The sequence below is a fragment of the Dromiciops gliroides genome, chromosome 6, assembly GCF_019393635.1.
Source record: "Dromiciops gliroides isolate mDroGli1 chromosome 6, mDroGli1.pri, whole genome shotgun sequence".
Taxonomy (NCBI): Eukaryota; Metazoa; Chordata; class Mammalia; order Microbiotheria; family Microbiotheriidae; genus Dromiciops; species Dromiciops gliroides.
In genome coordinates, this window is record NC_057866.1 from 150,752,728 (window position 1) to 150,824,816 (window position 72,089).

The window sequence follows — 72,089 nt, forward strand, 5'->3', positions numbered from 1 at the left end:
TTTGGAGCCACATTCATTTTTATAGATGGATAAGACACTCATACATGTGCAAGTACATTTAAGGCAGTATATTTACATTTTTTATGAAACCTTAAAAATTGGTTCCAGCTATAATATCAGACAATATTTGCCATTTGCCACAATAAATGATGGTTACCTCATTAACCATCAAACATTTTAATTTTGCCATTTATTTCAATAAAATCATTGAAATAATGAGGAACTAGGTGGCATTATGAATAGAGCACCAGCTCTGGAGTCAGGAGGACCCTAATTGAAATCTGGCCTGAGATAGGAGCTGGGTGACCATGTAGCAGTCACTTAACTCTGTCTCCAAAAAAAAAAAAAAAAAAGAAAGAAGTTGGGATTTTATGTGACTAAGAACATATGGTGAGAGAGAGGGTCAGGATGGGACTGGAGAGCTTCCTCAATAAGTGTTCTGCCTGATGATTTTAGTCTTTTCCTTTGGCATGGATCATCTCTCTTGGGAGTCTCTGCCACTTTCTTCTGATCTGTCTCAATCCAGACAGTAAGGAGAACACATAATGAACTGGTTGCTGCTCTCTGGCCACGTTTTTTTTATTTTAATCAGCAAATTATGGGTATAGTTGAAGTCCATTCACGTAGTCTTATATAATTACCTACTCCTACAGAGTATTCATGCTAATGTGCTGTTGATGAGATTGTACCTTACTAAATCCTTACTCCCTTCTCAATTTCTACAGAGCTATCAATTCATTGGCATTCCCAGCATCCACAGGATCCACAATGTAAATATAGCCCCATCTTCACTGTTGCCATTCAGCCAATGGGAAACACACACACACACACACACACACACACACACACAAAACTTACAAGTTCTAAATTAAAAAGAAAAACAAAACTCTACCCAATAGCCTTTTAATTCACCTGTAACCCTGGAGGCATGTAAATGTACTAAACTAGTAATGTTTGGAAAAATGTGCTCTCATGTAGTTTCATGGGTCAGGTGGCTGTCTGCTTGGAGACAATAATAAAAAGGTCCAGTGAGCACAGTCTTACTGTGATCTGGAGCTCTTCCTGAATCTACCAATGCTGAGATTACTCTTAATTATACCCTGATTGAAATTAAATAGGGAACCAGAGGGGGAAAATAGATGTGGGAGGGAAAGAGATGCAGAAGGTTGAAACATGATACTATGCCAATTTCAGTCTCTGCTTCACATTAAAATGGGACTTATGAAAACAATTTAAAATACATATGGTATAAAAATTCTTCCAAAGTTTTTTTTTTCTTTTAAGAGAACAAATCCTTATTTAAAAAATAATGCTTCCAGAACTATTAAGTAATCTGTCATACCTTCATTCGATTGAGGATGGACAATTTTGATTAGGGCTAGAATGATCTCGTCATAGGAACTTAATGAGATAAACATATTTAATACATGCTTTTAGGAAACAGTACCCTCACTTTGCACAGACAAAGATGAAGGTGGAAGGTAAATGTGTGAGAAGGAGGAAAGCATTATGATAGCACCATACATCCCAAATGCTAATCAAGCTCACTCAGCTAAAAAACAGTTGGCGTGGAAGGCTTGCATGCAAAATGCAGTACCAAAATAAATAAATAAATAAAATTTAATTTTTTTTTAAATGCGGTACCAATTGCAGAACACTTAGAATACTCTTGGCTCTGTGGAACCTGGGAACTTTAAATAATATGCCAGACTGAAGGACCACCTGAAGCTTTGTCAGTCTATCTTTTTGTATGGCAAAGCTGCAACCAGGGTGTGGCTTGATTCTTAAAGTACCATTTGCCCCACCCTTGTGGATGCACTAAGAGCACTGAATTTAAAGGCTGCTGGTACTACTCTCTATCTTTGGCTTATGAGGGTGAGCTATTACTCCTACGATGAAGATTTCCTCAATAGCAACCTTTTGATATTTTTGTTTTTGTTGTTGTTGAGTTATTTCAGTAACGTCTGACTCTTTGTGACCCCATTTGGCATTTTCTTTGCAAAGAGACTCCTTTGATTTGCCATTAGCTTCTGCAGCTCATTTTACAGATAAGGAACTGAAGCAAACAGGATTAAGTGACTTGTCCAGGTCCAGATTTGAACTCAGGTCTTCCTGACTCCAAGCCCAGCACTCTATGTACTGAGCCACATAGCTACCCATTTATTAGAATACATGGAAATGAAAATTTCCTGCTAATTCCCATGAAAGTGACATTTCTTTTTGGGGCTGAGAAGAGCTGAATATAAATACAGTCCCAAATCTGAAAAGTTAGAGCGCAACAAACATTGATGGTGACTGTGTCTTTCTTTCTATGTGTTTGTAAAGTAGGATAGTGTCCAGTGTCCAAGAATCCACCTAGTTCTGGTCAAAGAAACAGCAGCAAGTTGGACAGATAATGATGATCTTTTTTTGTACACAAGAACTCACAAAAAATATCTATTTACAATTGATGTGATCTTAGGAGCACAGACTCTACGATTATGAGTTATATATGAGCTATTAGATATCATCCAGAAAGCCCATCTTCTGTATTTCATTGATGAGGAACATGAGTAGAACTGGGATTCAAACCCAGTTCCACTTGGTCTAAATCTAGGATATTTTCCACTGCACCACAATGGTTCTGTCATGGGGAAAATGGGGTATGGGGTTAGGGATAGGGGATAGGGGTTTGAGATAGGGGTAGGGGTTTGGGGTCCTTATGAATTCCTCTTTAAAGAATTACACCCTCTTTCACACAAAAGCAGTTAGAATAAGATGGTAGTTTATTTAGGGGCAAGGGAAGGGAAGGGAAACCATGAAAGAAATCCTTGGACTTCTCATGGGGAGAAAGGCATGGCACAGAGAGAGTGGCTCTGAGATACCAATCTCCTCGAACAGGAGACAGGTAGGTACTTTTAAAGAGGACTGATGGGGGTGACCATCTAACTGGAAAGTTCCCTTAGTGAGGGAGGACCATCCCCCACTGGTGGTGGCTGAGGGAATTGAGTGAGAGGTGGCTGCTGATCTCTCAAGCCATCTTTCTCCTCAGGATACAAAGGAAGCAGCCACACCTAATCTTATCACCCCAGGGTTGAGGGAGACTAGAATGAAGGGTGGGGGTCCCAGAACTAGCTCAGTCCAATCTGGTTCCACTTCTCTCTCTAGGTGTGTTTATCCTCTGGTTTAGTTTCTCAAGGAGAAGTTTCCTTTATGTACCCCCCAGAGAACATCTGGACTGCTATGGGCCCATAACAGTTCCCTGTGCAGGGAGAGATAGCACCCATACTTATAAAATAATAGATCCCTAAATGTTGAAGTGTAGGATATTATTTCATAAGCAGGTAAATTAATTTGGGTCAATAATGCAATGCAATGTTAGGCAAATTGAAATGAATATATGACCATCAAAATAACCATAGAATTGGAGCTACAAAAGAGCCTTAGATCAGTCTAGCTCAGTTCTCTCAGGAAAGTCTAATAGATCTTCTTGACTCCATATCTAGTGTTCCTTTCACTATGGCAATAGATTTAAAAAAGGATACTGTCCTATACTATTAGATGCCAGCATATTAATTCTCTAGTCACCTGAATCGAAATAATGTTATTTGACCTTTCAGCCAGGATATTTCTGTTCTCCTAGAATCTGCTTATACTACTATAAAGCTATTTAGGCAAAGAAGAACACTTTGCATTGTTGTATTATCCCCAGGCTCTGAGCACAATTTTTGCCCAACACCAATAATAGCTTGCAAAAAGTCTTCAAAGTGCTTCTTCACCATGGCTGGCATTGCTGAAATAGCAATCCCTCCCTAGCCTCATCCAGTCTGCAAATACACACAGGTTTGCCCATGGAAGCCAGGAACTCCGTTTTCTATTTGAGTAAACCCACAGTGGCCACTAACATTGCTTCTGCTTTCTCTTGGCTCTTCAGGGTAGAATTACCTAGAGGAATTTTAGGAGTAAAATATAGCTTCATTATTCAAAACTGAGTTTAACCTCAGAGTATTAACTGTTATTCAGGGTCCACAGCTGGAAGATGGAGTGGAATGTCAGATGGAGTTGTGATATGCTTTAATATTCTTACTCACATGTATTTTTGCCAAGTCCCTCCCCACCTCCCCCCCCCAAAAAAAAACACCTTTCCTGAAACTGGAACAGAGTCCCTATACTGCCTGGTAGATTCTGCTGGCTTTTTGCACTTTTGTACTTAAGCTGTCCTTGGTTGCCTAATTACAAAATCCTCTCTGCGATTTGTAAGCTGCTGGTTCTGTGTGTGTGTGTTTCCTCTACTAAAGTAAATTTGAAGCAAGTAGCTATTTAAGTAGAGGGGAGCATGAAACTGAATGCCCTCTATCCAGTTTTAGAACCCACACTTGGTATGTATTAAAATTTAGGAAGAGTCCGTTTTTGTCCATGTTCATGTCAATCTTGCCAGCATGGATTTCCAGGTTCCAAGAAACATCTTTTCAGGATCCTAAACTCCTTTAAAAGAAGCTTTAAAAATCTAAAAGACACAAAAATACAAGGAAGAGACACTGGGATGAATCAATCACAGTTTTCCAGAAAAAAAAATAAACAACAAGAAGAGAGGGACAGAGGGAGAGAGGAAGGGAGGGGAGAGAGAGAGAGAGAGAGAGAGAGAGAGAGAGAGAGAGAGAGAGAGAGTTAGTCATTGTTCAGTTTTCCATTTTTCACCACAGACTCATAGGACATATCTTCCTTTAACTTATAATGCTTATATAACCCTTGTCCCAAAGCCCATTGGTATGGGATTCTCTCCTCATTGGTGGAGATGAATACCTTGCCATGTGACCTGTGAGAGGGGAGGGGAAAGCAGCAGTTTTCTTCAGTTCTTTTGGGAGCTCTAAGGTTTGAGTCCTCTTAAGAATTTCAGACTTCAAGGGCAGTTAGGTGATTCAGTGGATAAAGCACTGGCCCCATATTCAGGAAGATCTGAGTTCAAATCCTGCCTCAGACACTTGACACTTACTAGCTGTGTGACCCTGGGTAAGTCACTCAACCCTCATTGCCCCGAAAAAAAAGAATTTCAAACTTCAATCCTTCTAGACTTTTCAAGGTACAGGTTTCTTTGGGTACTTCAGGTTTCCCGTTTCAAAACAGAAGATGGAGGAAGTCAACCCTACTTCAAATTACTAAAGAAAAAGACTCTGGGAAAACATGAAATGAGCTGGCAGTTTCCGTCATTCCCAGCTAGCTATAGGAGACACTTCACTGACTTTCTTCCTGAGTGAAATCTAGAACTCTCTTTCTCTCTTGGTTAAGCAGAGTTATCTCATTTCTCAAGGGAGAGCTCCTTTACTCTGTATTCTCTAGTGTATAGTCACATGTGTGTATGTGTGTGAGTATATATATATATATATATATATATATATATATATATATATATATATAGAGAGAGAGAGAGAGAGAGAGAGAGAGTTAAATATATACCCAATTACCTCAAGAGCTACTTTCAAATACAAAGGAGGATATGAAACAAGAGCCAATGGCTAGGCCCAGGCCCAGCACCACTGTCACATCATTAACTAATTGATTGAGCCATGGAGCCAGCCCCAAACCTGGCCATTATGTCCACATAGCCACATTGTAGTTAGCATAATTGGGACCAGCTGCTATACTATTTTACTTCTGGATAAGATCTAACTTGACTTGAAGGCTCACAGCTACACAAGGCAGACTGCTAAGAGCCACATCAGTATTTCTCTCTTACTCACAATCCGTCTTTCCTTAAACAGTTCATCTGAAAGCTAGGATGATGCAAGCACAATAGCATAATGGTACTATGAGAAACATAAATGTAATAGTCCTCCAACTGCTGAAGAGCAGCTAGTAATCATGAGATCCAGGGTGGGTTGATGAATATAGTTCCTCTATATGCCATGATTTTGAACTACAAATTCCATTTGCCTCAATACAGCTTCATAGAATTAATTTTTGTTGTTATTGTTCAATTTTTTCATCCGTGTATGACTCTTTTTGACCCTGTTTCAGATTTTTTGGGCAAAGATAGTGGAGTGGTTTGCCCTTTCCTTCTCTGGTTCATTTTACAGATGAGAAAACTGAGGCCGACTGGGTTAAGTGACTTGACCAGGTTCAGAGATTTGAACTTAAATCCTCCTGAATTCAGGCCCAGCACTCTCTCCATTGCATCACCTAGCTGGCCAGAAGTAATTGTCATACCTTCTTATTCAGCTTACCATAATCTCAGAACCCCTTTCTTAAGACACAGCCCCCTCACTACTTTCTCCATAAAGCCTTCCCTGCGCTACCCAGTAGGCAAAGATTTCTACTTCAGCTGAACTACTAGCATTATCTTTAGACTTGGATCATTAAGTCATCATGTTTGGATATTCACCCAGAAATACATTTTGACTTGGAAATAAAACTTGTGGGTCACTGAAAAATAATGAGAGACCCATGATAGGGCATGAGTAAGCTGCAGCATGTGAACAAAATATATGAGTAAGAAATAAAAGATAGAATCAAAAAATATAAATGTCTCCAAAAAGTGATGATGGGGCCATGTGGTGAGAGAGTTGGATAACTGATAGACCTCTCATTCTACTGGTAACCATATAATGTCAAGCATTATAGAGGAAGGTCTGTCAGGCTACCGGGTAGAAACCCTCCAGGAGAAATGTGGGAATATATGGATAATAGTCACAGAGAAAGAGAAAGTATGTGGTGGTGATCTACACATAAAATGAGCTATCACCAATTTTGATGAGGTCATTAATTATATCTGAGTAAGTTGTAAGCATGTCTTACTTCCTCTGATACATTACAATCTCTTGGAGGAAAGATACTGTTTCTGACTTCTCTTTGTATCTCCTCTGGTACCTAGCACAGTTTAGTCCTTATAGAAGACTATTTCTTTATCTCAAACTTTTCCTTTCACACTTCTTCCATATCCTGGTCCTCATTGCATCTAGGCTCTCTCCTGATGATGCAGTATCCCTAGTCACCTGTTCCGGTGTTGGTGTTACTTTCAGTCTTGCCCAATTCACTGATAATGAAGGGGGAGTTGAAATATACCTTGATCCCTATTACTATTTAAAGAATCTCTCTTTACCACCATTACTCAGAAACCTTTCCTCCTCTGAGCTTTATTCAGATTTATCACCAAATCCAGATGCTAGTGATTATTATCTATAACATCCCAGAACATTCTTCTTCCTTCCTTAATGAAGTCACTGCCTATCTCACAGTCATCTTCTCCACAGATCCTGTCTTTGTACTAGATAACTTCAACATAAATATTGAAAATCCCTCTGAATGCCTTAAGTTCTTAGTTCCTTGGGCTACCTAGTTCTCATGACTTAGTCTTCTACTACATCTCAGCTATACAGAGAGATGGTCATAACTTTGATCTTGCTATCACCCACAAGTATTTCAATTCCATATTAATGAACTCTGGAAATCCTTTATATGGTTACATTCTATATCATTATACTTTTTCCTTCTGCCTTACAATCCCTTACCATATTGTTCATCCTCACCATGATATCTAGTCATTCCATCCCTCAATTTTTTCCCAGGCCATCACATCTGCACTGGTTATACCCTTCCTTCCCCATGCCAATCCCTTGATGAATCAGTTCAACTCTATAATACCCTATAGATATGAATCATTTTCTCCCTTATCATTGATCATTCTAAATATCAGCCTTGTCATCCTTAGCTCTTATTCATAGGCTGCTGGATAGGACTAGAGAAAATCAAGAAACCCTGTCGACATTGTCCACTACAAATTTATGTCACATAATATCAACTGGGCCCTCACTGAAGCAAGGAAATCCTTTTAAACCTTCCTAATTGACTCACAATTTTATTAGCTATTCTATGTTTTTTTATACTTCTGTAGGCCCACAAAAGGCACTTCCTCCTAGGTTATGCTTTGTTTGTTTGTTTTCTTTGTATTTCTAGTACTTAGTACAGTGCCTAGCACATAGTAAATATATAATAAATATTTAGTGACAGATTTACTGGTAATTTATAAATTTAGAGTGAATGAATGAATGAATTATCCAATTAATTAATCAACCAATTAACCAATTAATTAACAAACTAATTGATTAATTAATTGCTTGATTAGTGAACTTCAAGGAACTGTTTTATAGTTTAGGCAAGAAATGCTTTGTCTAAATTTTTACTCAACCCTAATAGTCCCTACAATTAAGTGAAACTCAAGTTCATAGGCGAGAATTATATTTAGGCAGCTAGCTGACATAGTGACTAGAGCATTGTCCATTGAGTCAAGAAGGTCTGAGTTCAAATCTGACCTTAGGCACTTACTAGTTTTGTGAATCTGCACATCACTTAACTCTATTTGACTCAGTTCCTCATTTGTAAAAATGAGTCTGAAAGAGAAATATCAAACTGCTCTAGTATCTTTGTCAATAAAACCCCAAATGGGGTCACAAAGAGACAGATATGACTGAAATGACTGAACAACAAAAACAACTAGTCAGAGGCAGGACTACAAACCAAGTATTTCTGATTCTTAGTCTGTTTTCTACTCCTCCAAAGTTGCTCTGTATGAAAGTAAAGAACAATAACCACAAACAACTGAAAGTTAACTTTGAAGAATTACAAACAACAAGCATAGCTCTCAAGAAAATATGTGAAGATACCTGCCCCTACTACTTTGTAGAGTTAGAAGGCCTCCAGGTGTGAACACAGCATATATATATATTTATTTTTCCCAATATATTGATAGGTTCTAGGGGGTTTTTGTCTTCCACTTTTATTTCTTTTTTCTTTCCCCTTTAAAAAGTGTGTTGTTATATAGGATGACTATGGTGTAAAAGGAGTAATTCTGGGAGAAATTAAGGTGATTTCAAACCAAAAGGTGGTCAAAAATTATTATTTCTTTTAAAAAGGAAGCAAATGCTAACATTTTTTCTCTAAGCATAATCTTTTTTTTTATTATTTCAAATATTTTAATAAGAGTTCTCTGCCAGGAATTTAAAACATGAGTTTGTGAGGCTAGACTCCATTGGAGATAGGGAATACAGAACACAGGTAGCCACAGAGTTGAGGAATCTACTTGATTTGGAGCAGGATCTGAGAGTCCACTGCTTTCTGGTCAGCCTTGTGCTGCTCTGTAATCTTATATTTCTCTTTTTCTTTGTCAAAAATGTCTCCTTCTTGGTGTCTAGGATTATGGAACCTCTTCTTCTTAAAGTAAGCATCAGTAAATTGATTTGGAATTTTCACACCTGAAGGTTAACCCTGCTAGAGGTGGCAATGAGTTCTTTGCAGGGGAACACGGTTGGATGGTCAGAGGTCCAGTCACCAGTAGCAAGTCACTAGCCAGCTGCTTCAGGAAAACCACTCCTTTGTCCTTGTGGCAGCCAGTGAGCATGATCAGAACCATGCCTGGGGTGATACTAGATCGGAGTCTCCTCACGTGCTTGTTGAAGGCCTTTTTGCCGTGACTTAGCAGAGTTCTAGGCACATCCTCAGTAGAGTAATAACTAGGCATTTTGCGGATCTTCACCATTCGGTTTCCTCCATTCTTATCCCCACCAACTGGCTTTGAGATGGTAGCAGGCACCTTCTCTTTCTTTTTCCTTTCAATCTGGGTTTTGGGTGCAGTGTACTTGTGCTTGTACATGGCCCGCCGAGAATACATGGCAGACATTGAGTATCTGCCAATTCCTCTGGCCAGGACCAGGTTGCGGCTGCAATGCTCTTGAGGCTTTTTTACAACCTTCTAGGCCACATCTTCCTTTTTGACCTTTGTTTCCTTTAGTTATTTTTGAGGGTTTTTTGTCCACCATCTTGAGAGAAGGGAAAGATGGCATAATCTTTTAAAAATATACTCTCTTAGGAGCAATTTTCCAAAACTAGAGGACAAATCAGAATATATTAATTTACTTTCTCTTGTGAATGAGTAGAGAAGAGATAGTATAAAATCACTGAACCACTGAGGCTAGTAAAGGAAGCAGCTGAAAAGAAGTTGCCTATAAAGGAAAAAATATTTTACTCTATAACAACACTTATCTATCACGAGTACATTTGTATGTGACTATGTAGAATTTTGGTGGTGGTGGTCCTCAGACATAGTTAATTCTTAATCTGTTATCACACACATATATGTGTATTGTAGAAAATATGCATGCTTATATTACATATAATATATGCATGTTTCATTGATATCTTTTGTTTTTACATCAAGGAAATTTTCCAATGTAACCCACTTTCCTTCAAGAAGGTCAAAATTTATAAGGATTAAATAAAAACAATGGGGTTGGGGATGGGGGGGACAGTTTAGCAACACAAGACACACTGAAAAAGTCTTATATACAAAATTCCACAACAATAGTCCTTCATCTCTGGAAAGAAGGGAAAAAGTCTCATTTATTTCTCTTCCTTATATCCAGCCTTGGTCATAATTTCACAATATAAAGTTTCAATTGTTTTGTTTTGTTTTTAATTTTTTCAATGTATTCTTTGTGTATGTTGTTTACTTTCTGCTTAATTTCTTTGCATCAGTTCATTTAAGTCTCTCCATGCTTCTCTGTATTCATTGTTTCATCTTGTTAATACTTTTCCCAATTAATGGATTTCTATTACATTTCCAATTCCTAATCCAAAAGAAGGTTGTTATGAATATTTTGGCATATAGAGGGCCTTTTTTATTACATTAGAGTATATGTTTAGCAGTAGAATTTCTAGGTCAAAGAATGTTAGATGTTTCAATATTTTTTTATCTCTCTATTATTAAATAAGCAGAAAGAAAACAACATACATAAATAATACAATATAGAAATACTAGGTTACTTGATTAACATTGTAATTCCAGATTGCTCTCTAGAATGGCTTTATCAATTAAAAGTTACAACAATATATTAGTGTGATCATCTTTCTATGATCCCTCCAATGATGATCACCCTTATTTTTTTGTCATTAAAAAAAAAATACTGGGTTTGGGGTGAAACTTTATGTTAGTTGGCAGTTTTCTTATAATTAGAGATTATGATCATTCTTTTATATTATTTTGAAAATTCTTTGAGAATTATCTTATGAATACTTAACTATTAGAAAATGGATTTCAACCTTACATATTTCCATCCATTGCCTATAATATCATAAATATCAGACCCTTATGAAAGGTATTTTTCCCACTCTGCTTTTTCTTTTATTATTCTATTGTACTTGTTTTATTCACACAGCAATTTCCCCACTTTTCTGTAATGCCATCAGTTTGAATTCTGATATCCATTAAGATGTCCTTGTTAAGATACCTTCATGGGGCAGCTAGGTGGCGCAGTGGATAAAGCACCGGCCCTGGATTCAGGAGTACCTGAGTTCAAATCTGACCTCAGACACTTGAGACTACTAGCTGTGTGACCCTGGGCAAGTCACTTAACCCCCATTGCCCCGCAAAAAAAAAAAAAAGAAGATACCTTCATACCCCACAGATACAAATAAACATACACACACACACACACACACACACACACACACACACACTTACAGCTTCTAGCTTGGTGTTGTCTCTCAGTATATAGGACTTTCCCCATAAGGGAAGTCATCTCAGTGCACTTTATTCAATCATTGTCATTGAATTTTCCACAATAGATGCACTTTTTAAAGTACCATTTTCCATTCTTTGGCAACAAGGGAGATAAACTTAATATTGCCCAATAAAAAAAGGCAAGTTAATGGAAAGAGCCTCATATTTCATTTCCACTTCAAATATTAGTCTCAACCAGCATTTCACAAGAGGATGAGTTCCCACCAAATCTTTATATTTTTAGAGATTTAATCAGGAGAAGAACAAATTAAGCCATGTACTTAGGATAATTGGGACTATAAACAGAGGAGAAAACATTTGCCTGTTCTTTCCCTGAAGCACTGAATAAAGAGATATAAATCTTCTATTCCAGAATAATATGCTTTTCAGAACCTTATAGTTTAACAAATTTGTGCATGTGCATGCACACATGTGTGTACCCTTACACTTCTAAAAATTATTTTCCTTGACAATAGTAGCTGGGTTTTACTTTTCTAAAATAAAATTCCAGATTTTTGGAGCTATGGGCTATGTTATAAACAAGCAGGTTTGAATCATTTTGTTTCACTTTGAGATGATGCATTTTTTCTTGTCTTTTTTTTTAATCTGCCTCTGTTGGTCATTGGCATGCAAGGACATGCCTAAAGTATGAACTTCATTTTATTGATTGATGTTTTTTGAAAGAATACATTTGGAGGAAATCAGATCTGAATATGTCAATGGAAATAGGACCACTATGCCAATGGTCACAGTTTTAATTCTTAAAGAGAAAAGATGCTTGAAATGTCTTTAAATGAGCAGCATGACTTCATTTGGCTGTAATATGTGTCTTTCAGTAATATGGGTCTAACATTTATTTCTGTGTTGTCATTGGCATATATCTTGGCTCATTCCCACAACCACAAAGTCCTTGAGGAAAGGGAATACAAATCATTTCATCATCAATGGCATCTAATAGGATGCATTACGCATAGAGGATAGTCAATGAATATTTATGGAAACATTCATTCTTTCTTTCTTTCATTTAAAATGAACAGAAAAAGAAACATTGTTTGAGCACATACCAGCACTGGAACAGACTTAAGTCTAAATGCATATTCAGTTGCTTGCTACCTGGGTGATCATGAACAAATCAATTAAGATCTGTGAGCCTTGGTTTTTTCATCTGTAAAATTATTGGGTCAATTTAGAGAAGCTGGGAGGTTTCTTTTAGCACTGTATTTATTATCAGAATGGCATAGTACTATCTAAGACCTTATTCTTGAAAAATGTACTTGAGGTATGGAGCATATTTAGCAATACTATTCCAGGGGTCCATGGAATTCTGTATTATGGAAATCTAAGTAACATAACATGATAGATTTAAAGTTAGAAATGGAGTTGAAAGTCATTCAGTCCAAATTTCTTATTTTGCCTTGGTGCAAACCGAGGCCAGAGAAATCAGATTACTTTTTCAAGGTAATACAGGTCATAAATAGTAGTTCATAGACTCGGATTTATGTTCATTAAGTTCAGATTCAGTACTAATTCCACTCTACTACTATGCCTACATTCAGGGGTGTGCTATTAAATGTTTAACAATCAGTTCTGTGGAGGGGAGAATGCATAACATTCTTTTAAATTTAATTTCAATATTAAGATTTTTCTCCATCTCTTTCTTAAGTCTAAACAGTCACCAAAATAATAAAGTCTTGATTTATAACATTGGCCTATTGCTCACACTGCCCATATACTTCATTAATGCTGCATGCAGTTTTCAGGATGCTGTGAAAATTTATGGCCCACTCAAAGTATTAACAGTATGCATAATAATGACATTACATGTCATAGTATCATTCTGTAATGATAGTAATATGCCCTTTGGTCTCAATAAGCATAACGTTCTTAATCTATGCCAAGGAAAAATAGAAAGTAAAGACTATGAACTTGAATCAAAATTTCAAACTGAAGTAATGGTCAGAATGCTTAATGAATACCTTTGTTTCCTCCAGAAAACAAACAAACAAACAAAACACTTGACGTTTCAAAGCTTTTAAGGAGAAAGCTGGAGCTGAATACAGCAAGAGCATACTGGAATCCTAAAATCAAAACTAAATGATAAGAACGTGTTAAAGCAAGCAATCCCCATGTAATCACCACCACTATGATTACTTCTGCTACTGCTATGCACAGGTGTGCTTCCGTTGGCTAGAATAATATATCAGAAGTTTACTATATTTCATGAATTGACAGATGACGTTAGGACACTACAAATATAGACCACAAAATACCACAGAGAACTTAGCCAATAAGTTGTTGTACTAAAGCATGAACATTGTCATAGAACAAACCCAGACACAGCATTGATCCAAAAGGCAAACAAAAAACTTAACAAGATTCTTAATAAATGCCTCTGTGTTAAATACTCAAAAGCTCTAATCTACATGGAACTAAAAACTTCCAAAACATAAAGACAACCCAGGAAATCAAAATTACGTGGGAACAGGATGAAAATGCCATCATCTTTCTTACTCTTTCTGCTATTAGAGTATAGCTAATCATACTATAAATATAAAATTATACCCTACTCCTTTTTTTTAAGTAGAAAAATTAGCTGCACAACTGCCCATGAGTCCAAAATATTTTTAAAAAAGCAATAATAGTCAGAGAGTGACTTGTCTCTGGACTATTTCTTTGTGAACTCTAGGAAAAGAAGAAAATTTTAATCCTGTCATTTATTATAGTTTAAAAAGTGCTTCCCATATATTATTTCATTTGAGCCTGAAAACAAAATTATGAGGTAGTTTATTACAAGCATTATTATCCCTATTTTACTAATAAAAAAAAAAAACCCTGAGACTCAAAAAGGACAAGTGACTTGATCATGGACATATATTTTAAAAAATATGAGGCAAGATTTGAAACCATATTGATCAATTCACTTTTAAGTCAAGATCTCTGGGAGAAATGCTATAGAAAGTAAATCCTTACCTAAATTATTCTTTATGCTTTAAAATGAGATTTTCAATACCCACTAGGTAAAAAAATAGCCCAGATAAGACACCAACATAAAAGAGGGATTAATAGAAATGAAACTTGTTTGCAATCTTATAGTGAGTCTTCAGGATATCTCATGTTTTCAAAATTGTGGAAGGAGCCCAAGGATATCAAAGATCACCATGTTTCTTTATTGTACCACACCTTAGATTATATATGGAAGAGACATATACCTTAGCATTGCTATAATTTTGCAGAATATAAGTTTTTGTCAAATTCTCCATATGTGCCAGTTCTTCCAAGTTCAACTCCTGGCTTTGTCCTTTATTACCTCTGTGATCATAAATAAGACATTCCTGGCTTTTACTGCAAAATTGAGGGGATTGGATGAGATGCTCTGTAAGGCTTCTTCCATTGGTAATGTTTTATGATATTACCATGACATGTTTCTGATCAAAAATAAATCAACATAAGTATAATTATAGAACACTTACCATATATGTAGAGCAATATAGGGCAATGTGTATATACATATATGTGGGTATGTGTTTATACATAAATATGTACATATGTGCATACATACATACACACACAGAGAGACACACAATGTCTTTTGCAAATCAACTAGAAGTATTTTTCACTTTGCTTCAATAGTAGACAGTCTGGGACCTTATCTACCCATGTCAATTATGCAGCCTGACATGACTTTTTTTTAAAAATCCTGCTTTTAGGCTTGTATCATCTTTTGTACTATATCCAGCTATTTCAAATGTTTATCCACTAACTTGGAACTTAATTTTCGAAATACTTCAATGTTATTTAGGACAAAATCTGGTGGTGGGGGGGGGAATATATGTAATCAAGCTTGGTTTTAACAGTCAAAATAACAGAAGCATAGAATTTCAGATCCAGACAGAACTTCTGTGGCCATACAGTCTGACCTACATCTGAAAAGAAATACCCTATATCACTTAATGGTCAAATGGCCAGTCAGCCGTTATATGAAGACAACAACTAAGGGGAAACTTGTTACTTCCTGGCAGTTCATTGCATCTTTGGATAATTCTAACTGATTAGGAGTTTTTCTTTTTTTTTTTTTAATTTTCCATGTAGCAAGATAACAATTGTCTCCTCTTAATTTCAACACATTGCTCTTAATTCTGTCCTCAGAATAAGTTAAATCCCTCTACCTGCTATAGCCCTATACACCCCCCATCAATGGCATCCCCTATAAGTTTTCTCTCTTGTCACAATATAATGACAAAGCATTTCCTACTGTTGCCTAATTTAAAAAAAAATCATTCAATGACAGCATGGTGAATGTGGCCTCGCGACATGATTATTTTGAAGGATTCAACTGGTTGTATCGTTTGGAGAGAGAATTCTGAAAGGCCTGCCCTAATCTTTTTACTTTGGAGTCTTGCATTGTATAGAGATTGTAGAAAGGTGAAGACAAGACAGACATATAGGGCTCCTATTCAAGCAAAATTTTAGCATTTTTCCCAAGGTCACTGACTAAGTGAATGTTGGGGAGGAAATCTTACATTTCTTGACTGTAAGTCCATTTACTTTGTCTTCAACAGAATGATACTTCTTTTTTAAACCTACATGATGGAGTTTCACCCATTGCTAAGTGACCTTTTACAGTGGGATTTGAGTTTTTTTCTATCTGAAAAGCACTTAGAAAAGCTTTTTTTTAAATTTTTAATGGACATGACATGATATTCTTGCACTGTCTTATTTCATCTCTTTCTTTTCTAATTTCTATCTACTAGTCAAGTATTTAAAGAAAGAAGATACAAGATGTAGAAGCAAAACCTGAAGAAAATCAGTCCCATTGTTCATCAGCTTGTTTTATTTAGAGATAGTATACAAATATAACTTTATCATTTGCTTGATTTTATTTCATTTTAAGAACTTAGCAAAATGTAAAACTTCTATACTCTGTTAATTTAACTATAAATGGGCAGTTGTAATTTGATGGTATTTGTTTCCATGGAAAATTATAGCTTCCCTATAGCCACCCTATCCTAATTATAGGCTTCCAGGAAAGAATTCTTTGTATCTAGATGTTGAATCTACCTTAGCTTTCCCTTTGCCTTCAAGTTTTGAATAATATATTTTTCCTTTCTTTTTAAGTCTAATAATATTAAAGAAAATTTGTATACTTTTATAGAACTTTCCTATCATTGATAATATGACCTCGTGAAAATTCCTGAGAAGTTAGAGTTGATATTATTATCCTCACTTAACAAGAGGGAAAACAAAAGGACTAAATAGCAATTTTTAAGAACGTCACCTGTCGATCGGAAACATTCCTGTTATTTTTCAATCATAAATATTATTCTAGGCCAATCTTAACAATTCACAAACCTAGATAATTAAAACCACTGTTTGTATTTACTTTTAACAACAAAACAGCACCTATGATAATGTAAAGATCCTTAAGTCTCTTCTACCTCATTTACCATCCAACTCCCTAAGATTAGTGCTATACCCCAAACAAAATTGTTGTATAGACTTTGTTTTGAATATATTTTCTATGTTCTTATATATTCACATATTATTTATCTCCAGTAGAATATAAGTTCCTTCAGAGAAGGGACTAGTTTGTCTTTGTTTTTACGTTTCTGACCTTAATGCTTTTGTTATAAGGAAATAGCCAATGAAATAATGGATCCAACTGAAAATATAAACCTCTAATGCCTAGCACAGGACTTTTGCACATAGTAGGCACAAAATAAATGTTTTGTGAATGACTTTCTAAAATCATTTTTAGCATAAAAAGCTTTGAGCCTAAATGAACTTTAGAGCATAATTTTGTGATTTGAAAAAGGGATAAAGTCAAATAAATATGCAATCTTGAAGGTGAACATTTTGATTGATTCTACTATGGGCTAAGCAAACATTCTCACTTAACTTACCATTTTCAAATCAAAGTTGAGCCAGGCATTAAGGTTATTCCAACATACATAACTTGGTATGTATAGGACAGGGAGGACTGGATACATGGCTATTACCAAATTAGAAACCATTTCTCTAACTTTTACTGCCACTATTTTTATAAATGTTTTTCCAGTTCAGTATAATGACTCACTGAGTAATGCTTTCTATTTACACCAACCTTTTCTTCTATAAAAGAGGTTGTTTTACTGACAATCTCTTAAAATTCAACAACAATCCCGGGAAGCAGATAGATTTTAGCTATTGCTGTGTCAACTTTATAGCATGGAAAACTGAAGCAAGAAAAAGGTTAATGACATAATCTAGAACTTTTGACTTCATGTCCTGAAGACAGGATTAGCACAAATTTATCAAGCAATGTCACTGAATAACTCCAACTGACCATATTAAGAAAGTTCAAGAAACTGAAGAGAGTTAAGCTGGAAAAGACAATGCTTAGGGGTATAATGACATCTGCCTCAAATATTTGGCATGACATATCAAAGAAGGATTACATTTGTTCTGCTTGGTCATGTAGGCAACATAACTAAGTGTGATTAGTATAAGCTAAGAAAAATATTATTTAATCTTAATACAAAGGAAAATGTCCTAAAAATTAAACCTATTCAACAGTGAATTGGGTTGCCTTGGGAGATTCTGAGTTCTCATTCGTTAAAGGTCTTCAAGCAAAGGCTGATCTATCACACATCAGATATACTTTATATGGTATACTTTTAAAGATTCAAGCTGAGGGGCAGCTAGGTGGCACAGTGGATAAAGCACCAGCCCTGGAGTCAGGAGGACCTGAGTTCAAATCCAGCCTCAGACACTTGACACTTACTACCTATTTGACCCTGGTCAAGTCACTTAATCTTCATTGTACCACAAAATAAAAAATAAATAAATAAAATAAAATAAAAAATAAAGATTCAAGCTGGGTTATATGGTCACTGAGGTCACATTCCTTTCCAAGATTCTGTGACTAGACAAATTATCTCCATAGAATTAAATTCCATTCCCTTAACTTTTTTTTTTTTTTTTGGTGAGGCAATTGGGGTTAAGTGACTTGCTCAGGGTCACACAGCTAGTAAGTGTTAAGTGTCTGAGGCCGGATTTGAACTCAGGTCCTCCAGAATCCAGGACCAGTGCTCTATCCACTGTGCCACCTAGCTGGCCCCCATTCCCTTAACTTTTGTGAATAGAAATAAGAAGCTACAACACGCTGGGAAACTCAAAACATTCAGTTTGTTTATGAGTTGTTAAAGCAAACAAATTCATTGGGAAAACAATCAACATGCTATTTTGAGAAATAAAGGAGAACACTTGTTTGGACAACATGGAAAGAAATAGAGAAAAGAATGTATTAACTGTAGAATTTGATATGTGGAAATGAGGGGGGAAGCTGATAGAAAAAGCTGAATTGGCATTCATTTTAAATCCTGTGCAAACACTGAAACAACCATTAAACAAATGTTAAATCTTTTTTTCTACTTATAAATATATTATGCATTTTTATTTTTGTATCATGTTTTCTAAACCCATACATTATGAATATAACATATAGCTACATATGTACGGAACTATGATATGTATGGAATTTGCAAATCCTTTCATTGCACATTCTGTTTAATAGTCATCAGGAGCCATTATTTAACAAATAGCTGTCTATCCTATAATGGCAGGTACACAAAGGACCTGTGATTTGGGCTATTTGCCTAATTCCCAGCATGGTAACTCCCTCCATAGATAAAAATTCCATTCTACCTATAATTTAATGCATAAGACCTAGCATTACTTGAAAAAGGTAGCCCTAGGAGGATGTGAGTTTGAATCATGGGAGCACCATGAAGACAAGAAATACAATGTGGGCACCAAAGGATCTTTTATTATCCATAGTGAGTTTAAAAAAAAAAAGTTGAAACAGGGGAGCTCACTCTTCATTAATAGAGAGAAATTATAAAAATCCTTGTAAAGTGGGTCCCCCATATGGAAAATTTCTGGCATCAATCCCTTGATATGCATGGAACTTTCACCAACCTAATGAAAGCAGTCCTTTTGATTTACACCTTCATTATGCAAATTAGAATCACTATGGTCTTTCAGGCATTTCCTTAATGATTAGAAACTAGGCAACTAGGGTCTTCCAATGCCTCTGGATGTTACAGATGAGTGAATTCATCTGACTAGGGTCAAGTAGTGGTCACACTTGCCTGAGGAGATGCTTAGACACCATCTTCCAAGATATTCTCAGGGAAAATTGCCCTGAAATTCTAGAAGAAGAAGTTGAAATAGAAATTGAAAGAATCCACCGATCACCTCCAGAAAGAGATCCCAAAAAGAAAACTCCTAGGAATATTATAGCCAAATTCCAGAGCTCTCAGGTCAAGGAGAAAATAGTGCAAGCTGCCAAAAAGAAAGAATTCAAGTACTGGGGAGCCCCAGACAGGATAGCACAAGATCTAGCAGCTTCTACATTAAAGGGCCAGAGGGCATGCAAAATGATATTCTAGAGGGCAAAGGAATTGGAATTACAACCAAGAATCACCTACCCAGCAAAACTGATTATTATCTTTCAAAGGAAAAAATGGGACTTTATTGAAAAAGAGGACTTTCTAGTAATCGTGATGAAAAGACCTGAACTGAATGGCAAATTAGACTTTCAAATACAAGACCCTAGAGAACCATAAAAATTGAAGTTGGGGGACATACCTAGGGTCATGCAGTGGGTAAGTGTCTTGGGTCTAAGTCCAGGTTTTGGCTGGGATCCCCCTGGGTCCAGGGTGGATGCTTTTTCCACTGTGTCACCTAGCTGCCCCATGATGACATCTTTAGGGTTAAACTGAGGAGTGAGGGGAATGCACTGGGGGAAAGGGAAGGGCAGATGTGAAATCCTATATGAAAGAAATAGCAAAAGGCTTGTGGAGTAGGGGAAGAGATGGGGAGGAGCAGGGCAGTAAATTAATTTTACACTCATCAGAAAAGGCTCAAAGACCTTAAACTCATCAAAGTTGCCTTAAGGAGGAACTAACACAAACACCCAACTGGGTGGAGTAATCTAGTTAATCTGGGCAGTAAATAAGCCTAACATTCATCAGAATTGGCTCAAAGACGTCAATCTCATCAGAATTCCCTCAAGGAGGGAATAACATACACACTCCATTGGGTGGAGTAATCTCTCTAACACTTCAGGAAAATAGGAAGTGAAGAGGATAAAGAGAGAGGGGCAAAAGAAAAAAAGGCAGATTGGGGGAGGAGACAGACAGAATCAAATCCCTTTTGAAGAGGAATAGGGTAAAAGAAGATGGATAATAGAATAAATAGCATGGGGAAGGGAATAGGATGGAAAGGAAACAGTTAACAATAGTAATCATGAAAAAGAAAAGGGGGAAAATTGTAAAAAAAATATTTATAGCAACTCTTTGGGGTGGCTAAAAATTGAGAATCAAGGGAATGTCCATCAATTGAGGAATGATGGAAGAAGCTGTGGTGTATGATTGTAGTGGAATGGTCTTGTGCTATAGGAAATGACAAACAAGATGATCCCAGAAAAACCTGGAAAGACTCATGAACTGATATATAGTGAAGGAGCAGAGCTGGGAGGAAATTGTGCATAGTGACAGCAGTATTGTTGAATGAGCAATTGTGAATGACTTAACAACTCTCAGCAATGCAATGATCCAAGACAATCCCAAGGGACTAATGATCAAGTTTGCTATCCATCCCCATAGAAATAACTGATAAAAAGAACACTTGTGGATTGTACATATATAACCTGATTGTGATCTTGTGGAGGGGGGAGGAAATGGAGGAAGGGAGGGAGAAAAATTAGGAACCCTAAATCTTATGAAAATGGATGTTGAAAACTTCCCATACATGTAACTGGAAAAAATAAAAATAAAATAAATGTTTTTGCTAAAAAAAAAATTATGACTCTCCTGTCTTTTATGTCTTTGATCATGTCACTGATAAAATAGTGCTAAGCATACCAAGGGCAATGTCAGAGATTAAAATATCTTTCCCCCCCCAATTTATGATAAAATCATCTAATGTCTCAACCATGCTTCCTGGAAAGTTTGTGTAAGAAATCTGATTGTACCACCAGTATGAGATTTGTGCACAATTATTCAGAATTGGAGATAGGGTCAAGGTAAGGACTTATGAGCCTCAATATTGTACTGCACTCATTAGATTTTTGATAATTAAAATAATCGTTGCCCTGATTATTTTCATCATTTAAGAATCCTCCCATGTACACAGAAATAGAAAATTCCTCTAAAATGAATTAGAAATACATTTAATAAGGTTCCTTAGAGTCGCTAATGTAATTTTACTGCAACTTTGTTTCCCAATATGCATCATGTGTCTCTGTGCATGTAATAAATGAATAGCTTTTGAGATTCAACTATTTCTACTCTGAAATTAAAAATGCATTCTCACAGGACCTATTTTCTAGGCTGTAACAAAAATTTACAGGCATTTAAACATTATATTTCTTTATGCTTGGCTGAGTCAAACTGCAAACAATGTGTAGGAATGTCTTGTATATTGTTGCCATGTATCAAGAAATAGTTATCAACAATCAGTTACTTATATTCAAATAGTGGCAAATTGATGCCTTTGGCACACCACATAAGTAATTTCAGAATTGAGAAGGTTGGAGAGTGCATTAGAGATGAGTCATCCATGAGAATAACTTGGTCTACTACTATCCTCTGAGACATTGCCAGATGTTACTGTTGGTTTAGGTTTGAGAAACATGAAGAAATAAAGCAGAGGCAGATTCAATAGTTTTGTTTTGGCCTAAGGGCTCTGAGTTAGTTCAGTGTGTTCAATGATAGCTGTGTGTAAGCTGTAGAGATTCCTATATAGGAAACAATGGATTTAGAATGACAAGAGCCGTTTTGCTGAGAATTTTGTCAACCACACAACCACACAACCAGCAAAGACTTAAGGTCTTAAAAAAATGCAAACATTGGTAACAATTTACCTTTTTGAAAGTTTGGAAAGGTAGGAAAATAATGTATCCCTTGAGACTGTGGGAGATAAGAAATTCAAGATCACAGTAGCATTACACAAGATGTCATTTAAAAAACTTTAAAAGGCTGACATATTAAGTATTTTTGAGAAACAGGGAAATATAGCAAATAAAGAGTGACCTAGGAATCAGAGACCTAAAAATAATGTCTTAACATACTTCCTGTGTCGTCATCATCAAGGAATTAACTTCTCTGTACTCTGAGACAGTGGTGTCTAAGTTAAATAGAAATATGTGTCGCTAAATCACATGCAGGGATCCCTGTGGGATGGATAATGCATTGCATAAAGTGCATAGTTGCATATTTAACACCTGTACCTCAAGTGATAAGGTACAGATGAATTACATATCTATATTTATGGAGAGAAGTTCTGTAATGGAAGGTCTTCATACTAATGAAATCACAGGTCTAGACAACCAACAACAGTAGTTTGTATAGACATTTATTTATTTATTTTTTTCTTTATTTCTTTATTTAATAAAAAGTTAAGTATCAGAGACTCACCCCAGAAATAGTCTGCATCAAATAAGGAAAATTCCATTATTTCTCTGTCCATTTTTAGCAATGTTCTGAAAACTGTTTTTTTCTTCTATACCTGTGGTCTTATATCCCACTTCATTAGTATCTAATTCATGATCATCAAGACTTACTTTTGTTTAGCATATTTGTTTATTTGGAAATTTCTGTGATGCAATTCATCCCAACTTTGATTAAAGGATAAGACATTTGTGTGTGTTCAAAAATGTTTATGTCATGCTTCCTTGCATCAGAAAATGGCTCAGGATGTGGCAATATTTAGTGGGCTAGACAACCACAAAAAGGCTACAGAATTTGTCATATCATTTCAAACACATTTAGAGAAAAGCTCTCCTTGCCTCAAAGTAAAGTTACTTCTTTGCTTTGTTTGATTATGATATATTAATGCAGATTTACCAAATAATGATTATTTAGAATCTTTGCATCACTAGCATGCTTCTAAGGAATTATTAAATAATAAGAATATTTTGAGAGTTGGTGAGTTTGAAAATTTTGGCTTATATAAGAGACTTGTGATCCTGTAACTTGAAAGAATTTTAGAGGGCAACTAGTTTACTCCCCATCTTATGAATGAGAACATTGAGGTTGAGAAAGACGGAATAACTTGGTCAACATTAAATAACTAGTACATAACAGAAATGAAATTCCAATTCAGGGTGTCTAGTGTTTGTTTTTTTTTTCTCTTTCACTGCTGCACCCCTTTGCTAAGTCTTATAGATTTACTTAGGGTTTATAGAAGGTAAATAATTGCAAGAATTAGTAACTTTGCTAGCAAATACAAGTGGTCTAATTTGAACTCAGATTCTCCTGTCCTACATACCACCACTCTGATTTCCTATCCCAGACTGCCTCCAAATTACCCCCATTAATGCCATCAGCACCAGTGGTATTATCATGATCATCATCATTGTCCTCTTCTTCTTCTCTTCGTTTTTCTCCTCCATCATCATCATCATCATCAGCTCATCAGCTCATCAATATCTCAGTTATATATTTTAAGATGTTGTTTTAATTGCCCCCTTGTACAAGTAGGAAGGACAGATGTTATTATTTTCATTTTTCACATAAGAAACCAATGGCTTAGAGACTTTAGGCAATTTGTTCCCAAACAACCATCTAATAAACACAACAACTAAAACCAAAGCATTCTTATCCTAAGGCTAGTGCTCTTTTCAACATACAACTTTGGTCCTGGCTCCCCAGAGACCAGTCTAACAAATTACCTAATATTAAGATGTAGACACTACTGCCAGTTTCCATGAACATACTCAAGAAAATAGAGGCAGCTATAAATAACACAGTGCATCTCCAACCATTAAGCTTGAAGACGAGTTCAGATCTGACCTCAGACATTTACTAGCTGTGTGACCTGGGAAGGATACAACCTCTGTTTCCCTCAGTTTCCTCATCTGCAAAATGGGGATAATAATAGCATTTACCTATTAATAATAGCATCTACCTAACCAAGGGTTACTGTGAGGATCAAATGAGATAATAATTGTAAAGCACTTAACCCAGTGCCAGAAACATAGTAGGCATTTTATAAGTATTTCCTTTCTTTCCAACTATCTTCTCCATTTCCACTTTCTGCCACATATAAATTCTAGAGCTTACCAGCTTGTTTCTTCATTATCATTGCTCCAATTCTTTATTACACTAGGATTCTTCCCAACAAGGCTTCTGGGCAGAAATCTGTACTTTACTCTCCTCTTCTAATTCTGATATAAATATACAAGAAACCATGCTTCTAAGGAATATTACTAGTAGTAACTACAGAGAAACAGATCGTTTACAAGTTATAAGAAGTCTTATCAATTAACCTTGGTTTTATTTTATTTTTTGAGGGGGAAGAATGAAGGAGATGTTACATATCACTAAGTCATCCCTGTAGGGAACTATCAATTAAAAAAAAAAAAAACCAAGAAAACCAAAAACAAATAAACAAACAAAAGATTCTCTCCAAAGCCTCTCTCAAAGCCTGCTTAGAAACTTAATTATTTAGAGAGTTATGGTTTTTGTTGTTGTTGTTGTTGTTTTGTTTTTTTGGGGGGGGATGGCTACTGATAGGCCAGGGTTACATTACCAGCATGTGTCCAAAGCAGAACAAAAACCCAGTTCTTCCTAACCGTGAGGCTATCTCTCTGTCCACTATACCATTTCTTGGTATTATCTTTAATAAAATATAGACAGAAGCCTAATTTATCTTAATACCTCTGCTTGTTCACTAACTTTTCTTTGGATTTTGTTTCAGGACAAAGTTCTATTCAAAGCTTTCATACTTCATTATATCCCCAGGAATAGAGGTACTAGATTTTGTTGCCATTCATATCCCCCTATGCCTACTATTTTTGAAGTCTGTACAGTAAACAAAACAAAACAAAACAAAACAAAAAAAACCCTAAATTGGAACCATAGCTATTAATGATATTTTACCAGTTAGTACAAAGATCTCAAGGGATAATAAAATTACAGGATTTATAGAATCAAAGATTTAGAGCTAAGACAAATAAACAAACAAAAACTTTAGAGACCACCTAGCCCAACCTCCTTGTTTTACTTTTACAGATTAGGAAACTGGGATTTTGAGCTCAATTGTCCAGCAATTTTATTTATAATTCTTTGATATACACTAAAACTGAGGCATAAAAAAGTAAACTTAGAAGACAGTTCACATTAATGTAAATTCTGGAATGTGGATATGAAACAATATCAGAATAAGTGTAGAAAGATAAACATGAGGTGAGTATCTTAACTGAGACCCAATTCAAAATGGAGTCCAAGATTCAGAGTGTAACTCGTAAACATGAGCAGGACAAAGAATTCACAGAAGTTCAATTGCCAAACAAATGACTATCATTTATGAGTAAAAACCTTTGACTTCAATGAAATTCTACAAGTCTCTGAATATAGGCATATCTGACCTAATTGTGATTGAAATATTCAAACACAGACAGAACTGTCACTGTAGATTATTAAATTAATATTAGAAGCAGCTTGGCACAGTGGATATAGAGCTGGCCTGGACACCAAGAAGACATGAGTTTGAGTCCTACCTCTGACACATACTACTGCTTGACCCTTGGCAAATTATACAACCTCAATGTCCTGGGAAGCTCTATAAGACTATGAATTGCAATGAAGATGCCAACCTGCATTACTAAGAGGAATTTTCTCACCCCAGGAGTTCTGTATACCAATAAAATCATAGTTCTATTACTTATCCTTATCCCTTGTCATGTCAATGTAAAACATCTTTGACCCCCTAGATCTGCCTATTTCTATAACTTATAAATTCCCTGGACTTCATTGATTTTCTGGCATATAGCCACTTATCTGAGTTTGTTCCCTTCTCTTCTTCTCTTCACCAAGTTAAAGCAGTGATCCAGAGATGGGAATTAGGCTGAGAATCCATGTGCCTTAAACCTTTTTGTGAAAGTATTTACAGTAAATTGCTTTGTATACTATCATTAAACCCTGAAGTTAGTTCAATTTATTGTTAGCCTAAGAGGAAGATGCATTGTGGACATAAACAGGCTACAATTTACTACCAAAGTGGCATTAAAGATACCATTGAGGACATGCCTGACTAGAAGAGGAAGTAGGTCAGTCATGTAGAATGATTGAGAGACTATAGATGTAAATCTTGAATAGTACATTGGAAATACAAAAAGAACAAGAGGCAGGTCTCTAATATGCTGAATAGATAATCTATGGGAAATTCTCAGTAATGCATGCATAAAAGTCATAGAAGGTGAGAAGGCACAGAAACACTATAGGACTTATAATTGGAAGTGGACTTGGAGATCTTCTTTTCTAACTCCCTCATTTTGCAAATGAAGAAACTCAGTCATAGAGAGGTTAATTGAATTTCTCGAGATCACACAAGAGTAAATGCCATAGTTGAGATGGATTTTGTTCTAGGTCTAATTTTTCCTATTCCAGTTCACTTTCTTTTTTTTTTTTTTTTTAGTGAGGCAATTGGGGTTAAATGAATTGCCCAGGGTCACATAGCTAGTAAGTGTTAAGTGTCTGAGGCCTGATTTGAACTCAGGTACTCCTGAATCCAGGGCCGGTGCTTTATCCACTGCGCCACCTAGCTGCCCCTCCAGTTCACTTTCCATCCCATCATACCAAAATGTATATCCTTAAAGGATATACCTATTCCAGTGAAATTAAAGATCACTCAAAGTATACCACTCTTAGTAAGAGAAAGGATAATGATCCATACTATTTTTTAAGTCAGATAATTCTATTAACCAAGGTACTGAAACATAGTGGAAGAACTGGGTTTAGAGGAGACAAGTAGTTAGTAGTTAGTAGGCAATTGTGGTACCAAGGTCATGGCAGAACCACTAACAAGACTGAAGCAGACTATTTTACACTATCTTGCCCCATTCTTATAGGGAGCTAGGCAGAAAGATAGACAAAAAAGTAGATAGTTGGATAGATAGGTGGATGGATGGATGGATGGATGGATGGATGGATGGATGGATGGATGGATGGATGGATAAATAGATAGGCCAAAGGACATTGATTAAAATTTTACTGAGCTTTTACACTGTGCTAAGCTCTGGGGATACAAATACAAGCAAAGAATATAGTCCCTTCCTTCAAGGAACATACATTTTAGTGGGGGAAGACAAACATAAAAGGAACCCCGAAAAGGAGAAGAGTGCTATACATGAACTGGTAATCAGGAAGTAAAATAAAGTCTGTCTTCTTCTCAGGATAAAGGTAGAACTTATCTATCAGAGGCTAGTATGGTTCAGAGACCAGGTCAAGTTTTTAATGGTAATGAAAGCCAGAGTGAAAGGAAGCATTATATATTCAATCTGGTGACCAGGAAATGAGACCAGATTCCAGCATCGCTGGTGAGTTTTTAGATTAAGGAGGGTTTAAAGTAAGTATCTGAGCTGGAAGGAATGTTGAGCCAGAAGATTAGTAGATTATTTCACAGGGAGAGGTCTAAATAAAAAACCAAGCTCAGATTCCCAGCTATCAAGACCCAGGAAAATTGGGTAAAGACTAAGCAATTGGAGACTAGAGTTCATAAAAAGCAGTGTGGCCCCTGAGGGACTGATACAGAACTTTTATCAGCAGGAAGACTGACAATGCTGAGTAAATTCTCCCTGAAGTAAAAGGGGTTAAAAAACAAAACAAAACAAAAAATTAGAATCACAATGGATTAGAAGGAATGGGGGCATGATAGCTACTTAAGTATTTGAAGGGCTGTCATACACTGAAAGTTTTAGACTTTCCTGCATGGCACCAAGGGGAAATACTAGCAACAACAGTTAGAAGTTCCAAAGAAACAAATTTAGGCTTGAAGTAAATGTCCTTCTAATTAGAATATTCAAGAAATGAAACAGGCTAGCTATATTGGGAAGTAATAGGTTCTTCCCTTTAAGCAAAGACTTATATGGCCATTTGTTGGGGATATTACAGAGTGGATACTAATTAAGGTAGAGGTCATACTAGAAGGGTTCTGAGGTCCTTTGTAATTCTAAGATTCTGGGATTCTGGGAGCAAATAAAAGATCATAGTAAGAGTTTAAAAACATAGAAGCATAGTGAAAAGCAAGATGGAGGTAAATTATACATTGTTGAGAATTCACGGGAATTAACACCTCAAGACTACTACGAATGCAAACTCCTTAAGTTCCCCCAAATGATGCTAAAAATCCAACTTTGTCTACCTCATTGTACAGTTGTATAAGATAATGTAAGTAAGTTGGGGCAGCTAGGTGGTGCAGTGGATAAAGCAACGGCCCTGGAGTCAGGAGTACCTGAGTTCAAATCAGGCCTCAGACACTTAACACTTACTAGCTGTGTGACCCTGGGCAAGTCACTTAACCCCAATTGCCTCACTAAAAAAAAAAAAAAAGATAATGTAAGTATATAAGATAATGTATATAATTTTTACAAGTTGCAGCAAACATAATTGTATGTGTGGTGTAAATTGTCAAGTTATGATGCAAATGTCAAAAAGTATAAGGCAAGCATGGAGCCAATAAGAATTAATCCTTTCTTTCAACACCACTAACACCATACTAGAGTAATTTGTGGCCTATTTTATGATCACCTGAGTTCTTTCCCTACTTTAGTATCAGTTTGTTCTCCCCATTGTCTTTTAATAAAACAGCACATAAAGACTGCAGACTACCTGTTTCTGATGTTGAGGGGGAAAAATTAATAACATGTGACATGACCTTGAAAAAGAAATTTAATACAAGATGCTAATTAGACCAGAAAGAGCAGTTCTTTCTTCTCTAATAAAGCAACTTTAATCTTCTCAAGGCTATGTTGCAAGAATAAAACAGATAGTAGTTACCTAAGATGAAATATTTGACCTGTATAAGGCAGGGGTTCTGCAAAGCTCAGCTCTGGGCTTCTCTTTCTCCTTCTCACTCTCTTTTTTTCCCCGTGATATATAAGAATGACCCAGATTTTTTTGCCACCAAATATGACTTTTTAACATTTGCTGATAATGCTCTTCATTCTCAGCACAATTCAATCTAAGTTTATACAATTCACATCAAGATCAATTCCATATGTGACTGCACTGTGCTCTAGCAAGCATAAAAAACACTGGAAGATTTTGGAGGTTGAATTGGCTTCACATTTTTTAAGTACACAATTCCCTTTGCCATTAACGATATCACCAAGGACATGAAAAGGAAGATGGACCACTAATATAGTGTGAGTGAAATATGGCACAGAGAGAGTTCATATGTTATATTAGTCCAAGCATACCGTAAGGACGCCAAGAGGGAGGTCTCTGCAGGCTACGTGGTAGAACCCTGCTAGAAGTTACAGGAGGACATAGAGAAAAAGCATTGAAAATGAGAAGTGACCAATTGGGTGGAGTAATCTCTCTAACCCTGCAGGAAAATAGTAGGGGAAGGGGATAAAGAGAGAGGGGCAAAAGAAGGGAGGGCAGAGTGGGGGAGGGGACAAACAGAAGCAAATCCCTTTTGAAGAGGAATAGGGTGAAAGAAGATGGATAATAGAATAAATAGCATGGGGAAGGGAATAGGATGGAAGGGAAATAGTTAACAATAATAATCAAGAAAAAGAGAAAAGGGGGAAAAATGTACAAAAATATTTATAGCAACTCTTTGTGGTGGCAAAGAATTGAAAATCAGGGGAATGTCCATCAATTGAGGAATGATGGAAGAAGCTGTGTTGTATGATTGTAGTGGAATGGTCTTGTGCTATAGGAAATGACAAACAGGATGATCCCAGGAAATCCTGGAAAGACTCATGAACTGATATATTGTGAAGTGAGCAGAGCTGGGAGGAAATTGTGCATAGTGACAGCAGTATAGTTGAATGAGCAATTGTGAATGACTTAACAACTCTCAGTAATGCAATGATCCAAGACAATCCCAAGGGACTAATAATGAAGCTTACTACCTACTCCCATAGAAAGAACTGATAAAAAGAAGTAAAGAAAGAAAGACAGCATATAGCTCTATCCATGATATCAGAGCTCAATTAAAGTATGGATGTCTTAAAGCAGTGATGTTCCTAGAAATTCTGCTTCCCTTAAGCAACAAGCAAAACAATAAACATTATCATTATCGAGGTAGAAAGGTGGCACAGTACATAGATATGGTGTTGAACCCAGATTTAGGAAGACATGAATTTTAAATCCAGCCTGAAATGCTTATCAGATGTATATCCTTGGGCAAATCCTTTAACCTCTGTCCATCTACATTTCCCCATCCATAAAATGGGTAAAATAAAAGCACCTACCTCACAGAGTTGTAGAAGGAATAAAATGAGACATTTGTATAAAGTATTTTGCAAATATTAAAAATATAAATGCAAGATATCTTTATCAACATCATTATCATCATCGTCTACATCAGGTACCTTTTTTCAGGTAGAATTCTATTTCAATTTCCTAACTAATCTGTAGTTTGACTGATCAAAATAGTGATGATTATCTCAAATGAGGCTCTTTATAGCTCACAGCATCAAAAGCCAAATTTTCAGAGATATATCAGGCGATCTCTCAAAATTTTAAGCAGAATTAATTTAAACTTATAGAAAGAGAAACACAAATAAGTAGACCAAAGTCAGTATTTTTAAAGATATAAAATTTTTAAGTTTCTGGAAATATCTGGTTCTTGAAGCTTAAACAGGTTGTGTTATGTTTTCTTGTTGTTATTATTATTCTTTGCCTGGGGCTCTGACAAACATATTTTATATTAACTTGGTTCTCACTATTGTACAATTCTTTTATTCTACTCTGATTGACTATCACACTCCCTACAATGACTGTTACTAATGTTTACTTCTGTCCTCAAACTATCCCTGTTGCGTTTCTTTCAGCAGATGACCTCAGTTCCTTTTTTACTGACAAAATAGAGACTGTCATGAGCTCCCACTTTTCGCCAACTTTTCCCCTCCAACCCTTCAATATCATCCTTAATTTTTTATTCCTTTACTATAACTGTTCATGGAAAAGGTACACTTTCTTCTTTCCCAGAGCAACCCTTTCCTGTTTGTGATTGCTTGCAGTGTTCTCCTCTTTCCTCTGGGGCTTTCCCTGTTGATAGTCACTCTCCCTCCAAATCACCTAAATACTTCCATAACTCTTTATCCTTCTCTGATGGCTAAAGTATGACCAGCTCTCACCCACTATTATAAGTCCTGGATTTTGCCATCACTTTAAGCTACCATCCTAAATCCAATTTCCCTTTCACTACCAAACTCCTGGGAAGGAGAAGGGGAAGGGAGAATTAGTCAGGTGATCTATTACTATTGCTTCTATTTACTTGCTTCTCACTCCTCAATTCATTACAATTAGACATCTCATCTCTCCACTGGACTGAAACTGATCTCAAAAACAATTAAAACATTCTTAATGTTGGTAAATCTGGCATCTAGTTCTCAGTCTTCACCCTCCTTTACCTCACTGTTGCTTTTAATGATATAGACCACCCTGTTCTCCTCTATGTTTTCTTCTTCCTAGATTTTCTATGACATTGTTCTGTCCTAATTCTTCTGAATGCCTTATCACTCCTTATCAGATTCATTTTTGAAAACATCCAAGCCCCACCCAATGAGGTTGACTGAACCTTTCAGTTCTACTCACACATTACCACCACCACCATCACCATCATTTTCCATGGAATCAATTAATTATTTCAATGCAAATGACTCCCAAATACACACACACACACACACACACACACACACACACACAAAACCTGAGAAATGTTTCTCACAGAACTGTGTAATGGAATGTCATGGTTATAAATGTCTGTCTTTAAATCACACTTCTGGCACTTAATATCTATAAAATAGGAATAATAATATTTATACTACCTCCCTCTCAGTGTTGTTAAAGAGTCCAATAAGATGATGTGTGTTTAAACTGTATGTGCTTTACTAAGTTCCCATGGTAACTACTCCAGAACAGTGTAAACCTGAATTACATTCATTAGATAACTGTATAAATAACAGTCATAATTATTCAGTTTTCTTGTTTCCTACTTCAACTGACTAGACCATATTTCAAAATGCTTGGAAGTGAGGTCTGTGTTATTTATCTTTATAACTATCTACCACAGTCTCTTGTGGCTATTAACTATTTAATTACTTCTTGTTGATTCAAAATAAGTTTCAACTGAGGAAATATTAATTTCTCTGCCAGCTACAATATTGAATGGTAATATATTCCAGACAAGTAAATTCAGTGCCAGAGAAGTAAACTTTACTTAATTTGGAGATATGCAAATATTGCCACATTAGGTTGAAGGAAAAAAGCTATCAAAAATGTAATGGACCACCTAAGCAAGTGGTGGGTTCTCTCTCACTTAAGACCTTCTATTCCCCAGGGAGCTGATGACTTTCTCAGTGTGTTTTACAAAGAGCAAAATAGTTACCATAATGAATATAGGAAGTATTTCAAATCTACACACATCTCTAAAAAGTATCGATAACAGTCCCAGGTATGAAAGAGAGGGAGAGGAAGAAGGGGAAGAGGAGTAAGATGGTGGTGAGAGAGAGAGATTAAAAGTCTGGAGTATACATTATAAATGTACATATACATATACCTATACATATACCTATGTGTCTGTGATGGAAATGTCCACTTGAAACCTTTTGGGGAAATGTGGCTCTTTTTAAATAAAAGAAAGACTTCAATAGCCTTTTTTTGGGGGGAGGGCAATGAGGGTTAAATGATTTTCCCAGGGTCACACAGCTAGTAAGTGTGAAGTGTCTGATCCCAGATTTGAACTCAGGTCCTCCTGTATCCAGGGCCATTGCTTTAGCCCCTGTGCCACCTAGCTGCCCCCTCTCAATAGCCTTTTGAACATGAAATTAACATTATAGACATCTCTTCCCAATGTTTTGGATAGCTTAGTAAAAACACAAAAGCAAAAAATAACTGAAACACATGGATTAAATTTGCCTCAAAGGAAGGATAGTTAAGTAATTAAAAGAAAAAGAAAAAGATTTTTTTTTTGCCACACATCTTCACTCTTGCCCAAACCAAAATGTTTGGAAAATGTGGCTGTGGTACAACATTGTACAAAGCCAATGTCTATAAACCATGTTTGTAAGTTCTTTTGTCACCAGGAAAGCTACAAGACTGTCTACATGCTGTAGAAACTGGCTCCCCAATTGTAAAGGTGGTCTTTCATTTTTGTAAAATACACAGCATTACAGACACACAGTCATCTAGTGCTTGTTTCATTCTTGCTGTATGTCACAATAATCGGTTTATTATCATGATGGCTGAATTTTAGACCTTCTTCACATGCATGATTTTAACATCTGGCAGCTGTGTCATTCAAACACCATGCTGAGCCTTTTCGACATTTCACTCAAAATAGCCAGTAGCTGAAAACAGACTGAGGAAGAGCTACTCCACCCTTTCATTCTTATTTTGGATGTCATCTCATTCTTGGTTATGCACTTAACCCTGGCCATAAAGGTTTAGAATCCACGATACATGCTATGTACATGTTAAATTGCAGCTGCAAAACAAGGTAATTTCAGCATTTTTGCAAACATTACTTTCTAGAAGAGTTCTCGTTTTTGAGATATGGATCATAGAATTTTAAAATACTCCCAGGAGTGAAATACAATCCTTAAATGGGATAATATTTTACAACAGGTTATAATACAGTATCTTCACAATGGAAATTAAAAGTGAGACTGCTCCAGCACAAAGGATACTTTATTTGGAATCAGAAGTCCTAGGCCAAATCCCTGCTATGTCATTTGTTACCTATGTGACCATAGATGAATCTCTTAAATTATTAGGTCTCAGTTTACTTCTCTGCAAAATGAGAGGGTTGAAGCAGATAAACACTAAAAGCCTTCCAGCTCAAAATCCATTTTTCTATGAAAATCCATTTCAAAATTTATATATGACTTTTCTGAAAAAATTCTTTAATGTTGTTAAGTACAACAGCTAAACCCATTTTACAGATGAAGAAATTGATGCTCAGAGAGAGAGAAAGTGTCTTGCTCGTGATGTGATAGCTAGAAAATATTAGATCTGGGACTTGAACTCGAATCCTTCTCACTCCATTCATCACATAATGATGTCTTCTGTTTGTATTCAATGAAAAGGCTGAAGCTGAGTTTGAGACAATTGTTTACTTTACCCAGGGATGAGCCAGGGAATGTGCTATTTGATTTTCAGCTTCTTGAAGGACTTTCAAAAGTGTCTTTTGTTAGTTGTCACTAGGCTACTAAGTGACTGAGAAATGATGCTCTCATTCAAGCAGGGAACAAGCAGAAGAATGTAGAGAGAGGGAGTTAATATGGTTTTCTCATCTTTATACTTTATAAATCTCATTCTTCATGCTCCTCTCAGACTTGGCAAGAAGAATAAGGGAAAGAATGCAGTCATAGGTACAAACTTCAAGTTGTCATTCCAAAATAAGCAATGAGTTCAGGGAGAGAGGAGATTAATAATTTTAAGTCCCACCAGTTATGATGGGTAACCTTGGAGAAAACAGTTTCAGTTGAATAGTCAAGTCAGAAGCTCATTTGTAAAAAGGTAGGAGCTGAGTGTTTCATTAGAAAGTGGAGATAGGTTAATGATTTTAAAGGGAAAGGGAGGCATTACAGGATGAGAGTATGAGGGATAGATTTGGCCATCCTTGTGGGCTTCACGAAAGGAACAAGGGGAGGGAGGGAAGGAGCAAAGGAGAGAGGGAGACAGAGAGAGAGAGAGAAAGTGAGAAAGACAGAGACAGAGAGAGAAACACAGAGAGAGAAACACAGAGAGAGAGAGACAGAAAGAGAGAGGGAGATTGGGTAAGGTCTCAAAAAACATGAAAGAAAATATGAGCCGGAGCACAAGTAAAAGAGTTGTCCTTGAACAAAATAAAAGAAGGCAGATTACCTCTTTCTTACAAACTGTAGCAAAGGATAAAAGAATATGGGAATACATTGAAGGGTTTTGAAGTGAATGTGAAGTAGGAGGACAGGATGATTTTAATTTCCATTAAAGTGATCTTAGAACAAGGATTATGGTTTGGGAATTTATGGAGGGATGGAGTGGTTACAGATTACCAAGGCAAAAAGTAGGGTTAGGAGGAGTGAAAGGAAGTAAAAAGTGAAAGGAAAGTGATTATCAGCAGAAATTGGAGGGAAGGGGGAAGTAAGGTTCAAACTTATGAATTGCAGAGGAGCCATCTTAAGTGATGATGAAATCTAAGGTATAATCATCTCTGTCAATAATGTAGGTGAAATGAAAATGGAGGTCATGGGAGTTGTGGAATTTCATGGAATAGGAGGCCAGAGTGCATATGAAAATGATTTTTTTTTAATGTAGTGTCCCAGCATGGAAACAATAATAAGGGTAGATAGATAAACTTTAACACAGGTATTCACCTCTTTTAAAAAGAAGGAAGATTGACCAAGTTGCTGGCAGATTACTGCAACAAGTATCTGTTTGGGTTGTCATGGAGTAAAACTCAAAGATGAAGAGGTTACAGATGGAGGATCTGGAAGTGACAATGAAAAGCAAGGAATGTGCCTACTCCTTCTTAGTACCCCATGTATCAGTGAGCATGAGAGGAGGAACCAGGAGGAAAAGGGGCATAGTCAGGTAGTATCTTGAGAGAAAAACAGGTTTCTTTGTATATCAAAAGGTGGAAAGAGTTTGAGATGAGATCCAGAAAGAGAGCAAGTTTATTAGCAACTAATAGCCCGTATGGTCTGGAATCAGAAATCCCTGTGTTTAAATTCAGCCTCAGACACTTAATAGTTATGTGATCCTGAGCAAGTCACTTAACTTTTATCTCAATTTCCTCAGCTCTAAAATGGGAACTATAATAAAGCACCTACTTCCCAGGATTGTTGTGAGGATTAAATGAGAAAATGTTTGCAAAGCACTTAGCAAAGTTCCTGGCACATAGTGGGAACTTAATATATTCTTGTTTCCTCTTTCCTCTTCTTCCTTCCTTCCTTTTCCTCCCTCCCTCCCTCCCTTCCTTCCTTCCTTCCTTCCTTCCTTCCTTCCTTCCTTCCTTCCTTCCTTCTTTTCTTCCTTCCATCTTTTTCCCCTTCTTTCCTACTGTGGCTGGGGTGTATGTGTGTGTGTGTGTGGGGGGGTATTGCTGTTCTAGAAAGCACAGTAAAAAAGTATAATGGATAAAACCTATGGAAAAGGAAGACTCAGCAGGGATAGGGATGAATGGAGGAAAAGGACAAGTATAGACCATCTGCTAATCCAAATTATTGGGTAGAATTGAGACACTGAGGGTTATTGACACCAATGAAATCATAGGGGACGGGATGAGAGAGAGATACATACTCACAGAGACATAGATAGATAGATGATACATAGATGGATGGATAGATAGATAGATAGATAGATAGATAGATAGATAGATAGATAGATAGATAGACAGACAGATAGACAGATAGAGTCAGACACAGAGAGAGACAGAGAGACAGACAGAAACAGAGAGGATAGAGACACACAGCACAGAGAATGAGAGAGAGAGGGAGAGAGGGAGAGAGAAGCAAACAGTGACAAAGAAACCCAGAGGGAAGTGGGAAAGAGAGGGAGAGCAAGAGAGAGACGAGAAAGGAAACAATTGATGGGAGTATTTCACCATCTAGCATCCTATGGTCCTGGAATGCCTGACATCTTCATCTCTTAGAAGAAGGGGTAGAAAACAAAGAAAAAGACAAAGAAGGGGCAGATGACATTGATTGGTATGATTGCAGATGTGCCTAGCTTGGAGGCCTCTGATTCAGAATTGAGATAACCCTGACACCTGTAGATACACATACTTCTTCCTATGCCTGGGGTTTCTTCCTTTCTCACTGCTCAGTAAATTTCTCGATAACTTATGAAATTCCACTCAAATGCTTCCTGTTCCAAAAAACTTTCCCTGATGGTACTCACTAGATGAGGATTGTCCCACTTAAAACTCAAGTATCACTTTGCTTTGAAGCTCCTTAATGCATGTATCATTTTATATTGTATATCATAATTCTCTGTGCTAGTGCTTATCCCTCTCTTCAACTAGTCTCCATTAAAGCCAGGACTGAGCCAGGATTTCTTTGACCTCCCACACTCTCATACACTAATGGACGTGTGACTTCATTGATGTGCACAGTGCTTCCTGAACTTAATGTTTGTTAATGAAAGAATGATTTATCATTATATTCCTAAGGTCATTGGGTGACAGCTGAGGTGCAGTAGAGGATGAGCAAGACTATTAATGGATGCTTTAACTGTAGTTAGTGTAGAAATGGTAATAGAGGATTGTGAAATGATTTGTATAACATATTCATACAAGAGGCAGAGAGGATGTTATAGGACATAGGTATGTAATCTTGTAATTGGAAGACTTGGGCTCAAGTCTCATGCTCTGAAATATACTGGATTGTATGACCCAGGAAAGCTACTTAACTTCTTTAAATCAGTCAACTTCTTTCTGCCTCTGCAACCCTCTAAGTCTTAAAGGTTTAGACTAAAAGTTTCAGAGGACATATCGATTGAGAACATTTCCTCGTTGGCAGTACCCTACATACAGAGGTGTGCTGGAGCCAGCTCATACCTACTCTTGAGAGTCAATTGTTAAATTTTCAGTGTGAACATTTAAACAATAGAATTTGGCAAATGCTACAAAATTAGGGCTTGATTTCTCGTTTTAGTTATTGACTAAACCTAAGAAAGTGATGGAGAACTATCTATAATGCAGATTAAATTTAAAAGAATGTCAGTTGGGGGGGGCAGCTAGGTGGTGCAGTGGATAAAGCACAGGCCCTGGATTCAGGAGGACCTGAGTTCAAATCCAGCCTCAGACACTTGATATTAACTAGCTGTGTGACCCTGGACAAATCACTTAACCCTCAACGCCCCACAAAAAAAAGTATGACAAGTAGAGTTGTTTGTTAAAAATTTACTAGCACACTCCTATTTACTCCGGTCTCATAAGAAAACCAAATTTATATATATATATATATATATATATATATATATATATATATATATATATATATATATATATATATTTAAATAAGGAGAGAGGAGGAAAAGCAAGATTAGTCACACCATTGATTCAAATACATATATTCTGGGTTGAAGTTATGAGCAATCTCTGATTCTTCTTTCACAAGATGACTAATGTAGAAATATGTTTGATGTGATTGTACATGTACAACCTATATCAGACTGCTTTCTGTCTTGGGGAGGAGGGAGGGAAAGGAGGTGGGAGAAAAAAGAAAAATTTGGAACTAAAAATGCAGTGAAAACAAATGTTGAAAACCATCCTTATATGTAATATGTAACTGGAAAATAATAAAATTAATTTTTGTTTTGTTTTGTTTTGTTTTTTTGGTGAGGCAACTGGGGTCAAATGACTTGCCCAGGGTCACACAGCTAGTAAGTGTTAAGTGTCTGAGGCCGAATTTGAACTCAGGTCCTTCTGAATCCAGGGCCAGTGCTCTATCCACTGTGCCACCTAGCTGCCCCATAAAATTAAATTAAAAAAAGAGAAATTATGAGCAATCTTAGGTGTTTACATGTGTTCATGAATGGACAAAATTTGTGAGTTAATAAATAGAAGGATGGTCTTGGAATCAGGAAGACCTGGGTTCAAGGCTTATATCTGACACATATGAGCAAGTTACAAAACTTTAGAGAAGTCATTTGACTTCTTGATGCCATAGGCAATTCTTTAAGACCATAAGTTATTGGATAAATGCTGACTAGCATCAGTGAAGGGAATTTCCATCTTAGGAATCATACACTGATGAAATCTTAGTTCAGAATGAAAATAATAATTTGTTTAACAAAGAAGAGGCAATAGTTTCAGAATAAGGATCTAGGTCCAAATTACAGCTTTGCTACCTAATGGTTGTATAATCTTGAGTATGTCTTTTTCAAGTTCTGAATCTAATCTGTAAATTGATGGAGGGAGACTAAATGGCTTCCTTCTACTTCTACATCCATTATCTTGTGATTCAGTATGGGTTTCTTTTACTCATCTAGAGATTTTTAGCTCCCTCAGGATCCTTAAAGATAAGTTCTGCAATAAATGTATACAAGTATTTTCCAAACATTTAGCCATTTGTTTCATCTTCCATAATGTTCAGCCTGTTCCTCCTGGTTGAATATATTGCCAAGGGTTCATGGTTCCAGAAAACGAGTGTGTATAAAGGAATGTCTCAGCTTGTAAACAATTGTGAAATCATTTTATAAAGCATCTGTCACAAAACTGTTATAGAATCACCTAGAAAGTTTGAATATTGAACGACAGATGGTAGCACATAGAAAGAAACAATTAGATTTGATGCCCTAGTAGAATGCAAGTTCCGTAAGTGGATGAATTCCCTGCTGTTCTGTCTTTGTATCCCCTATACCTAGCCCATATACATTTCTTCATACTTTTTATGTTGCCATTTTTAGATTGGATTGACCTGGATTCAATCTATTTATTTTCATTTAATCTGGGTTTATCAGCAAGCTTTTGGTGACTGTGCGATACACACATGCGTGCACATGCACACACATACACACATTTAGTACCTACCTACCTTTTAAACTATGGTGGAACTTCCAAAGTCTATATCACTACTTTTAGATGTTAGTTAAGTTAAAGAGAATACTTTTACTTATTAGAGATTTGATGTTTTTAATAGGTGAGACTTTTCAAGACAATGAAAGTATTTTTCTGATCTTATATATCTACCAAATGAACCAAATAAAATATATAGCCCACCCCTGCCCTAGTTCCTACCTGTCTTCCTCCTCTGCCTCTTATACCACCATAAAATGTCTCCACATGGATGAGACAAACTACTCATTTTAATGAAAACATAATAAAGGTACTTTAGAAACTTATCCTGGCCCTTTTTCATTGAAGGCATAAGATCTCATTGAAAAAAAAATAATATCAGGGGGCAGGTAGGTGGTGCGTTGGATAGAGCACCAGCCCTGGAGTCAGGAGGACCTGAGTTCAGACACTTGACACTTACTAGCTGTGTGAGCTAGGGCAAGTCACTTAGCCCCAATTGCCTCACACACACCCCCCCCCCCAAAGGTAATAACATCTAGAAGGTCTGATCATAAATTCGCAGTTTTCATAGATAAAGAAAGGGAATAATTGAATCCTAATGAAGCTATATTAAAAAGCTGAGTAAAAATCATACATATTGTGCCTGGAAAATAGTTATATGAAATAGTGAGAAGTAACAAACTGATTCAAAATAATAATCCTAATATCATGGATGTAAGAGTAAATCAGTGATTCTCCTATTTTCTGGCCATATTTAAATCCATAGTACATCACTTTCAATGTCTACACAAACACATATATTAAGATACAGTGCAATTCAAATCAAGGGATATTTATTAAACATTTAATCAAGGCATATGAAGAAGTAAGTTGCTAATTTCATACAAAATATTTTTCAAATCTGCTCTTAAAGAGGTAGCTTATCATAGTAGATAGTGAGTAGATAGTGAATGCTTAAAAGTAGGGGTTCAACTCTTGCTTGCCTTTGACTTATAAGGATGGTGCTGTTTAAATGTTTGATGCCAAAGGTATCAAAGAGCATTAATATGCTCTTCACATTTTTTGTGTGTTTCCTAGACTCTGGGCATTCCAATGAAGCTTTTTCAGAATATTATTTTTATTATATTTATGTAAGATTACACAGGTACATGAACCCCAAGATAAGAACCCTTCTAAGCTATAAATTATAAAGGAGTTACTAATCCGCATTTGGTAGAGGTAATAATTTCCACATAAGAAGTTAATTCCCTAAACCCATACAATTCTCAAGCTGGACCAAGAAAAATAATGCATATTGCTATTTAGGGAAAAAAAGAAGAAAGCTTTAACTAAGGAAGTTTTTTTTTAATCCTTGAAAATTGATTAAAAATTCAAAAGTAGTAGTATAATTATGATCTCTCATACCAACAGCACTAGAAAATGCACAGAGACAATCACAAATACCATGTGATTAATGGATTACCCTCATTTTACAGTTAAGGAAACTGAGGTTATGAGACAGGAAATCAGTTACTCAGAGTCATAACAGGGAGAGATGAAGTAAGGACCCAAACTCAGGCTTCTCTTGATACCAAGTTCACTGCTCATTCCATTAGACTGCCATACAAGCTCCCACAAAACTTGTCTGCTGCTGGTGGCATGAACAGCAAAATACAGAAGCTATTTTAGGAAATGGCATATTACTGAAGAAAAACTTTCATTTCACATAAAATCTAATTTGAAAAGATTCCATTTTAACTATTGTAGAACTATAAAATGTTCCATGACAATATCTTTTAAAAGCATCATGGTACAGTGGAAAGAATGATGACTCTTGAACTCATGGACCTGGATTCAAATCCCAGTTAGGAATTTGTCATCTATATGTCCTTTGGTAAGTCAGGTAAGATCCTGAGCCTCAGTTTACTCATGTGTAAAAGAAGATGGCTTTTGACATCTCTTCCAGCTCTAAATCTATGATCTGTATATGATATGAGGTTGCCTCAATGAATATATAATAACAGAGCAATTTTTGATGAGAAATTGCATCTTTACAATAACCACGGAAAAGTTGCACAAGATACCATTGGTTTTATTCTTTCTTTATTATTTAAAAAAAAAGGCATTTGATTGGGCAGAGCAAATCGCAACTTTAAATTTTCTGCTCCAACAAAGAATATCTCATGGATATCTTTGGGTCATCCACTACTCTTTAATATATGTAACACCAAAGCTTATTATTAGGTCAACAAAGCTTATTATTAGGTCATACAAGAATAAGGAGATGTATGCTACCAAAGGTTGTTTGCCACTCTTATGGAGGGATATTTCATGAATTCTAAATTGAAAAAGTAGCAAGTAGCTACAAAAGTAACAAGATCTTTAGGTACTATGCAGACAATATTGTATACACAGTATTGAGTCTCAAAACATTATAGGGTTTATCAAAATAAGACTAATCATTATTCAAGAGACTAACCACTAACAATCCATTTAAAGGAAACTAAATAGATGAAAAATACTGCCCTAAGTACCATCATCATATATATTTGATACATGTGGTAGAGATCATTATATCAATAATAATTATTATTATCATCATCATCATATTAGGTATTAGGTTTACAAAGCACTTTACATGTATTATATCATTTTATCCTCAAAATAATACTACTGGTATTTTTTAACTCTAGTTTATAGGTAAGAAAACAGATGAAAAGAGATTAAGTAACTTGCCCGGGCAACACTTTTTGCCCTTCTGAGGCAAGATTTGAATTCATGTCTTTCTGATCTCATTCTACTACATCATCTAGCTACTTAAGATATGAGTAAACCCAGAACTGAATAAAAGAAGACATGTTCAACAACCTTTGAGAAATTGTACAGTGCTTTTCCCAAACTCTGCTTGTTCCCTGGCAAATAGTACCCATCTTTTCATTAGATATATGCTCCTTGTGATGCTAAATATCTGTAGATTTTGGAGCACCATGATATCAATAAAATAAAGGTTCCTAATGACCTAAAGTGCACCTGAGAGATTTGTGAAGGTTGCAATCATTCCACTATTGTTTATTCCCCCCCCCAGTGGTAACTTACATTAATAAAGTAGCATTAATTTCTATCATTGAGGAAGGATATAGTCAGAAAAAGAGGTGGGCCAGTTGTAGTGAAAGTGAAGATTAACAAATGGTGGGGGGCACTAGGTGGTGCAGTGGATAAAGCACTGGCCCTGGATTCAGGAGGACCTGAGTTCAAACCCAGCCTCAGACATGACACTTATTAGCTGTGTGACTCTGGGCAAGTCACTTAACCCTCATTGCCCCACAAACAAAAAATAAATAAAATGATATTTTTTAAAAAATGGTTACGCCAAGTGATACACTAAATGTATACCCAAAATGTAACAATATATAGAAGACATATAGCATATGGAAGTAGATTCTCTGCAGAGGAGCTATGGAAGAACTTTGAGATGAATTACATGGGAAAAGAAGGTACAGATAGGTTGTAACTACTAATGATGAAAGAAGCGTCTATAGTGATAGGATCATAAATATATTGAATTAGTGAAATCTGTGTTCACAAGTATCTGTGTCTATATATGTGAATGCTTATACATAAATATATTCATATAAATGTATCTATAATTATGCATACATATATATAGTGAATACTGAAGAAAGGTTTTCTTTTTATAATCTCTCCAGAGTACAATTTGGAGATTTGTTATATTCTTCAGAAATTTCATCAAAGTTGGTTGAAAATTTAGACTGAAAATATTATTTTTATACATGTATGCCAAAAAAAAAATCTAAAAGATCCTTTTAAGGGTTTGCTTTTCTTTTGGACCTACCAGATTTCATACAGAATCATGATACAAATGAGATTAAACTCTTAATCTCTCATGATTCAATGTGTGGTCAGTTTATAAATATAGATTACTTTACTTGGAAATGATAGGTTATAGAAAGACAAATTTGGTTGTTTATTGTCCTTTGTCCTCAAAGGGGACCAAAATAACATCTCTATGTTTGTGTGACTAATCAGGTCAATATGAGCTTGTAATGTCCTGCCACAGGTTGGGTGCAAATAATCCATGTGAACATTTGGGGTGGATTCACTAAATGTGTGCATCTCTTGTTTCTTTTGAGCTAGTTCAATTCTGCTTTACTAATAGAGCACAGCATTTTTTATGATGAGGACCTTCTGTGCTGGGTGGTCCTATGCCAGCATCTCTCATACCCTGCAATCAATTTCAAAGTTCTTAGGAGAGACCTTGAGAGTGTCCTTGTATCTCTTTTTCTGAACATCATGTGAGCACTTGCCTTCTGTGAGTTCTCCCTAAAATAGTTCAAGTGTACAAAATATTCAAAGGGTAAAAAGAGAGGAAGAATTTATATTTCAAAACAAATATGAAGTGCCATTGTTTAACTACTAGTCAGAAATATTTGCTTTTTAAAAACACTATCATGCATATTCAGGGTTCTGGTATCCCTTTCTCATTAGCTTCCCCTGCCTAAGCAAAGGAACAGAGATTTTAAGAACGAGGAAAATAAAGCAAAAGCATATAGTATGCATCTCCCCTTAAAACTCTATTGAGATCAGGACAAATAATAATAAAAGAGAAATAAATATAAAGCTCAATGTAGGGAAAGTTCTTAAATGAGCATGAACACAGAGAGAGTATGCAATTTGATACCCAATGCTGAGAAACCCCCCAGGGAAAGCAGCAATGTTGACTTTCCATTACATTTTGAGGAATGTGAAGCTTTGATTTTGCATGCCAGAAAATGTTGAGCAAAGCAGAGCTCCCTAATGAGAAACAGTGAGGCAGATTTTTAATTTTAAAAAGTTTTGTTACTGGTGGTATTATTTTTGTTGGCTTTGTATCTAGACATTAATAACATTAAATAGCCTATATTTTTAATCCTATGGTAAAACCATTACCTTTAGTCACTCCTATTCTGTCTCCATCCAAGGCAAGTGACGAAAACTGAGCTAATTCCCCAGAAAGTGCAAGCAAAATTCCTTCTATTGAGGAAAAAAATATGAACTTTGAGTAAATAATGGCATAAAATACTAAGCCTGCAATGTATTACTCTCACTCTAACTGAGGGTGAAGCAATGACAAAGGTCTGTGAAGGGAATCACAACGTCATAAGTTGTCATAGTTGGAAGAGAGTTTTACAACCCAACTAGTCTAAAAGAATCTGCCTACTACTTGTATAAAAAAGAGATATCCACCCTGGAATTGAAGACATCCAATGAAGAAAAAAAAAAAACTCAATCAATTCCTAGGCAATGCTTTCCATTATGGGATTACTCTAATAATTAAGAAGCCATTCCTTACAGCAAGCTTAAATTTACCTCTTTGGAACTCTCACTCTTTGTTCCTAGGTCTGTGTTATGGGGTAGAACTATTATAGTTTGACCCGGCCAGCTGACACAGGTATTCTTGAGATACACCTTGAAGCAGAAGAGAAAGTCCCATTGAGTTCAGTGGCTGCCTGAGTCATGTGAGGGGGACAGAGATGACTCAAGGGATCAGAGCCACCTCTTGCCCAACTTCCCCCAGTCACCACCAGTGGAGAATGGTCCTCCCTTGGGTCAAAAGCTCAAATAAGGGAACTTTCAGATAATCACCCCACTGGACCACCATCTGTCCTCTTTAAAAATATTTGCCTATCTCCTGCTCAGGAAGATAGGTATATCAGAGAACCATGTCTCTGTGCCATGCCTTCTCCCATGAGAAGTCCAAGGACTTCTCTCTTGGCTTCCTTTCTCTAGCAACAAAATAAAATATCATTTTATTCTAATTGGATTTGTGTGCAAGAGAATGTAATTCTTTAAAGAGAAATTCCTAAGTAACCTCAACACCCCCACCCCAATTTCCCCCATAACAGTCTGCATCTCTTTCCCATGTGAGAGTCCTTTGATACTTGATGACAGTCATCATATCACCTTTAAGACTTCCCCTCTTGACTTGCATGAACTGATGATGAGTGAGATGAGCAGAACCAGAAGAACATCATACACAGTATCATAAACATTGTGTGTTGATCTACTGTGATGGACTAGATTCTTCTCACCAATGCAATGGTACAGAAGAGTTCCAGGGGACCCATAATGGAAGGGGATCTCCAAATTGAGGGGAAAAAAAACAACTATGGAGTAGAGATGCTGATTGAACCATACTATTTCTTTTGGTTTTGGTGCTATTGTTTTTCTATTTTGAGGTTTTTCCTCATTGCTCTGATTCTTCTCTTATAACATGACTAATGCAGAAATATGTTTAATGTTATATATATATATATATATATATGTATGGAATATATCAGATTGCCTACTATCTAGGGGAGGGGGTGGGAGGGGAGGGAGGGAGAAAAATCTGAAATTGGAAAGCTTGTATAAACAAATTTTAAGAACTATTTTTACATGTAACTGGAAAAAATAAAATACTTTTATCAGAAAACAAAAAAAAAAACAAAAAACAAAAACAAACAAAGACTTCCCCTCTCCATGCTAAGGATCCTTAATTATTTCAAGTACTTCTATGGCATGAACTCCTTCAACATCTAGGTCACCATTCTCTGGATACTCTACAGTTTATCAGTATCTTTCTTAAAACCATTTTCCCAGAACTACACCAGAATTCTCCAGATTTGATCAAACAAGCAGAAGGGATTTGAAGAAACCATTAAAAGAAAGCAGTTTTAGCTTGAAACCTTCCCTTTGTTTTACTAAGCATCCAAGTTTACCTTTCTTACTAGGAGTGTCTGGTTTATCCATTAAGAAATCAAAGTCCATGCACAAAGGAGTTGGGGTGTTGACCTCATGGACATCTGGCCTTTGTGTGTAACACCTCATAATGGAATTGAATGTAAAAAAGTAGGCCAAAAATAATATTCTGATCATGTGAGTATTAAAAAATCAATTAGCATATCACCTGTAATAACATATTAGATAAATCTATTTTCCACTTGAGTGATAAACAATTTTTTTTTTACAGAAATAAATCCCTGATATAGGGAAAAAGAAAAGTGCTTTTCCTCTATTGTAATTTCAACTTCATGGCCACTCTTTTATATATGCAGCATGGCTAGCTAGTTAGGTAGATAAATGTGATATTTCAAACAAATTTAGTACTGTAAGGAATTGGTTGTGAATTGGGGTTTCTGTGACCCCATCTTTGGCTGGGATAGGAGGCCCCAGAGTGCACCTGTGTGTGCAGGCTTCATGCCGGAAACCTCCACACCCGCATGGGCCTAGCCAAATTATAATGGGGGAGGCCCCACCATGACTAGAAGCCTGGTGAGGGCAGTCAGGTGGTCCCTGGCATCTGGAAGCTGGGCAGCTTGCATTTGTAGAGCCATCTGTTGATTCTGTCAATCAGGGCTGCCAGTCAATTAGCTTGGGGCTGTTTGTGTGGAAGGCCTGGTTTCTTGTAAGAGGGGGGCTTCTGGGAGAGAAAAGGGAGGAGAGAACACACTCTGGTGTCAGCGGGAGAGGGAACGAGATGGTGGAACAGTGTGCAACTAGTCCTCTTTGAAAACTGCTTAATCTGGGTGGTGGTGAGTTTGCAGTTTGTATTTTTTTCCTTCTCTATTCCCTATTTTTTATTGTCCCTAGTCCTATAAACCTTGCTGGCATTTTAAATTTATTCTCATTAATAAACCCCGGTTTTTTTTGAAAGAGGCTGTTAATCTCCTTTCTTACCTCAAAATTAAGGTAAGCAACCCAATTAATTCCCCCATACCAATTTTGGCCCTTATATTACTACTTAAATTTTTACCTAAATATGTATGCCAATAAAAATTTTGGAAATTTTCCAATATAAGAATATTGTACTAAGAATAGAAAAAGGGGCAGCTAAGGTGGCGCAGTGGATAAAGCACCGGCCCTGGAGTCAGGAGGACCTGAAATCAAATCTGACCTCAGATACTTGACACTTACTAGCTGTGTGACCTTGGGCAAGTCACTTAACCCCAATTGCCTCACCAAAAAAAAAAAAGAATATAAAGAATATATGAATGTATGTATATAATATATAATATATGTCTATGTCTATGTCTTTGATACATACATTTATACACACATATATAGTAACAAAAGATAAAGCACAAAAAAACACAAGGCTCCTAATTTTTTTGTTTGTTTTTTCTCTTTGCTGTTTTGCTTCATTTTGTATAATTGAGGAAATTTTTATCATTCCAGTAAAATGAACAAGCTAACTGGCTTGGTATATTTCATTATTCATAGGATATTCTATCCTCAATCAAATTGATTTCATTATATGTATGAGTAAAAGTTCTACATAAAGAATTTTATTTTATTTTAATTTTGTTCTTATTTTTTTTTAACTTGGCCAACTAGAGGATAACTGATGGGCTAGAGATTTATTTAAATTCTCTTAAAGCTGACATTTGAAAAATAAATTTATACAAGTTTGGACCCTTCTGCTTCCACATCTCTCAAATTCTATTTCCATCCTCCATTCACTTAGGTTCTCATCACAACTTGTCTAGACAATAGCCTTCTATTTGGTCTCCCTTCCTCTAATCTCTCTTCAATCTGTCTTCCTAATTTATTTTGCTAAAATATAGCTGTTGAATTGTTAGTCCTAAATCACAAATCTGATCATGTCACCTCTCTATCTCGCAAAAATCAGCTTTCTGCACCTTTACCACAAATTTCAAAATTCAATGTGATTTAAAATGCTTCATGATCTCATTTCTAGAACTGCTTTCCTCATTTTTACGATCACAGCACCATAATTTGCATAACTTTTTATGTGCTTTGTATTTACTTATCTAAGTACAGATGTCATCATCTTTAAATATATTTAGATGTGAACAAGTTGTCTCCACCCTTTAGAATTCAATATTTTGGAATTGGGGATTATTTAATTCATTGCATTTATATCCCCAGTGGTTCCAAAGGTTTGTCATGCCGGGGTGGGAGTGGGGATAAGCTCTCACTCTCTATAAAATGCTCCAATAGTGTGCCTCTTAAATAGCCTCTGACAACCGAAGCCCAACTCCTGGCCTTTTCGTGGCGGAACTGTTTCTACTAACAGGAGAAGGGGAGAAGGCAAGTCACTGGCGCCTTAAAAATCAGTCACTTTGGGCAGGTGGCGCTCATTAACCTAGGCAGGCAACCCACCTGGAGGAAGGAAACCCTGATTTTAAACCTCTGCTGCCTTGCAGCTATACCCATATATGGGAAAGTCTTCGGGAGTTAACCCGGAGGAAAAATCAGGAGTTGGAGTCCCTTAGGCAGTTGGATGTTGGACACCACATCCCTCTGGCAACTCCTGCAGCTGCACTGGTGCCAAACTGTATTTGCTCTGCCTCTCCTTTGGATACACCAATGTCCCAGAGAGGGAAAACCTGCTGCATGGGCAACAGCTTGTTTTCCATATTGATCTGCCCAGGCCAGCGCCCTGGAGAGGACACTCCAGCTACTCCTCATGGCATAGATACAACACAGGATGCGGCAGTTACCGGTTATAAGTCACTCAGGAGCTGCGGCTCCCATATCGAACTGCACAGTCACACTGTGGCCTGTGGCTCTTCAACCCACTGATCCATGGTCGTCTGCAACTGATGGAGGCCTACACATATCTCCGGTGCATGGGGGAATAGTATGGGCTTAGGCAAAGAGGCAGGAGAGGGAATGTCAAGTTTAAGGGCCTCACCAAGGTCATGTTTACTAGAATATAAATAAGCTTGGAAAACTGAAAAGATCAGTTCAATTGAATTCAATTTCTATATAATAACATTAACAACAAAATTTTGAGGAACCAGTGAGCTTTTAACAGCCTCAGTTCATGAAAACCATTTTATTTGTTTTCTGCATGCCTGAATTTCTCCTCTGTCAGTAATGGATATGAAACCTTGCACATGTTTCAGAATTGTATGTAGGACAGTAGCAAAATGCCAGATCTTCTAGAATCCAGAACTTCCTTTCATCAGACTCGTGTGATTTCATTTGGCATAGCAAAACACAAGGACAGCCATGCTTCACTAAAATGGTACTTTCAAATGTCATTGCACATGCCCAGTAGTTACTTTTCCAATCTACATTAAACAGCTGGTTCCTATTTTCTTTGCAAAAAATGCCAAAGAAGACACGTTCTCCCTACAGTCTTAAAAACATATTTAGTCCTCTAAAGAAACTTAAAAAAAGAAGTTTTATGTTACAAGAGAAGAGAAAAATTCCAAACTGATGAACCCTTTGGTTCCTGCCTTTCTACATTGCAGCTTACGATGTAAAAACTGATATCAAAGAGGATGAAGAAAGAGGTGGACAAGAGAAAGGAGAGATTTAGAAAAGCTAGGAGCTGCTCTCCAGAGTCCCAAGTACACTAGGTTATAGCCAGGAGCACATTTTTATGACTGTGGTACAACTTTCCATGAAAATAGAGGATAATGAGAGCAATGCTGGCAGGCACCTTATAATAAACTAAAATCTATATATTAAAAAAAAGTTTTCATGTCTCTTGGTTTAATGAGTGCATTTTATAAAAGACCAAGGAACATTGCTCAAAAATAAAAATCTGTGGAATTAGGTCCAGGTGTTTTAAACCCTGTACCAGTGTGTATGACTGTTTGGAACTTAGACTGTGAATAATTCATTTCAAGACAACTTGTTTTATCAAGAAACAGACTTTGTAAAGAAGCCTGCCTCTGTTCCACGGCAGGCTAACATGATTCCTGGTGCCTTCCCACAGACAAGTATGTTTCTAATTGAATTGCATACTAATGCTTTCCTATCCAGAGAAAGAGATGGAGAAACAATATTTTTACAGTTGAAATCTCATTTCACTTTGGCTTCCTAAAGAAACCAAGTTAACCTATTTCCAGTCTGAATGGGGAGAGGGAATAAGGAATAAGGACACATTTTGTTAAACAACATCAACTGTAGGCCTATTTATAGCAAGAGATAGATTACCACTTCCTGAAATACTTGAATCTTTTTTTTATTAGTAGTAGTGTTTGTTTTCTGTCTAAGATAAATGGGGAGAAAGAACAATATTATTTTTAGAGAAACCTAACAAAACCATATGCATGTGCTCCCCAATGGGCTGACTCATATAATGGTGCATTTTTATAATGTATAAGTTGGAAAGTTGGACTGCCTATGAGCCATGATTGGCACCAACAGTGTTTAGGTCTGCCACATTTTAGCATTATAGCAACTTCATGGAAACCTGAAAGGATGATCATCTTTTTGTTTTCAAATCCTGCACTTTGAATGACCTTTACTTTGACTTCTTCATATAGTTAGTAAACCAATTTAAATGTATTATTTTACTTTATAGTATTCTTAATCTCTCTAAAGAATATTCCAGTCATACTTACTGTTTCCATCTACTACCTCTAGAAAGCTTTTCTTTCTCACATCTGCATTTTAGAGTCCTATGTTTTATTTTTATTTGTTTTGTTTTGGTTTTTGTTCTGTTTTGTTTTGTTTTCCCCAAGCTCAGCCTAAATGCTCCCTCCTACAGGAAGCCTCTTCAAATTCCTGTGGTCATTTATGTGTTCTTTTTCCTAATTTCATTGCATATTTATGTACCTGTTTATACATGCTCTACATTCTAGTAAGAGTTTAAACTCCTTGAAGGCAACGGCAGGTTTTTTTTGGTTTGTTTGGTTTTTTGTGTGTGTGTGGTTTTTTTTTCATATCCCCAGGATCTAGTAGAACATCTTGGACAAATTTGGTGCTTAAAAATTGCCTGTTTAATTGATTTGAATAGAATTAACATTTGCAGCTTGATCTAGTCCACTAAAGTGCATAGAGTCAGAAAAGTCCTAAGATATTTAAAACTGGCTTTTTTACTTGCCATAGAAATACTGGTCAATAAAACCCATGTCAGCTCTGTGAAGATAAAATTCCTTGGCCTAGTTCTACCCTTCAGGCATGACAAAGGCAAGGTCTTACTCTGTTGAGTTTTACTGCTCTGATAAGATAACAAATCATATGATTTATGCCTCCATTCTTATTAATCACTGGCTAGGTCTATACCTACCTCAAGTCAAAGCTCTAACCTAGTGGGCAATAAACATAGAGGAACTAGGCCTCTTCCCTAGGGCACTGAAATGTAAAATCCAGTAGTTGGTACAGTAGATTGAATATAAGACCTGAAGTCTGGAATACCTGACTACAAGTCCAGCTCCAGACATTTGCTACCTTTGTGACCCTGAGCAAAGCATTTACCCTCTGTCTCCTTCAGTTTATTCATCTGTAAAATGTAGCTAATAATAGCATCTACGTCTCAGAGTTGTAGCAAAGATAACAGGAGATCATATTTGTTAAGGTGTTGTACAAACTTTAAAGAGTTATAAAATTCCAACATTGTTATCATCATCATCAGCACACAATATTGACATGATTTCCAGTCATTCAGCAGTGTTTAAAACAACTAAACTTAGCTCTGAGTTAGGAAGAATAATTGTTTAAAATAGGAAATCATCATAAAACATACTTCCTCTTACCTCAAATTGGATTGCCCCAGAAGCAGTTACAAAGTCAAAATCAACTTCATTTAGGGGGCGGCTAGATAGCACAGTGGATAAAGCACGGGCCCTGGATTCAGGAGGACCTGAGTTCAAATCCGGCCTCGGACACTTGACACTTACTAGCTGTATGACCCTGGGCAAGTCACTTAACCCCCATTGCCCCGCAAAAAAAAAAAACAAAAAAACAAAAAAAAAAAAAAAAACAACTTCATTTAAAAAAAAAAAAGTTAATTTGTGAGCACATTTTGTATTCTTTCTCCTAGGAGCAAAACTCATGAGTTATGACTGAACTCCTTCTGGACCTGCAAAACCAAAAATATTCAGTCCTTCTATTTATCCATCATAAACTCACTTGAGGAGCAGATTTAACCTTTGTGGCATCACACTTTCCCCCAAACCTCAAGAAAATAGGGAACCTCCCAGTGGTTTCAATGTTTGGTTTATTGCTGTTGTTTTCTTTTCTTTTGTTTATCATTAGATAAATCTGGGCAGATTGCTATTCTACTCTGAAGGGTTAACAGTGGTAGCTTTTAGCTAACTATGTGCTCAATATGGCATGATAAAGCCATACCTCATTTGTCTCTCTGTAGACACTCCACCAAGAATGGGTCAAAACACATTCTCACGGCCTTAGCAAAATCCATGCAAAAAGGTCAACAGCATTCAGAAAATCCATTTCACAAACTCCTGCCTGGGCAAGAGCAGAAAACAGTTACTGTGAACAGAGCCCAAGTTCAGATTTAATTCTAAATATGCAGTTCCCCACAGACTTTAAAAATAACTGGGTTGATCATTCTACCCTGGACATATTTCAATCACCCTCGTGATGGTTTTTAAAAACTCATTTGCTGTACACTTCAAACATATGAATTTGTGGGTGAGGCTCCGTGTCAGGAAGCATCACACACTTCAAAGTTCTAGATAACACAGAACTCAGTGCACAATGGATAATGAATTTTAAGAAAAATTCTAAATGTTATGTGTGCTTCATAGAAAGATTTCAATGAAGTCCTTTTTAGGGATGACTGTGTGCATGTGTATGTTTTAGCAAACATGTACCACTATTCTAAGGCATTGACCCCTAGGACTCATTCATAGGTTTAAGGGATGATGCCTGTATGATATAAAATAGTTGTTCGGTCATTTTCAGTCATGTCTGACACTTTATAACCCCTTTTCAAACATATTGGAAAGGTTTAACCATTCCCTTCTCCAGTTCATTTTACAGATGAGAAAATTGAGACAAACAAGGGTAAATGACTTGCCCAGGATCACACAGCTAGTAAGTATCTGAACTCATATTTGAACTCAGTCACATGAGTCTTCCTGACTCCAGGCCCAGCACTCTTATCTACTGCACCACCTAGCTGACCATGGTAAAAAATAAGCAATACTTAATTCTGGAATCTTACCTGCTTATCTGCAGAGCAGAAGGTCATGTGTTTCAAGATTCCTTCAATACTCAATACCCCCAGAGTTTGCCACACCAATTCCTCAATGAGATCACAACATTCCATTTCTGAATCCTATAATCTCTTTAAGCATTCTCATCATTGTAACCCTTTTTCATGTCCTTCAACAAATTATCCATAAGGAAGACATCTTGAATTAGTAACAACAACAACAACAGTGACAACAAAAGCAACAGCTGTAATTCCACTGGTATAGGAAACTCCTGTATGAGAAAACTTACTACACTAATTCCCATGACCACCTTCTTAGGGACTTACCCTAGAATACTTACAGGTGCTCATAGTCCTACCTCCAGTATCCAGCAAAGGAAGAACTTGAATCCAGGTGTTCCTGGCTCCCAGGCTATATTGATAACCACTAAACCATGCTTCTTTGTGAAAGGAAATAAGGAAGCTAACATGTGGAAATGTGGTGGGAGTGGATTCGAGGAACGGAAGGCAGTTTTTACAAGTGCACAAAGGTCAGACTTAGAATGAGGAGTCAAAGAAATAGCTTTTCATCTGGTTCTACTGAGTGCAATGGTCAAATAATAAAGTAGTACTAAGAAAAGATTGCCGATGAGCTAGATTTGGGAGGGCCTTAAATGTCAGCCTGAGAATTTTATTTTATTTTATTTTATTTAATAGGTGATAGGAAGCCACTGAAAGCTTCCGAGCAGGAGTCATATGAGCAATCCTCGTTTTCAGTGGGAGGGAAGAATATTTTGTGGTTGTTTGGATTGGGAATTGGAGAGAGGAGGGACTTGAAGCTGAGAAACTAATGAACAGGTTATTATAATAGTATAGGTGAGAGAGGTGAAGAGGATGAATTCAAGAGATGTTGTTGCCTAGAAAAATAACAAGATTTGACAAAATTGTCAGAAATCTACAATTTAAAAGGTAAGAGGAGAGACTGTTAATCAAAATAAGCTATTGTAATGACTCAAGCCTGAGAATCTCTCATGTAGATAGAAAGATCAAAATAATTCAGAGCAAGAAGAATGTGTCCTTTTTGGTGATATGGTTGTATTTTAATTGAAAGGTGATCAGTATCTTAAGGTAAAAAAAAAAAACACCCAATCCTGGAGTTTAGAATAGGAACCCCTTTTTTTTGAACATATGAAACCTCTCAAGGTTTGATCAAAGCTTCCAAAAGATATCATTATTGCTTTTAAGAATAGCTAGAGGTTTTCTTTTTGATATTCACATTTTGGGGTTATACAGATTGGAAAAGAAGTAGTGTCAGAAATCATTTGAATTTGTGAAATTTGGTGACCAGGATCCCAACAATGCCTTCTACAGAAATAGAGATGAGTGGTGAGAAAGGATCTTTCATGGGGAAAGGTGTTGAGATGTTTTGGCCATGTTCAGACTTAGATGTGCATAAAGGAAAGCATTGATGCAAGGCTGTGAAAAAAGGCAAGTATGGCCAGAGCATGGGTGGTGGATTGGGAGAACATGGGAGTTTAGAGGGACAAGAGGTGTGAGGCAAAAGGAGAGAAGGAATGAAATTTCAATTAGAAAGAAAATTCAGTATTCAGGGTCATGGGGGGGCAGTTTTATGAGAAAGGGCTTGAAAAATGTTTCTCCCTGATTGATCAGAGAATTTTGTTTGTTTGTTTGTTTGGGTTTTTTGTTGTTGCTGTTGTTTTTCTAAAATAATCTTTGAAGAGCTTCAAGAGGAAAATGTAGAGGAAAAAAAATGAGGAGCAAAAGTAATACTAACCACTTATGGACAGTGTAGATAGAAGACTACAACATAGAGAAGAGGTAAAATAACATTTGCCTAAGTAATAGGTGTAGACAGTTAGGTGGTATGGTGGTTAGAGTGCAGAGTCTGGAGTCAGGAAGATCAAAGTTTAAATCCAACCTCAAACACTTACTAGCTGTATGACTCTGGGCAAGTCATTTAACCCTGTATGCCTCAGTTTTCCAGTCTATAAAATGAGTTAGAGGAGAAAATGGCAAACCACTATCCTCTCTCTGCCAAGAAAACCCCCAATGGTGTCATAAAAAATCAGACAACTGAAATGACTAAACAATAACAAAAAAAGTAATAGGGGTAGTGCAACACAGTACCATGCTTTCTATATTCATTTGTATATAGGTAGCTGAGGCCAAAGTTTTTGTTTGTTTGTTCAGTTACTGTCTGGTTCTTTTGTTGAATTGTGTGTCCCATGAATTACTGATTTTTTCCTATTCTCTCTACATTGACATTCATATAGTTCTTTAAATTTTGCAAAGTTCTTGCAATATAATATCACATTTTAATCTCAAAACAACCCTGTGAGTTAGTTTCAGCAGATATTATTATCACTATTTTATAGATGAAGAAATTGAGGCTCAGAGAGGTTAAATAACTTGCCCATGGTCACATATGAAGTGTTAGGGACAGATTTGAATGCAGGTCTTCATGAGTTCAAGTGCAAAATCTTATTACTATACCATACTGAATTTCTGAATCCTGAAAGAACATTTAACTGTGATTGCTCAAACTCTGCCTGTGATCTTTGGAAGATCTTGTGGTAAGATCCAAGAAAAGTACATGTCTCAAATAATGGAAAAAAAAAAGAGTAATGTGCTTGCATTTTATAGGCCAGTGAATTTGACTTCCATTCATGGTCAAAATCATGAAACACACTGTTAAAGATAGGTTTTGGAGCATATGAGAATGGAGGCAGTGATTAATAAATATGAGCATGGCTTTATAAAAAAATAAACAAACAAACAAAAAACAAGGAGCAGCTAGGTGGAGCAGTAGATAGAGCACTGGCCCTGGATTCAGGAGGACCTGAGTTCAAATCCAGCCTCAGACCCTTGAGACTTACTAGCTGTGTGACCCTGGGCAAGTCACTTAACCCCAATTGCCTCACCCCAAAAAACAAAACAAAACAAAAAACCCACGGAATTCCCCTCTTTTGCCTCAGACATTAAACAAGGTAGACCACAAGCATGCTGTAGACATAATTTACTAAAATTTCAAACAAGAATTTGACAAAGCTGCTCCTGCCAACCTTGCACATAACATGAAGACGTATTTTGATTGATAGTGCAAACAAGTGGATCTGAAATAGTTGAATGACCCATGACATTAGTGGAATGATTTAAACTTCAAGTAACATCTCAAGAATTTGTCCTTGGTCTTATGGCATTCAATATTTTAATCAGTGATTTAGATGAAGCCATAGATTGGATGCTTGTCAAATTTTCAGCTACCCTGAATTAATAGAGAATGATCCAGCAACTATATTATTCATTTGGGGGGGGGGGGGTTGGGCAGGTCAATGAGAGTTAAGTTTTTTTTTTTAAAAAGCAAGGATTTTGCTTTAAAAAAATTCATATTCCCAATGGTTGTAGATACTTAACTGCTTGTTGATAGCTCAATTCGATCCCTAACTTCCTTCAGGGTTTAGCTCTAGAGTCACCTCTCATGTAAGGCCTACCCAGATCTTTGGCTAGCTAACAATATAGTCTCCTTCTCCCTCCATGATTTTTATGTATTTATTTTGTTTATATTTACTTTACTATGTGTATATTATTCTTCCTCAATAAAATATAAGTATCCCCTACAGGGAAAGGACGGTTTATTTTTGTCTTTCTTTCTCCATGAATTGCTTAATAAATGCTCTTTTAATGAATGAATAAATTAATATAACAAATGTCAAAAATAACTGAGAATATTAAGTCTAGAGAAAATATGACTCACAAACTAGATATCTTTGAATATTTGGAGGGCTGTAGGAAAAATCAGGATTAGTTGTTGGTTGTTTTTTTAATTACTAAATACTTCATTAAGCACTTATCATTGAACATCAATACAACCAAGCATACTTGATTACAAATAATTTATCTATCAATAAATTAACCAACAAACTTTTTTTTTAATTGACCTACTATGTAGAAGGCACTATGCTTGGAGCTGGTGTCACAAGTTAAAAGAATGTAAAAAGAAAAAAACCCACTCACAATTAGCTTCCATTCTAATGAGGAAGATAAGGATATCAATATCTAAATACACCCTAAATATAAAGTAAATAAATACAAATATTTCTATAAAAAGTTAAAAACGAAGTCCACAATTTATCCATTGCTTTCTCTAGTCCCCTTCAAGATTCCTTGTCATTCATTCTCAATTCGCTTTTCCCTCTTCCAGCTTTTTACACAATATGCCACAATAAAGTTTTACAAAATCCTCATCATACATACTAAAGTTCACATGACTTTTTTTTTTTTTAAGCAGAGGAAAATTGGAGTAATTCTCACAACCATGGCCAGGAGAAGAATTTTGAAACAGGCAAAGGATGACCATAAAAAAAGACAATTTTCATTACATGAAGCTGAAAAGCTTTTACCCAAACAAAAACAAGGCAACTGATATAAGGAAATGATCTGTGGCTGGGGAGAGAGGGAGGGGTCTTTGCATCAAATGTTTCTTTTGAAAATCTGATATCCAAAATAGATAGAGAAATAATATAAATATATAATGGATGAATTATAGTTAGCTTTATTGAAGACCAGATAAGATACCCTAAGGTCTTAACACTTTTATCTTTGGAGCTTGTCTAGATCAGTAATTGCCTCAACTGAACAAATACTTAAGGCAGACCTCATTTACTTCACTCACTATCTTTTGAATACTCCTCTCTTGTTTTGGAAACACTTTCCTCTATGTGTTGTTTCTGCCTGTTAGAATGTTTCAAGGATCCAAGAATGTTTTCAAGGATGTTTCCTTGAGTGTGGCAAATGCTTTGCTTTTCTAAGTTGTATCTTTGTTTCTTAGCCTAGTGTTTGGAGTATAATAAATGCTGAGGAAATTATTTTTCATTCATTTATCCACCCATTTATTAATTAATGTACTCATGAGCTAAAGAAGCATGGAAAGTCTCTAAAAGGAAGAATCCAATTCAATTCACAAAATATTTATTAAGGTCTAGGTGCTAGATAATACACTTTCCATGCTAGATAAATAAAAGAAACAGTCCTAGTCTTGAAGGAGTAACATACTTATTAGAGAGAAACAATATGCATAAAGATAAGTAAATATAAAATGTGTACACATATAGGATAACAAAGGAGAAACAACAATTTCAAATGGGAAGCGTAATGACAGTTGGGTTGAGGGATCAGAAAAACCTTTGATTTAAGATGTGACATAATTAGAGCTTTGAAGGAAGCTAGGGATTCTATGATATTGGGATGGAAAAGTGAATTCCAAACATGATTCAGTCTACACATAGGCAGGGAGAAAAGAGATGGAATGCTGGTTATAAGGAAGAACCTATTGTACCAACTCCTTTGTTATATAATTTTCATCCAGAGAAATTAGAGTTACCAATTGCTTCTGCACCTGGAACAGTGCCTCTTTGTTTTGGTTTTGGTTTGGATTGGATTGAGTACATAAATATAAAACTGTTGTTCTTCATCTATCACTGGAAGAGAGACACTTCACATATACAAATGGAAAATGAATAATAACATGGAGGAACAAAATTTAGCATCACAATTCTTTAATATGTAGACTATAGAAAATGACTAAAGAGTCATTGGTAAGAAATCAGATAGTAGTGTCATCTCTAAACAAAATCTGAAGTCAACAATTAGAGAACTTCCAACATACTGGATAGAATCCATGTGCAGGCTCGAAAACATTCCAGAAGCCCCAAGATGATGCACTCTGGGATGCTAAGGAGACTAATATTGCCTTTTGACAAATTATTGTTGTTGTGGAAAACATTAAGGACACATTCTTTTCAAAATCAAATCTCCATTTTGGCACAATCAGCAGGGCTTAATTAGAGAACATGAATAATTGAACTTGGTCTGCTACTGTCTCTCTGAGCTAAAGACCCAAGCATCATGTGGAAGTAAATCTGAGTTAGACAAAAGGGTATATTTCATTGAATCATCCTCTAATGTTTTCCTCCCTTTGACAGTAACCTTTTCAATGATAATTCAAATGAACACGCTCCAAGCAAATACTATAAATATGGGTCTCAAGTTAACAGGGGGGGAAAAAAGGATCCTTTAGTTTTTCAGACTTAAAGGGAAATTTCCACAAATAAAACAATCTGAAAGAGACAGAGGGAGAAAAAACATGAAAGCCATATAGTTGAAGAGAAGAATGTTGGAAATAGAATATATAGACTTAGTTGATATTCTAATATCCCAGTAGATCTCTAACATTCTTAATGCAGGTATTCTCTTCAATGATTCATATCCCAAGCTCTATCTTTAAACCTATCCATGCTGTGATTCACCTCCAAGTGCTTTCATATATTCAGTACACAATGAACTCCCTCAGTTTGATGGGGACCTTCCTCTAGTTCTACTGACAACACATGGATACCAATCTAGTTTATACTTAAGAGTCAGAAATTTCTGAGTTCAAATCTTGGACATGACTCTTATTGGATATGTGACCCTAGGCAAGTTATTCATTTTCAGGCATCCCTCTACAATTATAAGCTACAAAGGGGTTCAAGTCAGAAGACTTAAGCTAGGGGGTACAGTGGATAGAACACTAGTCCTGAAGTCAGGAGGACCTGAGATCAAATATGACCTCAGATACTTACTAGCTATGTCACTCTGAGCATGTCGATTAACCTCGATTGGTGGGGGGAAGGGAGGGGGGGAAGGAGTGAGGGAGCAAGGAAGGAAGGAATACAGATTGTAAACTATTGACAGATTGCTTAGACAGAGGGGATGTGGAAAGATTCACACACTAAAGAAATTATAAGTCCTTTACCTACTCATCTATTCCATAGATCCTTGATTTCATCATAGGTATACTTTGCTGTTAAAACCCAGTCCACTATCTGATGTCAGATTAGAAATAAAGACTGAAACACAAGAATATACATGAAAATGCCCAGGAGTAGTATGTGGTTCATTTGAGCCTCATATCTAACTTGTAAGGGAGATACTATAAGTATTGTTATCTTCATGTTACATATGAGAAAACTGAAGCTCAGAGAAATTGGCTTTCCCAGGGTCACAGAGCTAGCAAATGGAAGAACCAATATTTTAACCCAAGTTTTCCTGATGCTATATCCAGAAGTCCACTCAGTACCAATGCTGCAAATCATAAGAAAGGGGCACATAACGTATATACTGGTTAGAAAAATGAGATCAAGAAAGAGAAAGTACATTACTCAAATAAACAAAAAATAACTCATAGCTATGAAGGGGGTTAAAACTTGCATTTTTTTTATTTCTTTGTTTTCACAAACTGTAGCTCACTTCATCCTCAGACCTCTGTGAGGCAATTCATATTGTTAATCTCATTATATTGAGGAGGCCACTATGGGCCAGAGAGGCTAAAACACTTGACCAGAGTCACATAACTAGTAAGTATCTGAGAATGGGTTCAAACCCAGTTTGTACTGACATCACGTTCACTATACTATCCACTATGTAATAGTTACTCTCAATATGGCACTAACAAATATGATTTTCCCATTCATTTCTTACAGAAATTGAGCTATGGATTTTTTCAGGCATGGAAGAGAGAGAAACCTTCCTCATTTAGGTTATGTAAATGTAGAAAGTCTCACTTCTTTTTAGCCACAATCTCAACTTAGAGACAGAATTGGATAATGGGAAAATACTGAACTTGCTGTCAGAGGACTTGAGTTAAAATTGCATTTGGCAGTGGCAGGACAGGTGTTCAAATCCTCTTTAGGTTTTAGTTTCTTCATCTCTTAAATAGCAGGGGAGTTAGACAAAATGTCCCCAAAGGTTGCCTCAACATACAAATTTATGGTTCTTTCGGTTCTATTATCCTTAGAGACCAGATCTAAAGAAGGACCCATTGCACCAGAAGGCCTAAGAGAGAGTGATGAGAGTGAGAGCTTTCTTTACTTGGCTTTAAAATATCTCACATAGTCAAGCTACTTTTAAGGAGAAAAAATTCTGCAGGAAAGTATTTAAAATGTGATCTCCATGACTTCTCTGTTTAGGAAAGGAAAGGGGAAAAATAGATGCATATGTCTGAAAAGACCTATCATGGGCAAACCACAAAATATGGGGAAAGAAATATGTACTCTATTAATTTTGCATTTTGAGGAACATGTTTTATGCATTTATGAAAATACCCCTTAGATTAAGTAATATTTTAAAGACTGAAAGGAGAAGCAAACATTTTATTCAAACCAGTTGTGTTTCATTTCCCAACTTTATTATGTGCCATAGAAAAGTGATTTAAAATTCATAAAGAAGCCCTGACTTGCATCCTCAAACAATCTTCTATTATATTTTGGAAACTTCCCTTTAAAGGAGAAAAAAAGCCTTTTGCCCAAAACAAATGACACAAAATTTTTCCCTAATAAGAAGGCTTTGGCATGTTGTATAGCAATTAACAAGATTCTGAGCTCAATCCTCAGCACAGAATTTCACCTATCTAAATATCTAAAAAGATAGGGTGATAACTCTTCTTTGAGTTAAACCAAATTGGTCTTGAGTCCTAGGTATAGTAAGCCAAATGAATATTCTACCAGTGGTTAGGATATCCTTTGGACAAGTTTTAAAGTTCAGCTTGAAGGATATCAATTCCAAAGTGTTGAGAACTCTGCTTATAATACAGTAGCAAACATTTTCAGTGTGGCTAAAAAAAATCAGAGGTACACTATAGGACTCACACTTGACATGGGGAAGGAATTCAATTGTAAATAATTTCTAAATATCCATTTAAACAATGGTACAACTCATTAATTGGGACTCTCCCAAATTCAGTAAATATGAACACTGGAAGAATAACATTTACCTGACAAGCACATAAAACTGTCAGTGTGTGTGAGTGTGTGTGTGTGTGTGTGTGTGTGTGTTTCATTTATTCATGTGATTTAGCTTGGATACAGAAAGAACATTAAATGTAAAACTCAGAATTGTTCTTTGGTTCTATGGAAAGGGAAAGAAATGAACAGGAATATCATAGGATAGGATGAATAGAGTCACATCCACCTCACACAGTGGATCAAATCCCTTCCATTTATATCAAACTAAATCCAAAAAAGTTTCAATAGAAGTCACAGTTTTATGAAAATGTAAGTCTTGGTAGATGGTCTGGGCTTCAAAGAATCACAGATTTAGAGTAGGAAGAGAAGTTAGAGATCACTTACTCCAACCCCCTTATTTTGCAGATAAGGAAATTAAGGACCAGTAAAGGTAAATAATTTGTCCCAGGACACACAGCTAGAAAGTTTCAGAGCCAAGATTCAGAACTAGATTATTTGACTACAAATTCATCATTTTTTCCTACTATATCATGTTGGTTTCAATTTAATTCAACAAGCATATCTTCAATATCTACTATTGGTTAGATGCTGAAAAGACAAAATTAAAACAGTTCCTGCCCTCAAGGAGCTGACCATCTGCTACTTTTAGTGACAATAGTAAGGTTATCATGGATAGTGCTGAAGGGTTTTTTTTTTCCTGATGTGTTGAATCCAAGAGTATAAAATAGGTAATAAATGGCTGAGGTCAGATCTGAACTCAGACCTTCCTGACTATAGGGCGATACTCTATCTACTGCACCACCTAGATGCCCTTAATTCCCACTACCATAAAGCTAAGTCTTCATTTACTATTGTTGAGTTCATTGCAATAGCCTCTATGTTGGCCTCAGTGATCCTAATTTAACTCTTCTCCACTATACCCTTAATGTCACTGCTGTATTAATGTTTCTTATGCACAGATATCTAATATACCTCTTCTGTTCAAAAACTTTCAGGAGACTCCTGTTGCTATTTAATAAAATCCAAATTCCTTAACATTATGAGTCCCTTCCACATAATACCTGCCACCCTACCTTTCTAGCCTCTAATCTGACAATCCTGTCACTAAGAAGGAGCGAAGAGCCTGAGAACCTATAGATCTGTTGAATGGGATTAGTGGATAAAACATCAGTTAACAAAGCTGAGTGGTTTCTTTTCACCACAAGGACTAGATAATAATTATAGGTAACAGACTTTTTTGGACTGTCATTTTATTTGAATTTTTTTCAGGGAAGATTTGTTAATGGAATAGACATTATACAAGTTCATGAAGCCCTTCCAGCAGTTACCATGCAGCTAGCATATCAGGAGCCAAATTTCCCTGGTGATAGTTCAAAACTGGTTATTTATTCTGGTGATCAAAATGGACCATTGGCATGAAGGTATTTTATGGACTATTTTAAAATGCATTGAGGGAGCATGTTAGGTTTTTCTCCTCACACCACAGAAGACAGGAGAGCAGCTAATAGATTCCTTTCCTTCCTCTATTCCTGAAGTACCTCTATTCAATATTGCTGAATTAAGACCTACTCTTGACAACTCTGTACTTTTGCCCTGGACCTACTCCACAACTAACCTATTAAATTCCTATATATCTTTCAAGCCTAGTTCAAATGTTTACCTCCTCTAGAATGATTTCCTTTATTCTTCAATTAGAAATTAGCTTTCCTTCTTTGGTTCTCACATATTATTTTGTACTGGAGTGCAGTAGTTGATATTCCTGTATGTCCTATCTCCATATTACAAGACCTTTTAAGAGCAAGGACTCTGTCTTATAACTCTCATTGTCTAGCACACTTTACAAGGACTGCAATATTTCCAGGATCAGTGTTTTGCATTGCTGTAGAAGTCCACTAATAAAAATTGCAGCTCTTCTGTGTTATAAAAAGGGAATAAGCATTTATATAACATAGAATCTAGTATGTTCCAGGCAGTGTGCTAAGCACTATACAAATATTTCCTTTTGTCCTCACAAAAACCCTGCAAGCTAGGTGTTCCACATTTTATAGTTGAGGAAACTGAGATTAAATGTCTTGCTGGAATCACAGAGCTAGTATGTTTCTGAGAACAGATTGGAACTCATTTCTTCCTGACTCCTGACCCAGAACTCTATCTACTATACCACCTAGCCTTAGTCCAGGGGTTATTAAACTTTTTTGTTGGGAGGGGGGGGTCATACCCCTTTTTGTTAGACTCGTGAAACTCCTATGTGAGTTGGTCTTGGTTCAGCACAGGATAAGACAAAAGCTCACCTATCAGAATCTTCGGTGGTTTGTAGAGAGAAGTAAAAGTTTCAGGTGTAGAGAAGTAAAAATGATAGACAGACACATTGTGCATACCATCTTCACACATTTCCCACCTTGAGAATACATACAAACCTTATGCATGTGTGTATGTATGCATGTATGTATGTATATGTGTATATAGATGTAAATCTCAAGGCACTACCAAAATATTAGTTGTTATTGCTAAAAGTAGTAGAAGAAGGATATACCATAAATTGTGTTTTTGTTCAAGGTCATCAATAGTCTGGAGTCACCTGCAATTCATGAGGAGGAATCAACCTAGGATTCTGGATGAAAAATTGAGAACTAGAAAGAAAATCTAAGGTCATACTATCCATCCCTATCTCTTTATAGAAGATCAAAACAAAGAACAACAGAGATAAACTTTTGCAAAAGTCATAGAAACAATAAGTAGCAGAGTTGAGATTTGAACTTGGTGCCAATGATTCCAAATCTTGGTCTCTCTCCCCTCATCATGTTCTCTATGAAACAATAATGTCATATTTGGTAAAAAGAAATTGAATGAATCCAGAATTGTAATGTCAGTTCAATAGTAATATTTAGCAAGTTAAGCTGTGCCTTCATGACTGAAGAGAGTAAATGTACCTCTATAAACAGATACAAAAACCTTGAAAGAATGCGGTTCCAGGGGGCAGCTAGGTGGCACAGTGAATAAAGCACTGGCCCTGGATTCAGTAGGACCTGAGTTCAAATATGGCATCAGACACTTGACACTTACTAGCTATGTGACCCTGAGCAAGTCATTTAACCCTCATTGCCTCGCAAAAAAATGGGGTTCCATAATGCTCTGACGCTAAGGTTGAAGTTAAGATTTCTGGTCCACAGAGAACACAGCCCTGGCCTGGATGCTGAGTACATCCACCTCCACATCCATCGGAGGATTTGGCCTCAGCAGGCATGCACCTCACTGAAACATCCTATTTTTATTGCACCAATTAAGAAAACAGGGATATTGGAAAACCCTAAAGGGAAAAGAATCAACATAACAGATAAAGAATCACTTTCCAGAAATGAATAAGAAAAGGGACTTGAGAAAGTCACATTAATGTATATCATTCTCTGGCATCATTCACATAGCCAAAATCTTCAGTATTTAATCTTTGCATAAAACACATATGATGCATTCGTAGGCAAATGAATTAAACAACCTGGAAACACAGTAGGAGACATTTCTATGTAGAAAAATGAATGGGGGGGGGGGCTGGGGTTAATTAGTTGCCTTCATTTGTTAAATGGTGATTCTGGCATTGTTCTGAACTTTGGGAGTTCTTTCCTTTACATGTCCCCAGCTGCCACTGAGATTGAGTATGGACTACTTATTGGAAGGTATTCCTGATGCATGGATTTGAAGTGTTATTCATAGGGACATCAAAAGTAAGAAGTATGTTTGCACACACACATATACACACATACATACACATGCATTTCTCCTTGCAGTCAAGGAAAAAGTCAGTTAAAATTCACAGTAAACTGAGTTGTGATGAATAATCTCATTTGTCACCTTAACTCATCCCCCATTCCTACAAACTTAGAACTGTGAGATGCCATGTTGTGTTAGACTGGATAAATCTGTATTCACATAGGGACCTCTTATTTCCATGGTTCATTTTCCAGCTTAACCAATTTGTGAAAGGTTGAACAGTGTTTTCGTTTGCTTTCTCATTTGGGTGCAAGCAAAGTCATTCTCGGGAGAGATCTTGAATTACATGCATATACTTAGAAGGGATTTCAATGCTTTCTCTCCATCTTCATTCTTATTGTTCAGTCATGTCCAACTCTTCGTGACCATAGCTAATACTGTCCATGGGGTTTTCTTGGCAAAGATACTAGCATGGTTTGCCATTTCCTTCTCCAGTGGGTTAAGGCAAAGGTTAAATAACTTGCCCAGGGTCTCACTGGTTGTAAATCTCTGAGGCCAAATTTAAACTTGGTTCTTTCTCCAAATGCAGTGCTATATTCAATGAACCACTCAGCTGCCTCTTTCCACCCTCAATCTGTGGTTAATCAAACAAGCACCTTTTCTTTTCTTTTCTTTTCATATGATTACCTCTGACTATTTGCCCCTGAATATAACTTTCTTCTACTGTATTAGGCAGGTCAGAGTCCTAAATTTGGAGTCATTAGTCTTTTGCCCTAGTACTTAGTGCAATTCATAGCACATTGTAGGCACTTAATAAATGATTATTAATTGACTGACTGATGGGTTTTTCTTTGCCTTGTTACTTAAAGGAATCCCAGTATAAAACTCTAATCCACTTTCCTTGTAAAATATTGTGTCCCAAAGGTTTGGATGACTTCAAATGTGCTTTGGAAACACATCTCTACTTGCCAAGGCTTATCTGCACTGAACCTCTAACCTTCCTGAGTTTTTTTATACAAACAGTAATCTCTGTAAGAGAAAGTGGTAGTTATTAGTGTTGGAGAGCAAATATAGATGTGACCAGTTCCAGGTGGTTGCTACATGAACCCTTACTATCTGTCTGTGCCACTGGGTGATTGCTGAGGGATAAGCTCCCAGTAATGGAATATGCTGAGTGGTAAAAGTTATTCACCTGATGTTCCTTTGCCCTTTGCAGATTCCTGATAGCAGGACATGGTAAGGAGTATAAAAATAGAAAGAAAACCACAAGGAAATGGGAAGTAAACTTAATGGGGCAGACAGTGTAGTGCCAGGAGGTTCCAATGCTGTCTTATTCCATGGGAAACAAATTGCCTTTGTAAAAATGTTGTTCTTTGTTCCTTTTGAGGGGGCTGGTAATATACTTTCTCATGGACTTTCCTTTACACTAAGCTGGAGAATCATTGGGGTTAGTCCCATTTTGTTGCTTTTTGTTCTATCTTTCAAAGAAGTTCTTACCTCCTAGCACATGCTTGACTGATTAAAGCCAGAAATTGTCACATATTTGGATCTAGGAAATTTGTCAAAAATGAACTGAAGGTACCCAACTCCCTAGTGCAAATTTTAGCTCTGGAGGAAGGTGGGGTCAATGTGAACTCAGGCAACATTCTCCTTAGGGTAACTAACAGAGATTGGTAGCCACCATTTATTGATGGAGCATTAAACTGATTACTCACTCTTAAAGAAAGGTATTGTGCAAAGAACTCTTAACTTAGTCAGAAAACTTGAGTTTTAATCTCAGCTCTATCACTTACTAGGTTTGCAACCATTTTCAAGGCAGTGAAACTCCTTTATCTTCAGATGTTCCTACAATCCTTTGATCATGTAATCTCCTTTTCCTGGTATCATGAAATTCCCAGAGAACAAGAGGAAGAGAGAGTTGTCTAAAGTGACTATGGTTATGTATATGTGTCTGTGTGTGTGTGTGTGTATATATATATACACATACATACATAATACATATATACATACATAATACATATATACATACATATACATACATACATACATACATACATACATACATACATACATATATATGGGAGGGTATTCAGACAATTTACGAGTCAATAATCTTCCCTATTCTGTTATTCTGTTATTCTTTTCCATCCCAGACATGGTGAATTTGGATAAGACCAAATTCTAACACAAATATATCTGGCCTAGTTGTTTGGCCTAGTGACCAAATTCATTCTTGTTCTGTACACCTCTCCATAAATTCTCAAAAGGGGTCCAGGGCCTTTTACGTCTCCTTTCATGATTCTAGACCTTGCCTGCCTTTAATAAATCTCAATGTTATACCTGTTTGTGGGGATTAATGGTGGTGATGAAGGTGATGTAGAGAACCAAACCTCCTCTTAGTTTTTCAGTCCTTGGACATCTATATAGACCCCCCCAAAAAAAAAACCATATCATAACTAATTAGCAAGAATAATTAGTAACTAGGGAGTTGTCAGTGTTTTTTCTTCCTTTCATAACCAAATTTATAAGAAAAAAGTACACACTTTTTCTCCACTTCCAGTCTTTCCACTCATGTTTCTTACTCACTGATTATGGTAACATTTAGAATTATGAGCCTAGGGGGCAGCTAGGTAGCCCAGTGGATAAAGCACCTGCCCTGAATTTAGGAGGACCTGAGTTCAAATCCAGCCTCAGATACTTGCCACTTACTAGCTGTGTGACCCTGGGCAAGTCACTTAACCTTCATTGCCCCATACAAAAAAAAAAAAAAAGCCTAGATTTATACTGGAAAAAAATGAAACCTTAAAAGTATGTCCATTTCTAATTGTAGGAAGAAAAATACCCATGTTTCCAGACCACTGATCATATCGCATAGGTCTAAGTGGTACAGGTTTTCTAAAATTTTTGAAATAAATTTCAGAAAAAATAATTTGCAAAGATTCACCCAGCCTGAGGGCAGCTAGGTGGTACAGTGTATAAAGCACTGGCCTTGGATTCAGGAGGACCTGAGTTCAAATCCGGCCTCAGACACTTGACACACTTACTAGCTGTGTGACTCTGGGCAAGTCACTTAACCCTCATTGTCCTGCAAAAAAAAAAAAAATATATATATATATATATATATATATATATATATATATACTATTCCTATTCAATTTGGGGCAGCTAGGTGGCACAGTAGATAGAGCACTGGCCCTGAAGTCAGGAAGACCTGAGTTCAAATCCGACCTCAGACATTTAACACTTACTAGCTGTGTGACCCTGGGCCAGTCACTTAACCCCAATTTCTCACCAAAACAAACAAACAAAAAAAAGATTCACTCAGCCTCAATAAGTGGATTTAAATAAGTAAATCTTATGTACTCGGGGGCAGCTAGGTGGCGCAGTGGATAGAGCACTGGCCCTGGATTCAGGAGGACTTGAGTTCAAATCTGGCCTCAGACACTTAACACTTACTAGCTGTGTGACCCAGGGCAAGTCGCTTAACCCCAATTGCCTCACTAACAACAACAAAAAAAAATTTATGTACTCTCCTGGATCTCTGGAAGATCACAACCCATCTTCACCTATCTATTTTGTGCAATTTCGTACATGTCTTCCCATAAATTACCCACAGGGAGTCCAACTAATATTGTGAGGACTTCCTTGAGTTCTCTTTGCATCATGAGGATATCAGTGGACCACATGGGCTATTCATTTTATTTACAAAAGGGGTAAAAATCCAAGATTCTTTGGTAATGACAAAAGGTTATTTCCTTTTGTTTTTGTTTGCTTTTGTTTTAGTGACAATAAAAGAAGGAAGTATCCAAGCTAATTTTTATCACCTAAGTTTTTGTACTTGTTTACATGCTTAAATTTACAAGAATAATTTGCTAAATTATATGATTTCTTCACATGTACACTAGAATGTCCTGTGTTTCAACCCTACATTAGTCCTTGCCACCAAGTCCTTGCTTTATTGTTGTTTATTGTTCAGTCATTTTCCAGTGTGTCCAATTCTTTGTGACCCCATTTAGGGTTTTCTTAGCAAAGATACTGGAGTGGTTTGCCATTTTCTTGTCCAGCTCATTTTCCAGATGAGGGAAATGAGGCAAACAGGGTTAAGTAACTTGCCTAGGGTCACACAGCTAGTAAGTGTCTAAGGCTGGATTTGGAACTTGGGAAGATGAATCTGACTCCAGGCCTAGCACTCTATCTACTGCATCACCTAGTTGCCCGTGTTGCTTTATAATTAAGTTTTACTATAAAGCTGAAAAGCTTTCCGTGTAGTCAGAATCATCACCAATCATAACCCTCTATAGCACAAATCAAGAATGGTTAGTTTTGGCTTTTAAAAGGAGACAGGAGGACAAACTTGAGAAAAGTTATAAAGTGGTGTATTGATTTGCTCAACACACCACTCCTCAAGTCCCTGGGGTTGGATAGAATCCTGATAAATAAAAGCCTGAATATTCTAGAAGCTTCTAAATTAGTCCAGTGAATTTACTGTTACTTAATAACATAAGAAGCCTGAACCAATATTGATTAAAAAACAAAAACAAAAACAAGAATTCTGTCTTCCAGCTGGGCCGAATATTCTTGGGGTTAATAGAACTTTCAAGCAGGTACAAAAGACACCCACAGCTGAAACTCTGGAACATAGAAAAGAAGACCTTCACAGCCTGATGAATTATATGCCAACTCAAGGCCCCTGCCACAACAGACTAGATCCCACTCACAGGGATAAATCAAAGCATTAATCAGGCTTGTCAGGAAAGCAGGTGTTTTGACTGCTTTTATGGTGTATTTTCATGCAAAAGGCCTGTGGGCCACAGAAATCAGGAGCGATTGCCAGCCCATGGCACCAATAGCATTAAGCCCATCCAGCAAGAAGACTGAAGTCAGCCTGTCTTTTCATATCATGAAATTTAGCGAATGGCAACACCTCTTTAAGCCCTGGCTGCACAATGCACTGCTTGTGAAAACAGAATTTTCCTTCTTCTTCTTCTTTTTGGATACCACCAGAGGCTTTCTCTATTCTTTCATGATAAACTGCCCCAGCAGCCATAGCAGGTTTAGAATGTTAAAGACCTATCGCTCACATGACTTGACAAAAGGATTTTGTTTGCAAGGATTTAAAGGACACTATGCACACACTCTATGATCCCATTTAAGGATGGCTAAATTTATTCTGCCTCTCCCTCCCATTTTCAAAATTCAACCTTAATAAAGACCTCATTAAATATTTTATAGAATCATTTTCCAAAAATAAGCTCACCACAGATGTCAAATTTGATTGTGTTGGTAGATATGGGGAAATTAAACCCTTGGAAATTTCCAAGATAGGTTTATTTATCAGGTTTTTGGACAATGAACCTTTATAAATCATGGGATTTTTAAAAACTATAATGCCATTTGAGTAAATCAATCAATTAATGTTTATTAAATGCCTACTACATGCCACCCATTGTATGATGTCAGTTTTATAATGAAACATTGTTAAAATTACTGCATGAAAATAGTCATTGTATTTGGTTGAAAGTGTATTAGAACAACCTTAATTGTTTTTCTGTGCTATCTTTGTATACAGTCTTGGATGTTGCTTAGTTAGTAGTGATGATAAATATAAATGATTACTGTGATCTGTTCATTTTATAAATAATATGATCCTTTGATTTCACAGAATTTC

At 36.5% G+C, this 72,089-nt stretch overlaps 1 pseudogene; it reads right to left on the bottom strand.

Moving 5' to 3' along the window:
• Window positions 1-8,970: 8,970 nt before the first annotated feature.
• LOC122732124 lies at window positions 8,971-54,050 on the bottom strand (annotated as a pseudogene).
• Window positions 54,051-72,089: the final 18,039 nt, after the last annotated feature.